The sequence below is a fragment of the Tubulanus polymorphus genome, chromosome 4 (assembly GCF_964204645.1).
Source record: "Tubulanus polymorphus chromosome 4, tnTubPoly1.2, whole genome shotgun sequence".
Lineage (NCBI taxonomy): Eukaryota > Metazoa > Nemertea > Palaeonemertea > Tubulaniformes > Tubulanidae > Tubulanus > Tubulanus polymorphus.
The window spans coordinates 8,740,726-8,812,814 of record NC_134028.1 but is presented as its reverse complement, the minus strand read 5'-3'; the positions used below and the strand labels follow the sequence as shown (position 1 = coordinate 8,812,814).

The 72,089-nt window shown below is 38.1% G+C and overlaps 4 protein-coding genes and 1 long non-coding RNA gene across 5 annotated transcripts; 3 read left to right on the top strand and 2 right to left on the bottom strand.

Moving 5' to 3' along the window:
- Positions 1-30,372: 30,372 nt before the first annotated feature.
- Positions 30,373-38,055, bottom strand: LOC141903115 (uncharacterized). The gene is made up of 3 exons (XR_012619046.1): positions 37,993-38,055; positions 31,792-31,853; positions 30,373-30,390 (listed from the first exon to the last, which is right to left on the bottom strand). It is a non-coding gene; the product is annotated as an uncharacterized LOC141903115 (long non-coding RNA).
- A 1,686-nt stretch (positions 38,056-39,741) lies between these two features.
- LOC141904052 (protein aveugle-like) lies at positions 39,742-43,585 on the top strand. Its single transcript, XM_074792502.1, has 6 exons — positions 39,742-39,834; positions 40,625-40,809; positions 41,233-41,368; positions 41,945-42,011; positions 42,375-42,474; positions 42,833-43,585. The coding sequence occupies exons 2-6, from the start codon at positions 40,708-40,710 to the stop codon at positions 42,839-42,841; spliced, it is 414 nt and encodes a 137-aa protein (XP_074648603.1). The 5' UTR covers positions 39,742-39,834; positions 40,625-40,707; the 3' UTR covers positions 42,842-43,585.
- Positions 43,586-44,912: 1,327 nt separating this feature from the next.
- Positions 44,913-52,082, top strand: LOC141903779 (organic cation transporter protein-like). Its single transcript, XM_074792085.1, has 8 exons — positions 44,913-45,552; positions 46,318-46,546; positions 47,556-47,754; positions 48,072-48,308; positions 49,051-49,188; positions 50,240-50,443; positions 50,695-50,767; positions 51,405-52,082. Exons 1-8 carry the CDS (start codon positions 45,148-45,150, stop codon positions 51,666-51,668), a joined length of 1,749 nt encoding a protein of 582 aa, XP_074648186.1. The 5' UTR covers positions 44,913-45,147; the 3' UTR covers positions 51,669-52,082.
- Positions 52,083-56,218: 4,136 nt separating this feature from the next.
- LOC141903633 (glucose-induced degradation protein 4 homolog) lies at positions 56,219-61,313 on the bottom strand. The gene is made up of 5 exons (XM_074791837.1): positions 61,125-61,313; positions 60,430-60,597; positions 59,495-59,596; positions 58,875-59,005; positions 56,219-58,446 (listed from the first exon to the last, which is right to left on the bottom strand). Exons 1-5 carry the CDS (start codon positions 61,269-61,271, stop codon positions 58,383-58,385), a joined length of 612 nt encoding a protein of 203 aa, XP_074647938.1. The 5' UTR covers positions 61,272-61,313; the 3' UTR covers positions 56,219-58,382.
- Positions 61,314-67,477: 6,164 nt separating this feature from the next.
- LOC141904277 (BMP-binding endothelial regulator protein-like) lies at positions 67,478-69,989 on the top strand. The gene is made up of 8 exons (XM_074792857.1): positions 67,478-67,538; positions 67,636-67,718; positions 67,832-68,026; positions 68,120-68,219; positions 68,324-68,571; positions 68,657-68,761; positions 68,874-69,595; positions 69,710-69,989. Exons 1-8 carry the CDS (start codon positions 67,478-67,480, stop codon positions 69,987-69,989), a joined length of 1,794 nt encoding a protein of 597 aa, XP_074648958.1.
- Positions 69,990-72,089: the final 2,100 nt, after the last annotated feature.

Genomic DNA, 72,089 nt, shown 5'->3' with positions numbered 1-72,089 from the left:
CCGAAGCATGTATGATGGAAACTATGAAACGAAACATATTTGAGAATAACTTACATTCAAATGCATTTTTTGACTATGAATTATATATTTCATCATAATTTATTCGTTATAAGTTATTTATTTCATATGAATCATAATCTGACAATTGATATCGGTCTGTGAATATGTTAACTTTTCATGTTGAAGTTTTAAATGCGATGACGTCATCAGAATGTCCCACGTTTCTGGCAACCTTGACCTCGGCCACCAGGCTAATCGAGACGTCTGAATTAACACCATGCGTGTGACTTCAATATGCACTGTTACTATGCAACTATAGTCTATACTATAAGCGGCTAAGCGTATTAACTTTGTAGCGCGTAATCTCTCCGTTCGCGCGGCTTCGATTACGCGTTGAGTGGTATGAATTGAAAGGGCACCATATGTGGGACTGTTCAGTAGACCTCCTTGAACACGAAAATTACCGGTGCCCAATTTTCATTGTTGCCGTTGTTTTGTATTCACGTTGTATTTTTGCATCGCGCATGTTTATTTATTTCAACTGATTTGAAAATACGAATCACAGGAAAATACATTGATCTAGAACAAAATTACATCGATATAGTAAATGATGAGTTAACTCAACAGTGATTGTTAATCAACATCGAACTGGTAATTAGACGTAATAGTTACCTCATTTGAGAAAACTTACCTAGTTCTGAAATTAGGTTGGTGAATGAGCTACTTACCTAGTGAAGTAGGTTGGCGAGTGAGCGATATATTTCACTCCGTGGAAGTTCGTTTCATTAGCGAAGTCAAGAGCCGCCGTTTTCGAATTCTCTTTCTCTTTCGCATCTTGTTTTTCGCTCATCGATTCGGTTTATTGAAAATAATTTGGAATAGTTTTAGTAGTAGCGCTTTCAACGATTCAAACTCGCTGTCAGTTAAAGATGTGCCCCGGAAACTTATCAGAAATCTGCAACACATAGGATGCAAATTGTATACGCCATAATCAATATAAAGCAGTGGAATGTCTACGTAACTATTCCTGATATGCGACGACTGACTGCGATAGTTAGAAAGAGGCAACGGCGTGGTCACATAATCGGAAAGCGATGCAATTTTAATCATTCCAAATTGCAGGCGCCCATGCGTGACGTTCGTACCCCGTGAGTCTGTGTATCAAGCGATTACGGACAAACGCATTAACTAATTCACAATACTCATAAGGGGATGTATATATGCAGATGTTGTCCAAATGTCAATGAATACTTGTTATAGTTCGCATCTGAACACATAAGCGTCAATTCAGTAACCAATAAAGAAGTTTCCAGTTTCTAGGCGCCATTTTGTGGCGGTCCCTCGAGGTCCCCATTGTTGCGATGATTTGCGCTCATTTTTAAAACATAAGTTTAGATTGAATATCATATAGTTCTGCAGCCCCTTGCTCGACGAAATCAATTTATTGTCACATATTGTCACCAATTTACACTTACATGTACTATTTGCGTTGATGTTGAAATTCATTCTGTTCTGTTTCAGCCCTCCGTTCTGTGTGCATTGTCAATGAGACCGTGTTTTTTATTAGTTTGATTAATTTTTGTGTGAAGTGCTTCCCCTTTAATAGAAATTGAAACAAAGTTTGTGAATATAGACAACAAGGTATTCGACCGGAAAGTAGACATGAAATCAGTTAGATGTTGGGCTTGAATTGTTATAGCAGCAGTGGGACTCAAGTGCGTAAATACGTTAGTATTGACTGTCGTGATATTGTTTTTTAGATTATGTCCCGCCTGCAACGCTTTAGGAGACGAACGATATTTCATTTTCGATTGTAATTTACTCACCGAATTCCGTGAAAACTACTTTGATGTAAATACCTTTCGGAACTTATGTAGATGTATTAAATCCAATTTTGAATTTGGCACAATTTATCAAAATAGGACTAGATGTATCTAAATCTCTCATGTAGTAAATGTATTGTACATGTAAATATGTATTGTAAATAGTGTATTATGTGTGTGCCCAGTTTATCAAGTTTTGAAAGCTTTTCGTACCGTTTATGTTATCAATTTTATATACTGTTTTTCCTCCGTATACCATGGAAACGGTTTGAGTGTAATAAATGTTCGTATTGGTATTCGTACAGTAGAGTCATAGTATATAACCAGACAATTTTCAATACTGAGGTGGTAAAGAGTTTTATGTGAAGTTTGCGAGGAAGAGGGAGCCTTCGCTTCGCTTGAGAGAACGTCCTCGTATCCCGGCATAATAGTCCAAAAGTGGGAGGGATCGTGTCCAATGAGAATGGAAGTAGATATTGAAAACTGGGAGAAGAATCAGGATCGTCCATGCCACCGCTTAAAGTGAACTTGCAGCTCTGAATAAATCTGCATATCTTCCTCTTCATTTGGTGTTCTCTTTCCATTTTCATGATCAACGCAAACCCAATACAATCAACTGGTTCAAAAATACGTTAATGAGAACAAGCTCGAGAATTCTTGTTTAAATACGACCTGTAATGTGTGTTTATTGAAGGAATATACTAGAATAGCAATAGGTACACGTAATTCAAAACAAGAATTATTTTATAAAATTCTATCAAAACATTCATATTCTAAAGCAGCACATTTTGTAAATACATTGCAAGCAAAATGATTCAATTTCTATTATTCAATGTAGTTTTAACTGCTCTAGGGATAAAGATTTGTTATAGCAGCAGTGGCCTGATACATTTATTAGGCGTATTTTTGGTATAGGTCTTGCAAATATCATTCGAGTTATCTCATTGCACTGAGCTTCTAAAAGGCGCTCGGAAATCAGCACTAGAAAACAAATGATAATCAAGCTGTTGTACTAGCGATTTCAGTTATTACGACTTATTTTCATTGATACTTGTTACGTGTACGGTACTACTTTTCTATTTCATTTTTGGTTTGTTCAACTCCAAAAAAATCTAAAAAACTTCGGACAATTGAAATTCTCCATCAAATATGGTTATTAATCTTTGCACAAAAATAGAAAATTACTTGAGGTTGTGTGGGTATTGGACTTAAAGTCAGGACCTTCAGTATCCGAAATATTTGCCCAACCCACTATGAACCGAGGGTCAGGTGTGATCGTCCTGCTTACAGAAAGAAATTAATTGCGAGATCATTCTGACCTTACTAACACGATTTGAATTGTACCCGACCTGTTCGGATGTTTTACGGTGAAATATTTTCACGATAAATATATTGACTACTTCTCTTACAACCGATATTGATATTTGATTAAGTTACATTTATATTTTAGACAATGGTCCAATTTTCACAGTCTGAGTCTATTTCGAGATTTCTGGAGAAATGATTTTTCATTTGATGCAAACAAAGGGTATTTTAGGCCTCACTAGACAGGAGATGGCTTCAACTTGCGTCAGACTATTGATACAGACAGTACACTCATTCAACAGTATATTCTGTCAGCGCTTTCTTAGTCCAGAGGTTAACTTATATGTAGATTGGCTAAATTCATAGCGTTTGTGTCTGTGCTGAGCAAGCCGGGAACATACCTTCGATTTATTTGCAGTTATCGCGAATCATGAATTCCACTCGGATGCAGATCGGTCGAACTTATAGCAGTAACATCATTCCTATGTCCGTGGTAAACAGATCTGGAACCTACCGTACTGTGTCATTCGTCGTTTTACCAACCTTGTTCATGCTTGGAGTTTTCGGGAATTCAGCTACTTTCCTGATAATGATAAGTCGCCGATTCCGCAGTTTATCTTACGCAAACTATCTGATCGCTTTGGCCATCAGCGATTTCACGATCTGCATCAGTTTTACGCTGATGCCTGTTTTACAGTTTGTTTTCTTCCACGTTAAAAATGCTCCTATATTTATCATGAATTCACTGATCAGTTGTCAAATCCACGAATTTATAATGGGGCTTGCGGTCAGCAATAGTTCGTGGTTAATAGTAGCGATAACTCTTGAACGTGCGGCAGTTGTGCTCTTCCCGTTCACATCTCGTTTGATATGTACACCTACATTCGCAAGTTTCGTTATATTGATGATTATTGCAGTAAATCTACTGGTTATGCTTCTTCTACCTGCTTTATCGATTCATTTGACAGACCTGTCTTTCGGATGTTACTATGCGTTATCCGACCAAATAACATATTTTACCATAATTGACATCCACCTCCACATCATACCCTTGATTTTTATTGTAACATCAAATTCTGTTATAATAGTTCAGTTATTCAGAGGTTCAAAAATTGTTTCGTCTGATCAGAAAACTACAAAATCAAAACGTACAACAATAATGCTTGTAACAGTTTCACTCGCATTTGCAATATTTAATCTTCCATCCGCTATAACTACGTTTTTACCAATCCCAACGGAACAGGCAGATTTTCTATATGACGTTTTCACTCAGTTCCATGTTTGCAATTTTGTGGTGAACTACAAGTAGAGCTGGGACAATCCTATCAACCAGAACGGAATTATGACAGTTATTTCACCCCTTTTACTGCTATTTTTGTTCATATTTTCATTGTTTCTCATAAATCCATTGTGTATTATGAAGTTGCGGATGATTTGGATGATATTGGCATTGTCACTTCATACAACTTAAACCCGTATTTACTGTCGGTTGGTCACAGTGACATTTTGAAAATAAAATGTTAATGTTTTTTTTTACAATTCCAATAGAAAGATGTCTGTACAAGTCACATTTTTGAAGGATAAAGTCGAAACGTCGAAAATAAATCATAAACTGAAGGAATGTCTATTAACAACCCTAAAAGTTTACATTTACAAGAAACTTAATGGTGGAAGCTGCCAGGTATAGGCACTGGTAGCTGATGGTTAGCGTAGTCGTACCTGGCAGCCATTGACGATACATATTTAGTAGCCTGAAAGCTACATTAGGAGCAATGGCAGTCATTTTTGCAGGTGCAAAAAGTCCTGAATTTTTTACTCGAGGTCGGAACTTTGTTTTTACTGTGAACAATAACTCGTAATCCCGATGACTTGCGTTCACCTTTCATTGTTTCATAATTTTTCGGATTTATCAATAGACTCGATAGACTTATAGGACACCCGGCATTCAGGCTGTGACCTACGAGCAATCATCTCAACGAGATCTCTTCAGATGATAGCTCGTAGTTGTGACCGAGTGGTCAGCGCGCCAGGCTCATTGTGAGTTTTCTAATTATTTTTCCTTGAAAATAATTCAAATGAATTGTTCACTTTGATTCAAAATGAAATAATTTCGAAAAAACGCAAGAAGTCTACTGGTTTTGTAAACGTGTCTCATAAGTGTTTTCTAGCAACCGTTGACTTAGTAACCCCGTTGCCACAGGGCGTTGACGGCAGTCATGGACGAATACCGCCCAACTGTGGTACAGCTCGATGAGAGCGAAATCGTTCTGAAACGGAAAAACCATTTGTGGAAACCCGAACGACAAGATCCTCTCAGCCAATTAGGATACACAGTTCATGAGGTCATCGGTCAAGGTCTGTTTACGAAAGTCAAGAGGGCGCATTCGAGACGATTCAACAGAGATGTAGCGGTGAAAATCATCGCGAAACAGAAAATAGCTGCAGAATTTCTGTCAAAGTTTTTGCCACGAGAAATCTATCTACACCAGAGACTATTACATCCTCATCTGGTAAGATTAAGATTTCAACCGAATCCTGCGCATCTGATAAAGGAAATATTTGCGTCGAATAGGACTTTGGTTTGGCAAAGTCAAAAAGAAATACCGGTAATACCAAAAAACGTCAATCTCTGAATTATTCATAAGATACAACAAGTCACGTTACCATTATCTAGTTTGGACGGCCATTCCGCCAAAATGATTCGTATCGAATGCGACTTTATCCAAAACATATTCAAAGCATATCTTCATACAAATCGCTATCTACGTATTTCTCGGATGAATATCTGGACGTATCGGCCCCACTCCGCGCGGTTGCGCCACCGCGCGGGATTTACGCGAAGCAGCAGAACACAAACATGGCCACTCTCTCAATTTTCAATGATAGAAATCGTGTGTGCATTTCAATTATTTCGGCTGTTAGGGTTTTAAGGCACAATATAAGTAGATGATGTGATATGGCGATGTTAATTAATGATAATCCCGCAGTGAAGCTAGTCACGAACGGTGCCGATTGAGTGTACAGCTGCCAAAAACACTGAAATGTGCGTAGTTGCGTAACTATTTGCAGTGAATTGCAGACGAAACATGAAGCCTTAACGGCCGTTTAAAAAAAAAATATACCAATCGCAATTTTAGAATAAAAATGAGATAGAACCTAAGTCAAAATTCTGGCCATTTCTAAAATGTTATAACTAATTTTTAGTCAGTGCGGAACGTTTAGTTTTCCAACAATAATGAGGGGTGGTAGGTAGTCATGCAATTCAAGTCATCATTTTTTACACGTTACTTCCGTGTTGTTGAAAATCTCGCGAGTCCTGGACCAAACCCCACTGAACAATGTGACCTTTGTGCTGGCCACAAATGCACACAGATTACACTACACTACCCATTACACACTCCAGTACCCACAGCTTTCATATATCCATCCAAATATTTAGTGTCTTTCTTCTTGGATTTTTTGGGTTCGAATCCTGAGGTAGGCTACTTGATAAATTTTTACCTCCTTGTCCGAGTTGAAAAACTAACCGTATGGTTTCGCCATCTAGTGTTATAATTTGACGTTACACATCCAACATTAAACATACATTGACACACTCATAAACTAGACACTCTTTTCTTCAGGTCCAGTTGATAGAAGCAGTTGAGACGTCAACCCATTTGTACCTAGTGGAGGAATTCGTACCTAACGGCGATTTATTGGAATACGTAAACGAGAAAAGGAACGGACACCTGAGCGAGGCTGAGAGCAGACGATTATTCAAACAGATGATAGATGTCGTTACTTACTTACACTCAGTCGCTGTCGTTCATCGCGATTTGAAACTCGACAATTTTCTCTTAGATGAAGAATACAACATTAAGATTACCGGTACGTAATTATCTGAACTTAGCAATTACGATAATTCTAACTAATTAGCCTGTGAATGCGACATGTTGAGCGAAATTAAATAGAGGGAGTGGATAAGTGGGGAAACCCGAATCGAAATATAATCCGCCAGTACTATTAACAACGCAGCCAGTTAGGTGTCGGAACTCATTTTCCACATTATTAGTATTCATTATCGGTTAATTTTATTCGATCTTGGCACTGGATGTACGTATATGTATCAATCTGGACACCGTGGAACGTTTTGACTAAAATCTCTTACCTTTTCACAGTTTCCAGGGTCCGCATTGTTGAATTTTTGTCCCTTTTTTCCCCTTTTTTTCAGCTGATAATTAACTTTTTTTGTGATATCACTCACTTATAAAGTTAGTGCAACAATGCGCGCTGATAAAGTTATAAACATTGATACCGTCTTCCCGATAATTCAACTTGAATTATTGCTCATCCCATTCAAAAGTTCGTTATTCTTACCAATTTAAATTTACATTTTTGCAGATTTCTATTAACTTACACTCCTCCTTCAAACATTCGGCACTTTATTGACATGGCCTTAAACCCGATATATATATATAAATATATATATATATATATATATATATATATATATATATATATATATATATATATATATATATATATATATATATATATATATATATATATATATATATATATATATATATATATATATATATATATATATATATATATATATATATATATATATATGTATATATATATAAGTGAATGCCTGAAGGTTGGGATCCCAGATTGCAGACCGATACCTGTAGTGCGTAGTAAATACGCCGAATAAGTATATACAATGATATTTTCTTGTCATTTGAATTCGAATAGATTTTGGATTAGCGCGTCTTTCAAACCGGACGGAACACTGTTCGACACCTTGCGGCTCCTACGTGTACGCAGCACCGGAAGTGATGGATGGAGAGCTCTATGACGCGTATAAGGCTGATTTGTGGAGTTTAGGTATAACGATACACGTGAATTCGAAACTATTTCGATTAACTCTGGCTATTGTTTCGAGAATTGTGGAATGCATTCTTGTATCATAGTTAAAATAACACCCATAAGCAATTATATTTTGTCATATTATGGGGACCAAGCAATTAATTCAAATTAAGTGAAGCCCAGGTAAAGTAAGTGCGCGTAAACCCACAATTGATGGACCGGTCCAAAGTTAGTTTCGAGCTGCGATCCTCGCACGGTAAGGGTTACCGCCTCGCATACACATCAGATGGCACAACATTGAACATCGAGTTATTCGTAGTGAATTTCTTTAGAATTGTAACAGCATTCTTCCAAATCCGCATACTATCATTAAATCTGTCATCGAATACGTTTCATTTTCTTACCCAGTGCACGTGCATGGCATAGATTTCACTGATAATTGATTTATTTATTTGGGAAAAGTCGAATTTAGCTGAAATGTAAAAGTAATTGATGTGCAGTAAACCACAGCGAACCTGGCGGATCTTTGCATAATTCTCGTTTGCCACAGTTACGGTGCCGGTAACCCCATTCTATCAGCGTCTTTTATTACAACATTTCGGATGTGTTGGCTCAAACAAGAAAAAGATAACTTTGTTCTAATAAATAAGCATACGAATTACAGGTATCTGCTTGTACGCGATGGTTTGCGGATGTTTTCCATTTTCCGATATGGATTTATCAGTTTTGCGCGAATCGATGACCACTCACAAAATTCGTTTCCTTAAAACTGTATCTCAAGGTAAATAACCGAGAATGAATCTAATTTGATGTATGTATGTAGACCGCATTATAGTGAAACTATTTTGAAATGTAAATAAACAACGGAGTTGCTTAAAGATCCGTATTGAATGATATGATTCCCAAAACATTGAACATAATTTGGATAAACTCATCATTCAAACACTGATTTTCGGAAAATTCTTTTTTCTACAATTAGAATGTAGGGATTTGATTCTGAATCTGCTAAGCGTAAACCCACAAGATCGACCTATGGTAACTCAACTCAATAGATTTGAATGGATGTGTATGACTCTACCGCAGGAAAGCGACTTGGTCGTTGCGGCACCATCTACAGGTAAACGTTACATAACATAACCTAGCAGGTAACATAGCATAGCATAACATGAATATAACATGTAGTCTAACATGATAGGTAAGGTAGCAGGACTGGTAAACTTAGCGCTTTGACTAAAAACCCAACGCTCTTCTCCCCTTTGCCAAGTGCCTCATCAGGACAAACTTGCAACTACTGTTAAAGATACATATACAGATAACATAACTTACGTAATCATGACATAACAGGTAACAAAACATGTACATGGACATGGGCATCGGCATGGGCATGGATATGGACACGGATGTGGAAATAACAATTCTTATGCCAACATCCTTGCTTGTTACGGCCAATATATTTCAGCGTCGAACTTGCATCGTAGTCGAAGTGGAACTAATATAATGTTAGATGAGGCTGAACACGGATTCACTTGCGATCAACGGTTAAAAGAGCGACGGTCAACGCTCGTTTCTGACGTACTACACGCCGTTGCACTGAAACATTGGTATGTATCGACTGGTGGTCACTTTAATTTTTCTTGATTTTTAGTGGGATACCGGCAACGCTATAAGCGATAATCCGCCGGATCACTAGTGGCGCTGGGTTATCGCGCTTCAATTTCTCTCCTACATTTCAATCAAATTCGAATCAACTTTTCTCACTTGTAAGTCAATTTTTAGTAAATCTGCCGTTAATATAATAAAATATATACCATTATACCATAAAGTGAGTGAGAAAGCCGATCTTATGTCTATCCGATGACTCGATTGATAATGTTCGGATTTGGAAGCCTAAATATCGAGTTCAAAATCGTTGAAAATGAACTGATTTTCACTACCAATAACCCAGTGTTTGTTGTGCCATCTGGTGAGTGCCAGTATCCCTATCTTGAATCAGTGAGTTGTTTCTGTATATTGCGATGTTTCACCAACTCGATTCATGCGTGTCTCGGGTATAGCTACTAGATCTTTCTTCGAACGAACATTTCTGTTTTTATAACGCAGTGAAGAAGCCACGTCTGATTTCGATCTCGGTGATCCCGCTTCCTCGATCGGAGTTACTGGACCCGCCGGTCGTCGTCTGAGCGTCGCCATAGCTACCGAAGTGAATGCGAACGAAAAATCGCGGGCCGTTAACTGCGATGTAGGCGGCGCTAGCGGGCGAAAACCGAGCATAGCACCGCGAAAGCAAAGTATCGCAGCGCATGCGCGGAAGGGAAGTATTGTACCTGGAGGAGACCTGCGAAAAGGGAGTCTTATCATTCAGACACCCCCGATGGTAAAAGTCAACGACGCGGTCACGACAGCAAGGGATCCAATCAGAAGAGCAAGTTTATCCATCGGAAGCAGTGCCAGAAAAGGTAAGCTTTCAAGACGCTATAAACTAGATTACGCGCCTGGGCCCTCTCATGTCCTCTCACGAGACCGTAACCGTAACCGTAAATCACCGAGAATGGATCTTTAAAAGCCCGCCGCACACGGCACCGAAAAAATTGTTTTTTTCGTGAAAAAAATGTTTTCTGTGTATTTTGTTATTCCGTGTGTGATTGGCTTTTCTCTGCAGGAAAGTTGATGTTTCTTTAAACGTGCATATTAGTTTTGAAAATTTCAAACTAGGCAAATGGCAGACCGATGTTACAGTATGTTACTTCGTGTTCATACATTTCGACAAATTCATTTTTTATATTCAGATTCATCGGCGGCCAGTCCGATCAATCACCGCAGATTGAGCATGGCCGCCTCCGGGAAGACGCCATTAAATTCGTATCGTCGCGGAACATTAATGACATCGATTACAGACAACAGTCCGCGTGGTTCCCACACCAGCATCATAGAATCCGTCCAACCTAATGCCGTGCCGGAACATGATAAATGCGAGAACGAACTGCGGCAAGTGAGACATTCGCTCGCCTCCAAAGTAGCCGCGAGCGCCGGCAACGAACGACGCCGTTCGAGCATCGCTCAACAGCGGCGCAAAGACAGCCACGAACCGACCGCGAATCCGACGACCGATGTTCGAATCCAGGTCGATCCGAAAACGCGTGAGTGTATCGATAAATGGAAAGCGAAGTGTCAAGCGGTCGTCCAGTCGGCACCAGCCGGGGAACAAACTCAATCTGAAACCGATGTTAAATCCGGCAGTTGGGTTATCGTCTAAATCTAGCCGTTCACACAAACCGGATCAATCCTTCTCAGTTCCATCAGTAACTTTCTCCCAAGAAAAACACTTACACATATTCGTTTGCAATAATATTTCATTATTCTATATTCATATTAAACATCAAACTTTTTTTCGTCAACAGTTCAAAAATAGATTGAGATAATTATTAAACATGTTGTTTCTAAATACATCAATAGTTATAAGAATGCACGGTTGCACAGAAATGAATTGGATTACAAATTGTATTGCACGTTATAAAATGACCCGGTCGATTAGGAGAAACAAGGTATCATTCTTAGCATTATTTCAAATTTATTATCTCAATTCCAGACCGGCTGTTTCAATTCCATTTTGAGCTCAATTCAAGTCAAATTGCTACCCACAACTACACCAGGGCCCAGTTCACGGCGTAAATTCATGGCCAGTCTTTGACCAACTTTGTTCTATAGCCAATCATGCCTTAAGACCGGTCTTAAGGTTTAAGACCACTAATGGACTTAAGGGACGACTGACAAACCCGGGACCCGATTCTGTTTTCAGCCAATCCTTGAAACATAAATGTATAAAACTGATTTACTTTCAACCAGGATCCCGTTTCCCGAAGGGCTGGTAAAACCCATTTTTTGGATAGATACTTCACATCTCAGGTTAAACCATGTTATAAACTGGTGATAAAAGAACAACTATCTTGACCGATATCATTCCTCCACTGGCACGAACCAGCACCAGGGCTGAATGTCCGTTACGTCCTTCAATTATTTTTGCGATCCTTTTTCAATCATTCCACTACTGATTGAGACAGTACGGAATAGTTGCACTCGAATCTCAAACTAGGCCTATGTTATAACCAAGATTTCAACTTATTTCAACATTTTATATCGTATGTAAGATTATGTTTGTTATCCAAAACACAAACTTGTCCCCTCCCAAGAATAGAACGATAACGTGGGGGTAGACTATCAAATAATGTGATATTTTCGAAGGCTAAGAAATCGATACCTTGTTCCTCATTTCTGTTGAGCCTAATAGTTGACCCGGCCAGTCACCTTTCTACCCTGTACATTACTCTTTTTAAATCATGTTCAAGCTAGCCAAAACAGACCCGGCAGCTATAGAAATGAACTGACTATAAATGTTATTGAAGTGTTTACAAAAGTCACCCGGCCGATTAGGAGAAACAAGGCATCATTCCGGAACTGGGTCAGTTTACCTACCCAAAATATATCAAAGACTATATCTCAACATGCGAATCATCCCATTTGCTAGATCAAAAGGGAAAATCAGACCACCACTATTGAGGTTTTTTACACAAATGTAACCAGGCTAAGGATGAAAGGAAGAAGCCATTTGTCTTTAATATAGCTTGGTAGGTTCGAGAACGTGTTCTCGAGACTGCGATGTTCGTGAACACTTTTCGTAAACGCAGTTTTTCAAATGCAACTGTGTTTGAATCCAAATACTTCTGTAAATGACTGCCTATTACTCAATTGAAGAAAAAAACAACAATTTCCAACTAAACTAAGCGAGTAGTTACATTTCTATTACCTGTTTTCAAGACTGAAACTGAACAGTTTTGAAAACAGCTCTTAGAAATTAGTCGGATATCACTTCTCTTCATCACTTCACTATTTCCTTAATATACTTTGGGGTTTTTCTTCAACGAAATACTTGATACTTTTTCTTCTACCAATCTCGCAAGAAGGCCGTATTGAGCGATAAGTCATTTTTTTCGGGGACATATTCATAACAGCGCCGAGAAATTTGAAATATCGAGATACAAAAAGAAAGCCATTTTAAGATTCCAGTTGAAATCGAAATGACAATGAAATTTTCTACATTTGAGCAGAGTTTGTGAAGGAAGGATAAAGAAGCATTCTGACATCATAATCACGCATTCCTTCTTTGAGATCTAAAAGGTCAATAAATCACTGATTTGTGCCAAGTGTACTCGATATGTGATGAAACATTGAAAACAAAAGATGTATTGAATCCGAATAGAGAATGAAAAAACTAGAACAGCGATGGAACGGAAAAACAGTAAACCCTGTCTTTGACCCCGAGTCCCAATTCACGAAACAAACCCTCTTATCGATTTAATTTCATAAATTTTACAGTTAAAAAAATTAACATTTCAAGCCTAGGGCACACGATAGAATATTAACCAGAAATAGATTTCAGTGACTGCGTACACAGCAAATTAATGGGGTGTCGGCACTCACCAGATGGGGCAATCATACGCTGGGTCATTCGTAGTGAAAATCAGTTCATTTTCAATAAAATTTGAGCTTGATTTTTAGGCTTCAAAATAAAAATATCAAACAAGTCATCGAATAGAAATAAGATTCGCTTTCTTACTCAGCGTATGGAATAGATTTCACTAAAGATTGAGTTACTAATGCGAATGTAGTTGATGTAAAAGAAAGTAAAGCGCGGCAACCCAGTGCCACCTGGCCGAATCCTCGCTTGCCACAGTATCGTTGCCGGTACCCTTATTGTATCATTTTGTTCAGTTACTGGGACCAACGCACAAGAGTTTCGGTTTCACAAAACTCCAACTTGTTGGTTACTTGAAACAGTGCTTCACTGAACGTGGTTTTGTAGCAAAACAGTAAACAGCAAGTAAGAAAAGAGATTCTATGTCTTGCTGTGTGGTCTAGACTTTAGGAATTAATATCTTAAGTGCCACTGACTTTCACATGTATCTGAAGTGCCAGATCGTGGGTTTGAGCCCCATAGGAACCTCATTGTGTTGTTCTTGTGGAAAGGTCTATCCACCAGGCCTTTCTGACCTCAAACTAGGGATACAAACTGGCACGTCACCGAGAGGAGTTGATTGGTTTTGCAGCAATTTATTGGCAAAGATGATGTCAGAGCCAGACAAGATGAGCGGGGTTGAATATTGGGTCCACTTCGGCTTAGCTCATGGCCCATCAGCGGAAATCAATTTTCTTAGATTAACCTCAGAATGATGTACCATTAAAATGAAATCCCGATGATGTAATAATGCTTTATTCTTTCCGATCTTTTTAACTATGAATGATTTTGGCTCAATTGTAAATCATCGACTTCTTAAAAACAAACATTTTCAAAGACATCTTCTGGATTCCGGGCCCATTGCAAGCGGCCCTCATAAATCTGACCTCTGTTTAAGACAGGTTTACCATATACAATATATATTACGCATATAGGACAAGCTGTATAACCACTGGCCTATAGTGGACTAGTTATATTTGTCTATTCGATCACCGGTAAGTGCGCATAATATAACTAGTCCACTTGGCCAGTGGTTGCGCGGCTTATTCTAGTGTAACATATATACGCATCAGATTTGCAATTTCGCCAAATCAACCGTCCACGTGAATATGGACGGCTTCCTCAGGTAACATTCAGATCCAGTGCGAAAAATCATCCGGTTTTAACCGGCCACAAAGTGAGAATCTCTAAAAATCTAAAAACATGTATATATACATATACTAAATATCAAATAAAAAACGTCGAAGGAATAAAACACAGTTTGAAAATCAACAACGAACTAATAAAACCTTTCCAAATTTGAGCCTCTACGATGATTTCGAGCTCTGCGCCGACATTCAAGTTTTAACTAATACATTGGTAACATCGCTCGTCGTCACATCACATAATTCTATTAAGCATCTTGTGCAAAAAGCATCTCGTACATCTGAATTCTCAATTTGGTGAATTTTCCCACGAAACAAAAGACACGCGATTGTCGCTTTTAGATTTCAAAGGAAAGTCAGAATTAGTGCAAACGAGCTCCGAAGAACTAAGTGTATTCCAAACATTTTGACGTTGCTCATCGAGAAAGTCGTATTGTAAGTTTCGTGGGAATCAAGAATCAACTTTTTACCGATTAGTGCCGCTCAAAGGTAGGCGTGCTTTGGGCTGGTTGGCGATACTGTTGAAAACTAAAACAGAAATCATACACAAATAGTCAATGGCAAGTCCAGTCCGCGAACACATTCAACGCGCATTCAAAACAGGAAAATTATCGAACAATTTTTTCGGATACAATGTAACGTATATAGATGATCAAAGCGAAAACTAGCAAACATGTCTTTTCGCTATTTCAGTTATTAGTAAAATAATTCACAGGCAACGGAGATACAAAATCCTGGAGTAAATATGGATTTAACGACACTTATGCTTTTTTTAATACTATATCAGGTTTTTTTTCATTCCGGTTTTTTTTTCTTCTGTTTACCAAGATTTACAAATAAACGATAGACTTCTATATTTAGGTTCGGTTCCGATGGTTTCCTACGGTCGAGCCGTGGATAAGTTCATCACTACTAATTTACATATGGTTGGATTTGAGATAAGACTTAGTTAAGCACATCGGTATTCTAGTCCTGTTCCGCAGACAGGACTTAAATCAGGCTGCGGCAATGATTTACTCTTTAAGATGCCTTGGCTCTAGATGTAAACTAAAACCCGCCCTCGTCTCGGTATTGTAGTTAAACATCGGAACCAAACCCTCTATTTGTGGTTTAACAACTGATCATCAAGCAGCGTGAAATCTACAATTTCATATTTCAATAAACAATGTTCAGGACATTTCATTTTTAATATTCGTCATTTCTGACGGAAATGATTTAATGTCCTAGTTCAGTTTCTGTAGATGAACGATCAGATTTATTTATAACAGCAATAATGAAAATAAGTGTCATGAGAGAATTTGTCCATTGAAATCGATGTTTTTTCGGCTACATACGATAAAGCTTCTCTCTGACTGGATCCAATTCTACTACCCGTTCTGGGATATATTTGACTCACTCTAGATTTAAATACACGGAATTTCTATTATAGATCTAGTATTTGAAAATCAATTTGAAACGTCAACTAAAGAGTTAACTCTAACCCACAACAGTTGGGTTTAAGTTTCTTATTTTGGCGTAAAGCAACCAAAAACAAACAGTATACCGTGGGCCCAGTTGCACAGTCGTGACTTAAGTCTAGAAGTGGTCCCAAATCTTCGGACTGTTGTTAAATATAGGCTATAGAAATCTTAAGACTGATCTTAAGTTGTTAGATTGGCTATAGAACTAAAGATGGTGTTCGCCCGGTTTTACTGGTTAGTCTAAGTCACGACTGCGCAGCTGGACCCATGTTAATAGTTGATAGTTTGTCTAGCGTCAGTTCTCAACGAGACTAAAAATTACCAAATTGTGACCGATTCTAATAGAAAAATAATGTAATCTACAAGCAGCAACTAATTTTCAAGATCCAAATAACGACAGAAATACTAGGACAAACGTGTTTTTCGAAAATATTGTATCAAACGCGTATGCATTCTGCTCGTAAAATGGATTTTGAAGGTTGTGCTATAGTCTGAGAGCGGCGTGGGGTGCCGGGGCCGGACCTGACAATGGTGTCCTGGACACGGGTCGTGTGGTTGGCGAGAGGTTACTGCAGACGTGAGTGCAAACACGTTTGTGGTAACGCCGTTACCTTATTAGCGGAGCCGAGCGATCTTTGACGTTAGTAGTTTTACGTAAGCGTACGTTAGCGAACGGGTTATTTCTGAAAAAAGCAACGAAATCGAAAACGAAAATCAACAAATTACGAAGACGCTTTTTTCAACAAAAAAAGAAATAATAAACAAATCAGATAGATAAGGAATCTGTAAATCAAAAAACATCATGCGCGCACGTCAATGTAAATAAACCTGCAACGAAAAAAAGACATGCTTCACTGACTGGGAAGAAGCGTATGATGAAAGAAAACAAACATACAATCTACATGAAATAAAAGTTCTGAAAAAACAACGATTTAAGTCACGACAAATTTGAAATTGAACGTCGTTGACTTTCCCGGTTTCGATATAAACGTCATGAGATCATCGTATCGTGTAAATGCCGTCGCGTGGTTTTTAATTCCACCCACATTACATATTAATCCTAGATCATCTATCTATTTAATAAATAACTGTGTGCTTAGAATCAGAAAATGATCTCGAATAAGACGGCGGTCTAGGCGTATTGCTAGGAGACCGTTTCTGGACGTACTGGTTCAGTTCGTTTGGCGGAATTCGAACTAACACATCTTCGTATAGTTTTTCCGGGCAGCTATGTGGCTTTGACATTGTTTTCCTATCCAACGGAGAAAAGATTTTCAAACAAAACGAATACACCAATGACCTGTTTTGAACGCATCCTCGCTTGCCAGGGTCTGACTGTTGCCCACCGAGGGTTTGTGTTGGCGGCATGAGTTTCAGCGGGAAGTAATCAAACCAAGGGCCCAGTTTCACGAAAATGTGTAAGCCAAAAAGCGGTTGAGTTGAATTGCTGTCCTCATTGAAAAATGAAGTAACCAATAGCGATTACACCAAAAATTTGAGATAAACTTCTTTTGTGAAACTGGGGCCAGTTGCTCAAAAGATGCTTAAAGATAACCGGTGGATAACTACCGCCATAGTAACAATGAACTTTTAATTGTCACTAAAACTTCAAGGGGCGAAACTTTGGAACGGATTGCCGAATAAAATCAAATCTTTAAGAACTGCTAAATCATTCTCAGAAGGTATCAAAACTCGCATTCTTTCAAATTATTAGATCTGCGTGCACGCCTTTTTCCTTTTGTTCATTCCTTTCCCCTTTTCTTGCTTTGTAACGTCAGCATGGTGTATGTTTGTGAGTATGTGGTGTGTGTGTGTGCGGCGTGTTCGTATTTAGAGGGATAAGGACCCGTATAAGCTTTTAGCTTCTCCTTACTCCGTAATCTATATTGTTACATCTATTATATGTTGTATGATATGTATATATTTATGTGTGTATATGGTATGTGCATATTGTAATTTCATCCTACTATCCTGTAATTATGTAACAATTTATTTTGCAAAATGAAAATTCAATTCAATTCAACTATGTCAACTATGCAGTGGTTAACTCGAACTTTTGAGCAACTGGCTCCTGGCAAGCGAGGATGCAGTAAATATATAGTTGATTTGCTTACTTTTCACTGGAGTCCGATTCCGAATGTACTGGACTTGTGGCGCCACCTGGATGTTGATGAGACGGTGATCTTTGATTGTAGATCGGTGGCGGCGCTGGTGGCGGATGAGGCGCGCCATCGCCTACATAACCTCCCGCTCTCATCGTGAAATTACCCGTAGCATCGCTGCGGTAACTACGCATGGAATCGTGGTTCGGATTGCCGAGACTCGAAGCGAAACTGTTGCGGTTGCCGGGCACGTTCAAGTTATTGTTACCGACGTTGTTGCCTGGTAACGGCGGCGGAGGGGGTATATGAGCGTTGCTAGGGGGTTGGTTTATCGGTCTGAATGGAGAATTCTGGTTCACAGGTGGCGGAGGTAAAACGGGAGGCGGCGGCGGCACCTGCGACCGTTCATTGGTGCGTAGATCGGGCAGTGACTTCTGGCCGCGAAACTGTAAATAAAACGAATTAGAAACCGTATAGCAAAAACGGGAATGAATTCAAAACAATCATGTATAATATGACAAAGAAAATCGAATTCATTTGCGATGATATTCAAGCTGTTACGACAAACTATAGCAGTTATTTTCATAGAACAAATTCAGGGCGCTTCGATCGGAATACGTTATGATATGCAGAAAACATAATTCAGAAAATACACTATATTTTAGAAAACACAATTCACATATTCGCTAGAAAACATAATTCACAATTCACTCGATTCTGAATTTGCTTTCGTCAATCAGAATGCATTCAATCGAAAAACTAACTGCCTTAGGATTAACAGTTCTTCGCCCGGCAGGATCAGAGGTTACCATGGAATGTACGGCACCCAGGTAATATAGCTGTTGCGCGTTGAATAGATTACCTGGTCGTCTCTTACGGGTATGAAATGCTGATTTTCTTCATAAATCGTGAAAGGCCGGTGTGTCTGCATACTATACGGGTTAGGAGGGTAATCGTGTATCCACGAGTTTTTTAAGCTCGACGCGGGACGGTGTTGCTATATATACAAGAAAAAAGAAAACAGAAAGCCTTCACCAGAAAGACAAATCACCAAAGCTCCATAGTAGATTTGAAAACTACATTATATGAAAAGATATGACTGCGATATTCTTAATAAGAAAAATACCTACTAGAATTTATTCTATCATAAAATCAAAAGACACCCTAGAGATCATCGTCAGGTGTGAGATCATGACTAAAAGCGAGGTGTATATTACAGGGGAGGTACATAGTGGATTTTATCTAATTATATGTTCCACCATGTCTGAGTGTGATGTTCTTTTTTAAAAGAAATATGAACAACTTAATACGAATCGTTCGAGAATCCATCAAAAACGTTTTTTTTAACAGGTATCGTCATTAAATATAAAACACACAATTACGAATAAAAACGACACTCTTAGAGCAAAGGGTTCTACCGTAGAACATCTGGTGCTTTTCGGCTTGCCTCCCCAGTTAAAGGTTGGTTAAAGAAATGAATTTTCAAAACTGATTTCAAACGTCAATGCTCTCTTAGATTTTCTTCCTAATTTTGGATTTTTTTTCTAAATGTAGCCAGTCACTTGTCTATGGAAACGAAAGCATCTTCGTTCCATGAACATACAATGATTCTAAACGTGCGTAAAACATTTTCCTGGTTAATAAGTCGATGCGAGGTCTATAAAAAGGCATCGTTGCGTTATGAAAGATAGTGAAATAAACGATAAGAATTATAACCCTATTCTCATGAAAATAGCATGCTGTTACTTCGTTTCCACAAGCAGAAATAGAGAAATAGAGAAAATGAACTAAACCCTAAACCCATAGAGTACGGGTATATTCCGAACAGCGGAGTCTTCTAAAATATGAGGAACGAAAGCTACCATGCCTTGGCACATTAATTACTAATAATAAATGTTGAGAGAACTATTACCTTTTCTGGGGGAAGACTACGAGATTTCTCAATATTTGAATTATGAGACTGTTTATAAATAAAAATTCATAATAAAAGATACACAATGTCAGTATGGTGTCAAATATACATACAACTGATGAACGAGAGAAAAGCTTCCAGAGACAGGGATGGCCTGTACCAGTTGTTGCGGGTGAGAATTTAGAAACATATTTGCTAACAACTATGTAACTGGCTCGTTTTCTAGTCGCTCAAAGATCGCTTGAGAGTTCATTTACTCAAGTGGATATAATTGAAAAAGTGTGACAATCAAAACAACGTTGATAGCACGGTATTTATTCAACGGTTGACTTAATAACCAACTATATGAGCGTTTGGCCACAGGAGGACAGCGATGTATGATACAAATTGATTTAAATAAAAAAATACAATAACATTTTTTTGTTGAAGATACTTACGGGAGATGCGTACTGTATCACAGCGTCTTGTGTATGATGATATCTGTTGTTTATCACGTGTTCCCGGTATGACGGTTCAATAGCCTGTTGCATATCTACTAAATCGCCCATACTCTTTACTCGCTGGTGGTTGTAACCACTGGAATTAAAAATAAAACTGCATATAACAACCATAATTCCGATAAATTGCCCCGGTAAAGCAATTCGGAATGTACGTCTACCTCGAGATGATTGGACATTTATTTGACTTTTATCGACTATCGAGGGCGATGTAACTGTGAGTCTGCTATTATCACTCGGGGAATTTTTCATTTTTTTGTAAAGGTTTCGGTGAAATGAATGAACAAACTGCTCTTATTTTCATATTCACTCGATACCTCACATACTAATTTCAAAAAAAAATTATGATATATTATGTACAAGGGTGGATCCAGGGGGTACCAGGGGGACTAGTCCCCTCTAAATCTTTTGAGGTGACCTCAACATTTTTAGGAAATATCTTTTTTTCATTTTATAAAGAAATACGAACTATTCCCTCATGACAGCCATCAATTAGCCTTGGGGAAGACCAAACATTCAAAATATTTTGGGGTGGCCCCCAAGAACCCCCTTTGATGGCTTCACGCCTTCGGCACTCGCTGCGTTGGGATGCATTTCGTGAATACTTTTGAGCCCTTTTCGCGATTACCCTGGTCCCCACCTTCCAAAAATTCCGTCTCCGCCCTTGATGTACATAAATCTGCAATATATTACAACCATAAACAAAAAGTGTATAAATGGCGTTCTTACTTTTGCTGAATGGTTCCGTTGTGTTGATCGTGGTGGTGAAGCAAGGTTGACTGATTGGGGTCGATAGTTTCCGTGAACGATATTGGGAACCAGCCCATTCGATTACTGCGCGTGTTCTCGCCGTACTGCCAACCATCCTTTCGTTCACCGATCATCGTTATTATATCACCTTCGGAAAAACTCAACTGATGATCCCCGTTGGCTACGTGGGTATACAGCGCTCTGGCCTGAGGTCGGCCTTTAGAAGCGAAAGGCGACGGGACAGTGATAGACCGAGGCAACGTGGCGTTACCTAAACGTTATTCGTAAAGAAAAAAAAGATGAAACGCGTAGTATCTAGTAAACATCGAAAGGTTTAAAAAGACAGATAACCCCCTTAGCAAAGTTCATTCTTCAACTGCTACCTATCAGTACGTTCAGATCCACCGTCTTTTTTTACCTTCTGAGAATTTGACGGCTTTAAAGAATTACCGTTCATAGCCGCCTGGTTTTGAATCAAATTCAACCGCTAAAATTCAGTTCGTGAATCAATGATTTATTCCTCGATTTTTAATGGACAATGTATATATACAAAATACTTAGATTTTCAGGGGAAGTTTCTCTTTTTTGTCACTTCTCACAATAAGAGAGAAATAATAAATGTTCCGCTTTCAGAATGTAAAATTTCCCAAAACCAAACATTTATAATAGATATAGAAAATATAGGCAAAGAATAAGAAGAAATGTTGAAATGTTGAAATTCAGCGATAATCAAAATCATTCAATAAGAATTAGTAATAATAATTCAATTATAATTAGTGGTATTATTACATTTACTCATCAATTTAGTAAAGATTATGTATAGACATTTCGTAGTTAGAAATTAATAAGTTAACTCAAAAATTTATTATACATATTAGTACCATTAATATGTTAAAAGACGCTCTAAATGATGACACGAAAGCCTGCACCGATGAGTAAAATGATTCTACCTTCATTCAAAAAACATACCGTCAACAGAATCACCTGAAGAAATTAACCACACAAATACAAAACCGTCACCCACTATCCGCTGGTATGAATAAGAGACGATTTGTCTCATATCTAATGTGTATGGGCTCGCAAAAATCATTTAACAACTCAAGAATTCCAAACTCGAAACCGAACAACGTTAGACCATAGCCTAACATATGTTCAGGTTTGAGTCGTCATTAGGTTCTTTATAGGGAAATCCATCGAGCCTGATGCCACGATTTATTTCGCGATGTCCTCAGGTTCGAATCCGTTGTAAAGGGATCACAGATACCGCTTCACCAGGTTACTACAGAGGATGGGAAAGGTTTCGGGAACCATAACCAAACACTCAGAGAGTTCTCAACTTAAAGGCTACCTGGGTCAGAGACAGTATCAAATTCATCGTCATCATAATCAAAATCATCGTCATCCTCCTCGTAATAATCATCTAGTAAATGAAGAGTTGTTAATTTGAAGCGGCTCACAACGGCTCATGCATTTCAAGGGTAGATTTTAGGGGGAACCGAATGTAACTCGCAAATTGCCAAGGCCGTGCCTTCATCAGATATAATGTCCCTCATTCCTAGCCTTGTCAGCTTTAAAACCATTGATGAAACACTATGCTCGTGTTGTAACGATATATAGAGAATCCCACATAATATAACGAAATATAAAGTCCCAAAAATTTCCTTAAGCTAATAATCTATTGATTCGACATTTTGACTATATCCGAAATGTCGAATCAAAACATTAATTAACTTAAATGATACTTTTCGGACAAAATCTTTCGTTATATTATAGCGTGTTATTCTCTATATATCAACATTTTCTTTCTTTTGTGAAATAAATCACAGCTTAAAAACCAGTACCACTTTCAATGGGAACTTTAAAAGAAAATAGTGCAGCTCTTTTCCCCCTAGCTCCACTCCTGGAGGTATGGTAAAAACGATCATTTTCTCACTTTACGTTTTCTAGGTCACTCATAATATAGAAAATTCAAAGCAAACATTACATTCACACAGTGAAATGGAAAACTGAATATGAATATGTAACTGTATATGAATCTATCGGAAAATGGATAATGTGAATATCATTTTCTACATGCAAATCACTCGTACTATATCGTGTCGGTTATAAATCTCGACAATTTGACCTTACCTTTAGAAGATTCACTATGAGACCTCGCTACACATAAAGAACATGGTCATTTAGTCTTCATAGAATTTGAATTACGAGAATAAGTCACATTCAGTTCAAACTTAAACTGATTCTCAAGTAAAAGCTAACAATTATACACCGCGACTTGCGCCTGCGGATATATATATCAAAGTCGGCAATCATCCTACGTAAGTGGTATGTATGGCACGGGCTTCCCTGGCATTTCTAGACCATATCAATTGGAAAGCAATATGCTGGAATTAAGTTCTGAGGAATTTGTTTGGGAGTTTACCTGAGACGAGACTAGTAGCCGCGTAACTTTGATACTCGTGAGATCTATGGTTATATAAACTGCCCTCTGGTGTCATTCTATCTTTGCCGTTGTTGTCGTCATCAACATTTGCCCAGGTCTGTGAGATAAAAAACGAAATTGAAAATCATTTTGCTGATAACCATCTACAGGAGATAACGCAGGTCATCTGGCTAAAGATCACGCGGGAGATGGCGAAAGTAACGTATAACAACGAAGGACCAGCTGTCTAAGAGTTAACGAAGCGTATAGAGGTACCTGGTTTCATTCCGAAATGGCATCAGAAATCATCAGTTCAAATGATTCAAATGAAAATGCTCATGTTGTAGAATGTTAAGGGACAAAATACAAATTTCTCTTTACAACATGCCGTTGGTCTTTTTATGTAAATCATCTTCAATTAACGCAGAGATGAATTCAATCGCCCCTCTCCCAAATTCTTTCAAAGCTATCTGACAGCTATATGAGGCCACGTCCTTCCCTGATTAACAGCCACATTATCATAATTTTCACCAAAAATGTTCTTGCACCATTTGGTCATTAATAACAACACGATAAGCTCTTAAATAACCCCCTCAACAAACGTTTTAACCGGCTCCAGGTCTTCCTTGCGGCGTTTTTCAGCATCAACGATCTCTCTTTTGTTTCTAGATTGTAATCAAGGCTGAAGCTGTTGCGCATTCTAGGCCTTCATGTACGATTTAAGCCGAATTAATAAGCGTACCAGTAAACCCAATGAAGTATCTGGTAGAATGTGAGCATTCTTTGACATCATATTCCACGAATGAATTTTCTCGGATAATATTTCAGCAGCCTGGAACCAGTAGAATAAAATCACACATTTTAACGTCTTCCAACAAAAGCTTTCTTTTCTTTATTATTTTTTCATATGTTTTCGGCCCGCTCCACTTACCCGTTCGTGTTGATTTTGACAACTCCTCGTCACGCAACAAATTCTCTCCAATAGATAACAATAACGCTTCCTTTCTTCCAGTAACGCCTTTATAGAAAATAAAGCAAATTTTTACCATGTTGCCGTTAACTCTTTCCCTGCCATTTTGTATTCCCTGTCAAATTTAATATGATCTGTTTCGGTAATTTTGATGGTTTCCTATTTGAATAATTCACAACACACGTTATAATGGGAAACCAGTAAAACTGTATCTCTGAGAGGTATTCGAAAGAATTATACAACAATCAATTTTTTCGAAATTCAGACCCTGTGGTCATATCAGGGACCGTCCCAAAGAGGTCAACCAGAGTTCAAACCACATAACAAATCTCTACCATGTTATTAGGCTAAAATATTTCCGAAATACCATTGAAATTAATTTGTAATGATAAGAAAACCTCTAAGCAGTCATGCCGAGCCATTTTTTAGGTCAGGCACCTGAAATTTGTTCGTAATATTTGGCAGCGTGCGCTAGGCTTTATGTATTCAACCCTTCCTATATAATTGTATATTTTTAAAGCTGATGCCGCTCGACTGGCTGGTGGAATAAATAATTATCATTCCAAGATGAAACTCGTCGAAACATCATGTTAAATCGCGTCCACCACGAGGGCCCATCATTAAATGAACGCATAAGTGATTGGTAATGTAATTAGCTAATGAGATCTCAGTGGCCAATTATCATCAGCTGTATCTCAACTGACGCTTATTATTTACACAGATGTTTCACTCACGGTACTAACCAATTTCAGACCATCAGCTCTGAAATCTTCTAACTTCACTTGTCTTTCCTGTACGATTTGCTGTTGCTGAAACGAAGATGAACAGTTCAATATATGCGTTTGTGATCGCGATCAGACGCATTGAAAACATGAAACCGGCGAAAAACGTGCATGCAGTCATGACAATTCAGAAAGGGGAACCCGAAACGCCGGCTATCCCACCAGATGGCGTGACGAGCAGTAAGTCTTCCAATATCAAAATTAGTTCCATTATCAATGAACTATTAACCGGATTACTAGACTCCTGAATCCATACATTATCACAGCACCAACCGAATATACAATATATTCATGCTTCTACTCGGATATCGGAATAGTTTTCTTAAATAATTGATTCATTCAAGAGAAAATTTCATTCAGTTTTAATTGTATTGAAGAAATCGAATGCGTAAGACCGACTATCTACTAGCGACACATGGCGGATCCTCGCCTGCCATACATGGAATCATCGATTGCCACAGCAGTGGTGCGGATATCCCATTGAAAACAAATCTTTCGAATCATTTTTTAAGTTTGAAATTAATCGAAATTGAATATTTGCAATTCAATTATTATTGCGCTTTTTAGCACTGTATATGATACATTTTCATATCACTATGTTCTCATAATAAGCATTTCATATATTATAAAACTAAATTTGTCAGCATTCATACAAGTCATAAGTATAGTTATGCAGATGACGCATGTAATGGAAATCAATTTATGCAGGTTTTTAACACAAGATAGCATAAGACTTGATATTGCTACAGGTGCCGAATGGAAATCACGAAATTAGATATCGCTGTTTATTTAATCGAAAGAAGAGAAAATTAACAGTAGAACGCACTTGAATCTCTTTTGCATCCATTAAACCTTTGTGTTTGTTTTTCTTCTGGTATTTTTTCAGCGTCTGCTGGGCTTTGTCTCGCGTGTGATGGTGGTACTTATGGCCGGCCATATATTTCTTCTGCTGCTCCTAAGAAAAGAAAGAGGAAAACGTCTTCTAATCTAATTCGAATTCTTGAAATATCGTTATTTTCATCAAAAACTAGGAGAATTTACGCCAGAGATTTCGAAAACGTAAAAGGCACGAAACAACGATTTGTTGCGATGTGAAAGAATTCCGCGCAGAATATCCGTTCAACTGTGTGACTTCAATAAATCGCCGATTCGTTCCCAATTTTGCGGACCCGATAAATCACTAAGCGCTAATATTGCCGATATATCAAATTATACACCGGTTAAATCATCAGCGAGTGTCACAACGAGAATGCAGTTAGTTATACACCACCAGACACTTTGCTGAAGAAGAGAAATGTCAAATGATGATACAGCATCTTCTAATGGAAAAACTTGTCAAAGCATGTAAATCTTTTATGCCATTGTTCTTTTTTTCAATGCCAGGTCCGTGCCAAGTGGGGTTTGGGAGTAGCAAACAAACCACTAAAATCTTTAAAGTGCCCTTCAAAAACTCAGCATGAAAAAATTCGGGTCAAGATTTTTTTAAATTTGGATACAATTATCTAGTTTTATCTTTCGAAGATCATAAGTAATCCATTCTCAAACGATTCATTCAGACTCAAAAATCATATTCAAGATCTGTCATTTATCAATAGGAAAGTGCCATTTTTCACATTGAAAATGTGTCCTTTTCTTGAAATGGAACTGCCCCTCAAAAACGCTCGGCTCGGGTCTGGCTTAGGTTGAATTTAGGCGGGTTCGAAAAATATTCTCATTAGCTCTTCATGGGTTTTACAAAATTGATTTTGAATCAAAACTCTCGCGTCTATATATCGGTATTAATTGTTAGGTTATTGACATAAATCAAAATCCGTGAATTGAATAGATCAGGATATATATATGCAGGTGACTGACAAATGTCATTATTGCCACCACTCCTTATCAGGTGCTACCAACTATCAGGCAAGTACTTCGATGAGATAATATGATATTGTTGCAGAATCAATTGTCAGGTGTTCTCACGGTTGTCCGGCTAATTACTAACTGATCATATCATCTCACCAATACAAATCAATACTTCGATAAAAAATATTTAAAATGATACACAAGATGCTGCATGATTGGAGTTTCCCATATAAGCCATATATTATACATATACCATTACATTATCCTTGGCCGTGTCGGGTCTGCTCACAGAAAAAGCTACGAAAGTTCAATAATAGAATATCTTAATGAAATAAAATATTATGTTGTTTGGCACTGATTGAAGAGTTCTACGTCTTTATCGATTTTTCGTCTTAGACGATTTTTCGGTTGAGTGTTTCATATTCTGACTCGATAAGTAAATTTCGTTTCAAAAAAAAGAATCCGTCGATATTTCTTACTCGAGAATATATCATATTTCAGGTCAACTATCGAACGAATGTGCGATCGATAAATCGATGCTATCAATCAGCCACCGGAGAATAGAAGTGTCAATGCAACAGATTTTACCAATCATTTCAAAAACTGCTCTTCTCAGAAAAACAGAAAGACAGGCGTATAGATATATATATATATATATATATATATATAGGCGTATAGTAGATCGAAGCTGTTACACAGTCAACTGTATGAAGAGGAATAATCAATGGTCACATAGGGAACGAAAGCAGTTGTTGTAGGAATTATTATGAATATGTCTTAGCTGCCCACTTTCCATAAAATAAAAATATCTAATATGTTTGATATCATCCGACGTCACCGTAAGCGGTAGATGTTCTAAGATCTCGGCGATCCGATAATAGTATCGTCTGTAAGATGTTCATTCTATATCGATTAGGGCATTTTTACACCTCCTGGCATTTTTACTTCTGGCATTATTACCGTGTACCTTCTTAGGTCAATAGTAACAACTTGAATACGACTTGATAACGACAGTAGAAATTGCTCGAATTCTGACATGAAATTTACTTTGGTTCTGAACGATACATGGACCTATCTCCACCAAAATACAATAAAATTCACCCTTCAATAGAGTCTCCGAGATGGACGAAAGAATTATCCGTTGTCAGTTCTAATTGGGATAGTTTAAATACTGTCATTTCCAGGAAGCATACAAGGGTGTGGCGCAAGACTTTTAAATTCAGAATCAAAATAACTTAATGATATGGGTCTATCTTCGTCGAAATACAAGAAACCAATCATTGAATAGAATATCTTATAGTTTCTGAATTGTATTTGCGTCATTACAAATTGAGTGTGATTAACACGTGGCGTCTGTCACAACAGCAGCGTATCTAGGGATATTGGAAGGCGGGGGTCATAAAGAAATGGAAATGCAACCCTCAAGGAAAAATGGCCAAGGAAAAATGGCCAGGAAAAAATGGCCAAGGTATTTGCCTAGGAAAATATGGCCGAGGAAAAAATGGCCACGGAAAAAAAGGCCAAGATCACTATTTCGACAGGGAAAGCGGGGGTCTGGACCGAATGAACCCTTAATCCTTCGATATTCATGACGAAGCATTAGTTCACCACGTCCTATCACAAAGCTTAGATGCTGGCATGACAGTTTCTGGTGTAAAGCGATCATTCATTATCACGGCATAAACACAATATTATAATATTCTCTTCATAGTCCTTTAATTCATAAATTACCTATGTCCAATATTGGCTCCATAGACATGTCACTGTCTATATATTTGAATTGACGTTTCATTGACTTGCCATAGCATTTGAGTCTAAACGTCTTGAGCTTCTACCGTAGTTTTTCGCCAATGCGCAACGATTTTTTTTTGTTTCATATAAAACCATTTCGGGAATCAAAATAATTTCAGATTTATTTGTGAAAAAGATGAGTTTCCATTTATTTCATTTGAGAAAATCAAGAATACAAAGATAAGGTGTCTATGAATATAAATATAGGTCGATGACAATATTGTCGATGCCATTACGCCATCGTGTGTATATATAATCCCATTAGTTTGTTTTTCACAGTTATTGAGATTTTCTGTAGAGAACACAGTTAGATAATGTAGGGAAGTATATCTCATTACACTTCCCTGGATAACGCAATACTAGCACCAAGGCCAGTTGCCGATTATCCCAAATATGTTGCAACGTCCACGGATAGTTACTAAAGGGTTATGATTGGTAATCATGAGAGCTATATTCGTTGGACTATAGATAAGGGCGTGGTGTCTGAATATATTGACCGTTTAGTTCATCCGATATTAATGGGACTCGCTGTGTAATATCTCTATAGCGACACAGTCCTCCGATAACAGAAAGGCTGTTGTCATAACACGTGAAAACTAGAATATTTGGTTGATTTCCATAAAACAAAGAATCTCACGTAAACAATCAGATACATTCGTGCTCGGGATCGTTGTCATCGTGAAGCGAATACATCGACGTATGTATATATAACTGGAAAACCGAATTTCAATGGACGTTTACCTCGCTTGGAAGGGTGGGGTTCTACTTAATGTAACAGCATTCCAAACTTTAAAATGGCACGAACAAAACAATTTCGGAAATTAATACAGTCATAAAATATATACTTCATTCGGTAGATCGTAACCAAACCGACTCTTACAAAAGCCTAAATCAAACTTCGATTTCGCTGCTAATCCCCGACTTCTTTAATCCCGCATATGGTCATCTTCCCATGTATTTTCGATTTATTCATATTCTCAAGAATCTCAGAAATAAAAGCGGGGCCATCGGCGGCTGAAATGAGATCAATCAGCGCTTCCCGAGGGACGTATCATCGCACACGCTATCGCAGTACAACGCGAAACCAATTCCCGATCGATTTCATGCGACGGGAAAAAACCGACGAATATTTTAAGAACGTTACTTACCGCGATTCTGCGGTACTCGTTTTCTTGTTTGGTTTCCAGGGGAATCACCAGCTCAGCGTAAAATACTTTTATCTGAAATTCACGAAATTTCATCGCAAACGTTCTTTCATTTATCAGATATAGCAAATATGAATAACATCGGTGGCTATGTATAAAAATCTGGACAATTCAAAATTATTTTTAAGGAACAATAAAAAACAACTTTTGCTTAACAGATGATTACTTTATATCATAATGTGTTTCCCCTAATCAAACTGTAATTATAGTTGCATTAATTTGCAATAACGTTTATTACAATTTAAAAGTGAGCATGTTGTGTATTTGAGGATTGACTAAGATCGTGCATGAATTTTTATATTTCTTTTTTCTGCTTCACTTTTTTCTAGTTGAGCGACCTGTTTTATACAAACTATTCTGTAGTTTCTACAGGCCCCACCAAGTCTAATTTACTGATGTATTTTGCACAAGTTATGCTGCAGTTTATATTTGACAATAAATTTATTCAACTGCATTGATTACATATACATGTATTGTAGAAAGATTTGTTCGATCACATTTCGCATTTCGATTTTATAAATTCAAATTTTCATTTCCGTTTGAGTTGCATTTCCGGTCTGCATTTGTTTCAGTTTTGTGAGCACATTTGACTCACTTTCCAGTTGACCTTCGAGTCAATTAAACTCGTTCGTCAGAATTCAGTCACAATATGCTCCGCGAACAAACCCACAACTGGGGAATGGATGACTAATGTTTGTTGATCTTATTTTTAGAACTCTGAAGCTAGATAGGAATGATACACGCGGTTGCGCTTTGGTAGGTATCAATAGTTTACTAATGACCGCGACGCTGCACGTAGGAGTTCATCACTCCGAAAATAAATATCTTAATATATTGATAACCTCACTTATATCGATTTCGCCCTATACAAGATTCGATTCCCCTCATGGCCATTAATAGCGATACGTAAAGGTTCTGACGTCATCCATAAACTATCGTCTGATAGAACGGGTATCAAATCAGGACCATTGGTCGCGTGCGCTTTGTTTGATGCCGTAAAAACCGTCATAATAATTATGTTTATACACATTGATACTCTAGTATGCGTTATAAGGGGTGCTGTGTGAGTCGATGTGCACTACGTAATCAATATTGACATCTAAAAATAACAACTGCAATTATGAATTTTGGCGTTTATTTTTTGTAGATTTCATAACTCTCATTTCATTTTTGATAATTTTAACTATTTTTTCGAAGATGTGCACTACGTCATCAATATATCGGGGCTAGAACAGTTGCCGGTCAATTCAATTCAGTAATCGATATATTCTAATCCAAAACTAACGTTTTGTTCCTCAATATTATATAATTCATATTATTTATTATTCATTGTCGACGATATCAAGCAATATATGTGTTGTTTCTCGAGGCGGCGATAAACTTTCACGTAAGTTCATCGCATAAATGTATACTTACGTTTTCAGTTATTTGATTTTGGATGTCTTTGAGGACTTCCGTAATCTGCATCAGCGTATCACCTGCGAAGACAAACATAATGACCTCGGGTTAAATTTAGGTCAGAGGACATTAATCATTCTATATATACGATACGTTCTAATGAAATGCTACCGAAATGTATCAACCCGGTGTATCTTATTACTGTAAACCGTAGGTTATTTAATACGTTTATTGTTGTTCGGTTAATATTCACAGCTCACAGGTTTCTTTAGCCAGCTCTATGTTTCTTGGTTTCTATGCCTAGATCTTCTCGGTCAGGTATCGCTTTGGGAGCCGCTGAGCTAAATCTCGGCTTGTAGTAGCTCACGGGTGAACCAAGTCTTTACTTGACGCCGTAAAAACCGTTACAATAATGACTTCAAACATAGATGGGCACGGAGCGAGCTGATGTGCCCTGCGCGTCATCAATATTGGCGTTTCAAAATAACCATAAAAATTGTGAATTTTGGCGTTCATTTCGTAACTAAATATATTGCATGCCTCGTACTTATTTTCTATTAAAAAAATGTTCATGTCTTGATTTTTGAGTGGACGTGCTCTACGTCGCCAATATTGGGTTGTGCGCTACACTGGTTGCGGGTCGATTTAATTGAATTGTCGATATATTCAAATGAAAAACAATTCTATTGATCCATGATATTATATCATATTGTATTATTCATCGTCGATAATATTTGGCAACATATGCGTTATTTTTCCTCAAGGCATCAATAAACTTCAGTTTAGTTTTCTCGTTTCATATCTTAGAATTTGAATCCAGATCCAAATCCCAGATCCAAGTCGGGTGGAATGTAATCCAAAAGAGCCATAAAAGTCACAACTGCGCATGTAAAACTGATTCCATTAGTAAGGTATTCATGGTTTCAGATTTAAAGGTCGTGCACGCGACATAATACCTCGTTTTTACCATCAGAGTTGTATCATGCGGACAATTTCTTAGTTCCATAACAGTTTAGTTTGGATTAGAATTTGTGTGATCAAGCATCAATGACGGTTGGCAATCAATCTGTTGATTAGTCATTTGTTTGTCATGAGTCTACGTGTAGCGTAGAAATATCAATTAGTTGTTTTGCTCATACTTTTGCCGAGTATATAATGCATAAGCTTATGCGTACAGATGGTAACCATACGGGTAGATGGGTTTTGAGAATTAAAGAATCAAATGTTAAAGATGATCGTTTTGGTTGTTGGATGTCGACTCGGGAACTTGAACGAGAAATACACGGCGCGATAGTCAGAGACAACGAAAGATAATTTGGTCGTTTAGAATTTTCTGGGCCATCTATCTTGTTGTAAATCTACCGTCGTTCCTGGCTGTCAGTTACGACGCCGTAACGTGATTGCTGCAAGAAGACTTCTACATAATATCTCAGTGTAAACAGAATTTTGAAGTAATATTTTGACAACGATCTCAGCGAAAAGACCTTTATGCATTGATCCCTGCGCGTTGTTAAGATTGACGCATTTTTACGGTTTACGTAAACAGCGGCGAAAACTGAACGGAACAAGTACGGTTTCCATGGCGATAAATCTGGGTGGAGTCGGCAATCAGTTTAAATGCGCACAATGCGGGAGACAATATTGAACATACGTACTGCAAATAAGTCTAACTCATCAGTTAAATTTGTTTCAATTCGATGCTACGTTGTGGATCGATTATACGCGAGGTTGCTAATTATTGGAGCAATTTAGTTTCGATCGAAAGGTCGGCGAGTACTTCGACTCAACTTGATATAGATATTATCAGGCTGAAAAATCGATACCTTGTTTCTCCTTTCTGCTGGGCCCAGTTTCACGAAAATGCGTAAGCCAAAAACGGTTAAGTTTGAATTGTTGTCCTCGTTGAAAATATCACTAATATCGATTACATCAACAATTTCAGTTTAACCTTTTCGTGAAACTGGGCCCTGAGCTCCCGACCGGCCGCCTATATCTACCCTGTACTTTCTTTTAAACCATGATCATGCAGATATCAGATCCGATGGCCACAGAAATAAACTGATTTCAAATTCAATTGCGATTTACAAAACGAGTCGGCCGATCAGGAAAAACAAGGTATCGTTTTAAAAATCCTTACTGTAATTTAGTGTAATGAAAACGTCTTCGCAATCAGGACATTATTAGATTCGCGAAACAATTTGCGCCATTTTTGGAAATTCTGTAAAATGAATCGGCTCGCGGGCATCGGCAAAGAAAAACCATGGAACATCTAGAACCCGAAATCAAGTAATTGCCGCGTATCATTGATTAGGTCCCAGTAGAGAAGAAGAAGTGACTGGCCAGATGAATATTACGATTCATAACACGTTTCCTATCGATCGGAAAACTACTAAATCGTGATTTTTTGAGTATAGATCGCGAAAAGGACGACGGTGCCCACTTTTCACCAGCCTGCGTCACACGGAACCATAACCAATTTATTCTTCGTTACTCGGAGCCGGTAGATTAGAGCAATAAATGATGGCGATCAATGAGATGGCTGAATGACAATTCCGAGAACCGTGATGCGAATGCTCTAGCGATTGACAGCTTATTGAGAGGCGGTCACTTGAAAGAAGGAAATACATGAATTTTGCATAAATTCTGTTCAATGTAATTTCGAATAATGTCAATAATATAGAATTTATACAGCTTCGCACTGCTTTCGAAAATAGCCAAAACATGTACAATGTTATGACTTTAATCGCTCCACCTTTTGGTGCAACAGAGAAAATCAAGATCATTTCGGATCGCGGTTGTTTATCAGAGTTGTAATGTAAGAACGCGTACGTGTGTTATATATTACATCGACTATGGAATCAAACGAGTCCGGTGCATTTACTAAACATGCGATTTTATAGCCCCGGCGGGATCGCTCTGATAGCCTTGATTACATAATCCGCTTAGATAATCCGGATTGTACCATGCGTTCTAAAACCGAAAGCAACCGAGTGAATGAAATTTGTTACATCTGTTACATAGTAAATGTTTGAGATAATTTTTGTAGTTTTGTAGCTGTTGCTAAATAAAATAAATAGTTGATCAACTACGGACGGGCAATTGTGAGTAGTTTCCCCTGATTCAGGGGCCAGTTTTGTAGTTAGTTCCAGGGCCCAGAGAACGCCCGATTTCCACGAGGATCGTTAATATTGCGAGCTTTCAGTAAGATTCGGGGAAGGGTGGTTGCCATAACTAAGTCCAAGGCAATGACACATTAATTTCTTCAGTCGATTTGGTCTCGTTGATGAAGGATCTGATGACAGAAACGAGCATATTTTCAGGTTCGAGCGATTGAACGAAATCGACGTCCAAAATCTACGAATTTTCTATCACAGAATGACGAACGCTTTCGACAAACAATTTTATAAATTTTACAAATGATGGGAATTATTTTTGAATTAGTCATACGCCAAACACGTCTATACATCTAGATAGATTGATTGATTGGTTTTTTGGACAGATTTCGACATCGATGATTATTTCAAACATTGATTGATCGATTTATTGATGCGCTATATCGATTTTCATTTTCCACAAACATGTTTACATCCAGATGATAGGCCTACGCATTATACAAGAAGAAAGCTATTCTACGAGTATTTCCATGAATTCTATCAAACGTATTCGGTATTCTCGAGTTTTCTCAACGTTGGTTCCACAGGCGCCCCCAAAGGGGATTCGAGGGTAGCGAACGGACCCCCTAAAACTTTCACACTGCCCTTCCAAAAGTCAGTGTAAAAAATTTAGGTCAAGATTTTTCGAGATTTTTCGAAATTTCGAGGTTTTTTTTCAAATGAGAAGTAATCTATTCTTAAATGATTTATTTAGGTATTCCGATTATTTGGCCTCTAAAATGAGACGTTGTTTAAGTTTCGCTTATTGAAGAAAACATCATCTAAGATCAGTTCTTTTGCAATAGAATGTGCCCCTTTTCGCAGTGAAAAAAGTCCTTTTTCTTAAGATAGGACTACCCCGAGAAAAAGGCTCGGCGCGGGCTCGTTTCCTCGAATTTACAAAATGATGAATTCGCTCATCTATTGGATTATCTGATCTACTCGGGAGAGAAACGTTCGAGCTCCATGGTTCAGAGTCAAATTGTTCGGTAATTCAATTTGCGTATAGCTACTCGGCGTCAAAAGCGTGGTAAATCCGCTGTACCTTTTTAAGTGGCGGTGTTCCTAACACGGATAAAAGATACTCTTAACAAGAATAAATCAAGATCCGAATCGATTTGGGTAGTACGGATGGATACGGGTTCGGAAGAAAACCTATAACGGTGGTTGCGATACAGTATATTTATTGCCGGGACTCGTCATCAGATTTTTGCAAAAAGGGTCGTCGGATATCACAATCATGTCATCATGGCTCATAACTAGCGATTGGATCATACTCCCGATAGAACGGAGTCGTTGTAATTTATTCCACTGTAGTAAATATAACATCAAGCATCAAAGCCGATCAAGGGCTAGGTAAGGTGTGAATGGGGCGGTGGCTATCACCTTTTGAGTAAATATTTGTAGTGTAAAATCCATTAGCACTATATCATTGATAGGTTAACACATTTTTATAATTCCCCACTAAAGAAATGATTACATTTGGCTTGGTCAATCCTTGTTACCATAGTTGGCTAGAGACAAAGGATCAGCGCGGATCATTGGGGAGGGGGGGGGTCGTACCTATAATGCCAACCGATATTCTTTGGGGGAAATATTCGGTGAAAACACTCTCAGTAGCACGAATGCATCTATAGCTTTTCAAAATTTCATAATCACATCGCACCTGTACAGTAACACGTTGTCTTTTGTAAAATGGTGCCGCATCATATTCCCCAAAACGAGGATGGCGATGGTCTCACACATGGCCATCCAAAACGAGAAACGAAAAAATCTTTAGAAAGATGATTGTATTGTAAGTGCCGCACGAAATTCTCTGACATTTTATCTATACCTTGTAGGCCCTATCGGAAATACAACCACGTATTTTTGCTTGTATTACTATATGTATGTATACTTTGAATACTGAGCGAGTCGCGATAATCTTACTTTTAGAATCTCGATCATTCCCGCTCCGACTTTCTCCAGATGGTAGGAATGTTTTCTCAATTTCATATTCAGCCGGTGAAAATGTGTTATTTTTAACAGTTATATCCGAGAATAACCGGATACCGCGTTAACTCGTGTTTACTATACAGTACTAGAAACTACTCGATCTTAAGACGAGCGTTTAGACAGATACTCCCGGAATACGCATCCGTAATTGTATCAAATCCCCTTAAATCTCTAAGACTAATCTAATGCTGGGGTATACATTCAACTGCTGCTATAGACCTTGGAGTAATCGATAATTGCTCCAGCGCTAAACAATGCTTTTACCAACAATTCATCGGTCAACAGTTCAGAATCGTCCCGCTTGCACTTTCACTTTTGACCGCGCTACGAGATATGAATTTACGCTGCCCGATATCTGAAAGTGCCCGTCTGAATACCAACGGGAACTGCCGTCTCTGGGGTCGCGCGTTTAAAATGGGATTCAAAATCTAATATTTATTCCGATTTAACGTCATCGGACCGCAGCCGCTGTTAATTGAGAAGTGTCACGTGAACAAATATATATGAGTGCACTTCGCACATTACGTTCGTAAACACTTTGTTTACTCACAAAATCAGCTGTCAAACTGATATATATCGCTATATCGCTATATATCGCTGAATCTCGGAAGGGCCTTCGAGTACAACGAGGAATAACAACAGAAAGCTTTAATTCATAATAGTGGAAGGACGAAGTAATATTGATCTATTAGATCAATTAGTTTTAGAAATTACTTTTTCTAAAAAAATTCTTTAAAAAACCTCTAAATCTAATACATCATCCATTCAGAAATATATCGTGTCTTTGGTATAGCTTATGTGAAAAATGGAATATTATCGAGATAAACTGAGTTTGAGCGGCAGAACGATATCACACAATCAAACTGAAAGAAGTATTCGTTTACGAGGTGGGACCTCCCTGGTGAGACCTATACTACGAGCGTTAAGATAAACCTCAATGGATCTTATACGCGTAAATCATCTAAGAAATGTATCGATATATTCTAGATAGGAAGCTCGATACTTCTCTGTCCGTCCCTGATAAGTTTCTCAATTCTACGTTCTACCGGTATTATATGATTATTTTCTTCACCTAATTCCACAGTAGCACCTTTACACGATTGAGCCGTCTGAGCAAGTTTCACTAATGAGTCGATATACGCCTTGGCATACTGAGAAACTCCTGAAAAACGATAAAATTATTTTTGTTTTATTAGTACACATTGGCCTTGAATATATTCGAAAAATTAGTGATTATGATCGTGATTGAAAGGTATCTTACAAGATAGGATGGAAATTGAACAAAAATGCAATGCTCAATTTTCAAAGGTATAATCATAAGACAATAACTGCAGAAGGCATACTATGGTGGCTGATGTGGGCCACAAAATATCAAATTGATGAAAGTAAATAAAAGTTAAAAACTGAAACTGAAAACAATACTTTGATTTCAGCATCCACTTAACATAATTTAAAATTGTTTTCAAGCCCTAAAAGTTGATTTCAGCACGTTGAGAAAAAACCGTTTTTCGTGAATTTGAGATTTTTTGGCCAAAATCAACCACCATAAAATACTTGAATTCATCTTTAAAGAATTGATTCAAAAATAAAGTAACGACTTAGTAAAGCGTTCATTTTCTAGTAGATACACACACTGTGCCAGTAATTAATCATCGGCAAAATTATAACTCGAAACTCGAAAACCGTTTCAGTTTTTCACACGTTTTAAGCGGGTTTTTTACCTTGTAATTGTCTTTGATATGCCTTTCCCGTTGCAATAAATTGCTTCAAACATGGATTGAAATTGTCGGAGAGATTCTGAAAATAATAACAATAGATATAAACCTATATTTAAGAAAAAAACACAAAAAAGAAATATTGGTTTGTAACCTAACACCAAGCCATCGAATATAGTTTCGATCGTTAACAATCCTATTAAACATTTCAATTTTAACTATTTTTAACTTAATTGCAAATTAATGATTTTAAAACAAACTCCACGATCGATTGGAATGTTTGAAAATAATTCACATTTCATCTTTAGCTACTGAAAATTATGAGATCAAGCAATTGCTTTAATTTGTGAATAATTGGAATCGAATATTTTTTTGCCGTTTTTTCCAATAATTAAAAAACAGGGAATTATGAATTCGTTTCAATATATATATTACGTATTATATATCACTTTTCCTAGCATTCTGGTTGAGTGGAGGTTAAAATTAATTAATTGAACGCATGTTGAGATGAATATAATGGCGCTAATATCGATCAAAGCACGGATAGCCGATTTCCGATAATAATTGTATATTCTCAATTCCAGAGCTGTACTCGCGTCTACAACAAATGTAAAATACGTTTCAGTCGGTCGAGTAATCATATTACCTTATAAACGTTCTCGGTCAGTTTATGAATTCTGATGCTGCTGTCCATCGTGATAATCCGTTTCGAGGTTAATCCATTAATTCGATTGGAAATACGTAGATCCGATGTGCATGTTTTCAGTTCAGTACTGAATACTCAAATAGCACCGAGCGCTGTGATGCTATCGTACCTCCACTTCGGGAGAGCTCCATGGCGCGCACCTTTCTTGATCATGATGGCCGCTGCGGCCGCCATGCGAAACATTTTCTTTGATAGTTGATATGAACAATTCTAGCTGGGAACCTGGAAATTAGTCAAGTTATCAACAGATGATTTGTAACCAACATCATTCAAAACGAAAATCATTCGTTTTCGAGTCAAAAATATTCCTCGAAATTTGTCGACGCTTCTGCCATCTATCGGGAGTCTCGTTTCAACCAAAGTCCTGGGCCGTCATTTAGCGAATCTCCTGTCAAATTAACTTCCGGGTTCTTTTATTTTAGTTGCGAATTGTCAAAAAATTGTTGTTTTTTGCAAATAACAACAGTTTGCAGAAACTTATATCGTGCATTTGGTAAGTACCAATAAAAAAGAATTTCCTTGGGAACTTGCTCCAATTTAAAACCGCTGTAGTGCACTGGATCATTGGATGATAGATCTGTTTTCTGAATCAATCAATGTTGTTATTGTTGACGTTATTCGAGGAAAATAGTTGTCAGTTCCTTTTTAAACCACAAAGTAAGCCTTAGTTTTGGGGAGTTGCACTGCAGCGTGTGTATTCTGTCTTTGTCGAATAGGGTTTTGAATTATCGACGTATATTCCCATCGTCAGAAATAATTTTTCTGACTTTGGATGGATATAGTTTTGATCACCTTTCGGCTTCAGTGAATGGTTTATTGTTGGGGTTTCTGTTTGCGTTGCTAGAGTGCCGAAACAGGGCAGAACTCTATACTTTATTCAGAGGGGCTCGTCACGATAGCTGGGGTTCCAAAATCAACGGTTCGACCCAGTATCCTAGGTACCACAAAAAAGAATCTAGGTTTGTTTTTGTATGTAGCCTAGTACCTAGGATACTGAGTCGAATCATTGATTTTGGACCTCCAGCCATTGTGACGAGCCCCTGTGGTTTCATCGAAACCGTGAAGATATTTTCACAAAAATGTTATGAGTAGAATTTTGACTGCTTACTATGAAACGTTCAAGGCACACGGCATAACGAAAACACATCAAAAACAGTTATACACATCAATTTTTGTGTATGTTATGTGATGCCGCAATGATTGGTTTTTTTTGGGCATTGGGATGAAAACGTTTTCGAAGACGTGGCGTCCTTCATTTGAATTTCATCCATTACACATTACAGACATTACCCTCGGTCAGTTAGATAGGGGACCAGAGAAAGTGCCAGCCAGCCAGAAGGCGGAGAGCGACGGGGGTGAATGTTTTATGTCCGCTGCTAAAACTATGGTCTCACCGCCGCATCAAACAGTGATAGATGAATCAAACATGTCACCAGCTTCCCCTGCCAGATCTTCATCTAAAGAAAAGGTTTGTGACTAAGTCTTTATTTATTTCTGTTTGTCTGAATTAACAATCGACTCTTGGAAGTTTAAACGTAGCGAGAATTTCTAGGTAACGATGGCTTACTTCTAATATGTCTATCCAAAACCTAAGTCAATGCGCACAGCTGGAAAATTTATTTTTGCAAATGAAAAAGGCAGTTGGTGTACAGGTGGTCCCTTGAATCCCCGTTGAAGATAATTTTCTTGCTATATCAAAAAAGTAAAAGATAGTATACAGTTGTATATGAAAAAAAATTAATTTTGCTTTGCGGGATGTTACTACATTATATGTGCACTCCCACGATAGATATAACATATCGTTGCATATAAGAAATTAGCTTTTAAAACCCAGGAGGTATAGTCAGATGTTTTCCATGGTCATTACCTCGTTGAATGTTTGCCGTTTCAGTCGTCCAAGAAAGAAAAGCGCAAAACGAAACCGGTTTATTTTTGGACATCCGCCGACGTTCAGAAATGGATGAAACGATATTGCCCGGTCTATTTCAATTTGTACGGTGAAATATTTGCTGAACATGACATCACAGGTTTGTACGGTACATTGACCTGAAACATTTACAAATGGCCATGACAACATTTTGGAAAGTTTTGTTATTTTCAAATCATCCAGCTTTATTGGTTAGCCCATCTTTTACTGTAAAAGTTGGGAGAAAATATTAAAATTAGATCTTCTGTTGAGCCCAAATTCTTATTGTTGATAAGCGTGGACTATAGGCTAACACTTCAAAGTCAGGCTGGCTAACACTTCACAGTCCGGCTACGCTAGTAAAAGATTGATGTCCATGTCAGGCAAACATCTGAATTAGGATTAGGAATATGAATTAGGTTATACTGTATTCAACAGCCAATTTGTCCAAAGTAGGATGACAGAGGTGACGAATTTGCATTGCCGTATGTTTCAAATGAAGTTAACTTCTTGCATTGTCACAAAGGTCGTCCACAAATTCTAAAAGAATTGTGCTAAGGTTATTTTCCCTGATCTGATGGAGGGGGTCTTTGGGTGGCGAGGTAAATCTTCAGTCCGGCTATTGCTAGACTCATAGATGCCGCTGGACCAGTTTCACCAGCTCTGCTTTAAACTATGAAATCTCTATATATTTTAGGTCAAGCTTTAATACGATTGAGCGATTGTAAACTTAACTACATAGGAGTATCAACAAAAGCGCACAGGTGATTACGATTTTGAAATCTTCAGCAATGCGTATCATCCTCCCTTGGCAGGGATTCGAACCTATAGCATCGCTACGCACAAGCCGTGGCAGTCTCGATGCCATCAGGTTTGAATCACTGTTTAGGGAGGACTTAGCCTCCCTAATCCGAATCCTTTCAAGTCGATGTACCGCATAACTCAAAAACGATATCCTAGATCAATTGTAATGAATCAATTTCCATTGTAAAAGCATGGCTCGTCCCATTTTTCTGTGTTGAAAGGAAAGAATGATACATGTATATAGGCCTAGCACTGTGAAATGTGTTCTTGGTCATGCTTGATCGAGTAAGTAAATGTAGCTCTAATCCGAGTTTGTGTTTCAGGGACGAGATTCTACAAAGAGTTCTACAATTAAGAGTTCGATGCGAAATGTTAGAATTTAGAAATATGGAACAGACGACGAAAGACCAACAAGATAAACACGTGAGTGGCACACACTGCGATAAAGACAGTGATCAGAAGGATCAAAAGACATCGAACATACGTATTTTATGAGAACACTTGAACCTGATGGCATCGAGAGACTCCTCACGATACGAAACCCTGCTGCACTAGAGTCTAACGATGTCATTAGGTTCAAATCCTTGCCGGGGAAGGATAATTTTTTGGTGGCCTCCTTGTCAGTAGAATGAATTGCGATCAATTCTAAGCTGTTTATGAGATGAAATGAACCGGTGAATACGTTTTCCCTTATTCGGGACCATTTTTAATTATACAAATCACGTGCAAGACATCTAGCTCAATTGAATGAATAATTTTTATTTCATTTCTATTTTTTCAGCCTTCGTAGCTTTGTTGCCGACTAGATGTAGCGTCATTGTTTGGATGAGATATTTACAGTTGGTACCTTCCCAAAAATATAAATATGCTCGGTATTGAAATTTATTACAGAAAAATTTATGATTATTATTATTGTGTTAATCAAGTGTACATGTACATGTATATAGTTTTATACATACCTGTCAGGGAAGGGGTTCAATTTCATGTCGCACATGATGAGCCGTGATTGGCCTGAGCTTTTTTTACTAGATTTGATTTTAGCCTCGATCAAAATGTCTTATATTGCGTGTACCGGTATGTATTTCTGTTGATGTAAAAATTCAGCAACATATACTAGGCCCTGTTTGGTATCGTTATTTTATTACTTAGCACGTTGTGTGGTATGGGGTGCTGGGTGCTAGTAGGTTTGAGCGTAAGCATCGTGGACGGGACACGCCTTAAATATCTTACGTACGCAAAATCGCGATTAAAATTAGATTTAAGGTTATTCTTAATCCCATTTGGAGTATCAGGTGGTTGCTTGCGCTGATCTTGGAGTACGATGACCTATCTGTTGCAAGGCCTATTACTGTATATATTTGCTATTGTCCTACGACGTGGTTATTAAATGTGTTTATTATATATATAATGATTCGGAATTTATTTGTTTTGTATATATGTGTATACGTCATAAATCAATGATAATTATCATGGAAAAACTCGTTGTTTTTATGGATAAAATGTAGATAAGAATTTGTGATATTTTCTAAGCTAATGCAATGTAATAACACGTTATATATGTACATATTTAGTCTTATTAGTCTTTCTTCGTCGGACTTGACTTGCAAGGACTCGGGCCTATGACGGTGTGGCATTGCGGTTTCTCCAGGTTACGCAGGATTATTCGCAAACCGATACCGGTACATGTAGTTGTCGGCGTTTCAATCGGATATTTTCACGTCAAACCACAGAGTACAGGTTAAACCTACGATACGAGATAAAAGGCTGTGGTTAGGTTGGAGCCCTCTGAAATAACGAATGACTGTTTTTTAGATTAGACCATTTCGAGACTATGATAAGGAGACTGGAGAGTACTATGTTCACGCCGAGGGTCGTCGTGAGACTGCTTCGGACGCATCCTGCAAAAGAATCTCAAATACCAATTCACAATTTTTTCTAAAATCTATTGATCCATAAACATTCTGGGATGAGTGGGGTAATGAACACCTTGGGAGATATGCAGGGACGCATCATGTCTGATAGCTAAGGCTCGTCGCAAGCCCAATCAACTCACTACAATTCTCCAAATCCGCCTTTCTCAATCTTCTCCATATTTCTGTCACCCTTAATTTCAACTCAAAATGCTCGTTTTCTCTTCCTTGGTGACAAAAATCCCAACAAAATTCAATGTTAATTTCAAATGCCGCCAATTTCATTTAGATCTGAATAAATATGTACTGAACATATGCCCTGTTCCTTGAAACATGAGCACAAAAAACCCTTAACCCGTAACTAACACAATCAACTCGCCATTGTATTTTGTATTTCAGAATATCCCGTCAAAATAGTTTGTAAAACTATTTATATTCAACACTGCAGCTGCGTAAAATGTCAGTTTTGACGCTTTGCTTAGTGTATATATAGTGCATTTTTGTATTGGTTTTTGGAAGTAAAATTTGATATGGCAAGAGAATACAGGTAGGGGTGCACCCTCAAAATAGGGCAATCAAAAGGGCACCCCCGAAAGAAAGCTAAAATCGGGGAAAAATTACTCACGATTTTGGAAATACAGAGAACATGCAAGCTTATGAATAAAACTAATAAAACTTGTTTAGGTATCAAACGATATTGCGCGAAGTGACTGGTTGGTACGGTTTACTTTTCCCGACCGTGGTGACGAGTACATCGCAGGCTCATCTCGACACCGACGACCTATTTAGGGGTTGTTGACGAGCAAGAAGATCGATACAACGATAACCATATCTATAGCAATAAAATGCTGGGCTATGGAGCGAGCTATGCTTTGTTATGACTGCAACGTATGGTGCGTTCTAGATCCTAATATAAAAGCATTGTTTTCTATCCTCTAGCACAACTACTACTACGTGCAGGTTGTGTTGTCAGTCTAGTCTGCTGCGCACGTTATGCATAATACTTGCAAAATGGATGTTTAAGAGTCGGAATGTTGATGACGCGCACGATAATTGATAAACAATTCCAACCAGGTCGACACCCGGATACTTGGTCGACGGTACTTACAACTAGAGTAAATACCAGCAACTGAAGTACCCGCATACATTGTTCCGCGGATAAAAACTAAGTCAAGAATCCGCGACAATGAACGTGACTGGTAAGAACCGCCGAGCAATTTCGGCAGATATCGCCGATACAGGAGGTACCGCTGATCGAGAACCGATGGTCGAACACGAGCGCGCTCAACCGAAATTCGACGATGTTTTCGAGCTGATCGGAAAACTAGGATGCGGTCAAATTCTCATCTACGTTTTCATAATAGCGATCGAGACGAACATCGGACTATGCATGCTTTACGTGATTTTCGAAATGGCTAATCCGGGTTGGACTTGTCCTATTCCTGGAACTGCAAGGAAGGAAATCACTGATAATGCTACCGGTATTAGTATTGCTGTAACTGTGTACAAGTCCTGTCCGCTGAATGACGAAGCGTTACGGAAATGCCCGAACCGGACTTTCGTCAATAAATATGATACAGTATTAACAGAGGTAGCTATTTCAAAATCTACATTGCATGTTAGAATATACGCATATATCTTTCTATCTATCAGCAGAAGCGTTCTGTGGAACTGAATTACTAAAGGCGGGCGTAGGTCGGCCTTCGCGATGCGACGCGATCGTCGCGTTGCGTCACAAGTGGGGGCGTAAGTCGGTTGCGACGCGATTGTCAGCGACTGTGTGCGACTACTTGCTCCCAGTCGCAAGAGCGCGTAGATCGGTTGCGACGGTCGCGTCGCGTCGCAGAAAGTAGAACATGTGCGACTCACTGCGACTGGCGTCGCTGGCAGTCGCAACCCGTCGCTGGCAGTCGCAAGGCCAAGGTAGCGTTAAGGCGGGCGTAGGTCGGCTTTAGTTCCCATCAGAGGCTGTTTTCAGCACGCTCGCTCCGCACGTGACAATTCTGGTTAGTGGGCTCTACATTTTGTGATTGTTACCGTTAGTACGGATTCAGGGGGTGGCCCCGGGGTCCGGACCCCTGCCTTCCCACTGATGTTGCCCTTATCGTCACGACGGTTGGCACCCCGCTATAGTATAGCCGGATAGCTGCTTTATCTGAAAATGTATTTTCTCTGTTTCTGGACCCTTGCCTCTAAATTTCCTAGATTCCGCCCTGTGCCGGTAACCGGGATAACATCCAAAATAATCCTATGATTTGAAATAGTCCTACAAACAACACACGCATTTAAAATCTAGTTAAACATTCTAAAACAACAATGCTACGGGCTTGCTGTACGAAGTTGTATTATATTTCAGTGGGATCTAGTGTGTGACAGAGCGTACATCAGTAAAATGATCGCAACGATGTTTTTTGCTGCTCAACTAGTCGGTGCTTTGATAGCTGGACAGGTGTCCGATAGAATCGGGCGTAGGATTCCTATACTGGTTGTGTGGTTGGCTATGATGATTTTGCAGACTTGTCTCGGTTTCACTGGCTATTGGCAGATTTACGCCGCGTTGCGGGTATTAGTCGGTGTATGCGTAGGTCAGTCAAATTAAACTAACATAAGATAACCCTCATTCCGGAAACTAGTCTCCATTAAATGCCAGTTATCCATAGCCGTATCGGTTAACAACTTTTCGCCTCTTATTTTCCCGTTTTTTGATGAACCCGTAGAATTTCCAGGTCTGACTGGACCGATTCTATAATACACTTTTACATGGCCAAAAATTGCATTTTTATTCCAATTTATTTACATTACTAAATCATCTAAATTATTCTGGCTGCATATTTACCAGCGAGCTGTCTCTTGCGTCTGCGATTGTTTTATTTCATTCAAGGAAGAACGTTTATATGCTAATATAGATATACAAGTACTTTGAATGTATACCACAAACTTGACCCGACTTGAGAGGTTCCTCTCTCCATACCCAATTCTAGATGTTTGCGTATTCTAGTTGTACTTGAATAGAACTGAATAATGCAAATAATCGCAATTTTTACTGCATGAATAAAACGTTTTGGGAATTTGTTTGTTTGGCTGATAACTAATCTTTGTATCAATGACGCAACAAAAACACTTCAATATTCGATAAACATGTTTTCGATAAAAGTCTATTCGAAAAGATTGACCTTTGAATGCTAACCATGGTTAACCACTTCTGGGTAACTCATGAAGGTTTTATCATTTTTTCACGCCGCCGGTCGTATTGAAACTAGACCCATGTGATTATTAGTGACACTTTTGACGTAGAGTCCTTCTGCATCCATCAGAGATGTCTTTCAATTTCATTACTTATTTTGAAGATCGAAGGATAGAAGGATTGATAAATATTTGCTTCTACTATTTAATATTCTATGTGCGTCTATCTAGTTCTATAGAACATAACCTACGGCTATATAGTATGAATCGATTTGGGCCAGTTGCTCATACATACATCATGTCTATATAACAGACAAAAAACTAAATCATGTTTTTGGATGTCCTATCCTCGACTATCACGGTAATTAATGGTTTACTTCCTCGGGCTCTTATGTCTACCAACCGTTTCAGGGGCTCTGGTTAGTGTGACGTGCGTTTTACCGATGGAGCAGCTAGGACCAAAATGGCGTACGCTGGTCTCATACCGGATCGGCTGGCATATAGCCCCGATGTTGCTGGCCCTGTTTGCGTATCTATGTCGAGAGAACTGGAGATATCTAACATTCGTCACTGGTTCGTTCGGCATTATTTTCTATCCATTCGTATTTTTGTAAGTTGTCATAATCAGACTTCCTTAGATTGCTCGAAAATTCGTTATATCTTTAGGAATAGTATCAATGTTAGCTTCAGTAACAATTCGTGTATTATTTCGTGGTTTAATGTTTCCAAGATTTAGGATTATGTTTGATTATTAAGTTAATTTCGAATGTCAGACCACGTTTAGTTAATCGTTCAAATCGTTTAGAGTTGTATGTCTATATGAAATTGCACAGATCCTCGTGGAAGTGATGAACGATTTGCCTAAAATCTAAAATCGAGTTGTGCAATTATCAAGGTGCGTATTTTTCAATTCCTACAAAAAAATAGTTTGATGCCCGAGAGTGTGCGCTGGCTCGTTCAGAAAGGCAAATTCAACCAGGCCGAAACATGCATTAGAAGATTAGCTAAACAAAACTGTAAACCAGTGCCGGAAGATCTGTCGTTTCTTAAAGATATCAAAAAGCAAGACGACGTGGACAGCAAAATGCGGCAAGGGTATACATACATTGATCTATTCCGCACTCCAAAAATAGCAGTGAGGACTTTGATATTACTTTTAGTATGGTACGTATAATAATTGATTTGCTGATCGGGTTGAGGAACTGTTATTCGATAGATCAGAACAGAAGAATGGTATGGTACCTCCATATACCTTGGTTGTTAAATTCAAAAAATCACTCAAGGATTTTTCTTGAATTTCATTTCCGGTTGGCTCTCAAACTCCCCGATTACAATTCGGTTATATGATGAAATGTTTGCGGCTCCACCGCTATGAGTAAGGCGGAGTTCGCAGTTGGGTTTTTCGACGTTGGCTTTTCCAAAAAGGAAATTCCATTCAAACTCATCAGTTGCCTGGATATGTATATACTGTGCATTGTTTTAATTTGATACATACGTACATATACATACCGATACATATATATTTGAGTTTTTAAAGTCAATATATTTGTTCGCCTTTCCAAGCGAGAAGTACTTGAGTAATCTTTCGAGGGAACAAAAAATTCCTTTTTTAACTATAACAAACCATCGAAACATTTTTGACGCCGTAAAAACCGTACAATAATGTTTATATACATTGATAACTATATTATGCGTTATATAAGGGGTTCTGTGTGAGTCGATGTGCACCACGCCATCGACATTGGCGTTTCAAAATAACTATTACAATCATTGTGAATTTAAAAATTATTGCGTTATTAGATACGATATTAGATATATATTTCATAATTCTTAACACGGTATCTTTCTAAAAATCTTTCTTAGCTTCAGAAAGATTATATCTTTTGTGTTATGCGATTCTTTTTAGGGCGACTGCTTCGTGTTTTTCATACGTGTTGAATATCAAAATGAGTGAATTTAGTGGAACAACTGTTTATATGAATCTTGTCATATCCGGCGTAGCTCAACTGTTGGTCAGATCCAGTGTCATATTCCTCATAAATAGGCAAGTGATGTTTATTCATATTTCAGCATTTTGAAATCGATTAAAAAACAATCTTAGAATTGACAACATTTTTTTCTGACAGTTTCGCTGTCTATCATCGATTGTGGAATTATTTATTATTTTCTACACTTCGGATACATCAGTTATGCTTGTAATGTACATGCATTCATTTTAACCGGCTCTTATATCGAATCGTTAAATTCATTAAATGCTTGTATATATAATAGTCTTTCTTCTTTCAGTGCTTAGAATATATCTTACCCTTACCCAATACGCACCCTGTTAGTTTTCATTTTCCCGCTAATCCACCCTCCCTCAGTCATGCCTACAAAGAATTCTTTTTTCAACGAGATCTCCTCCTATAGTTTATAAAAGGCCATATTATCCGCTTTGATAATGCATTTTCATACAACATATGAAAATGCATTATGGAATGATTTTCGAAAATGATATCAGGCGACATGGCTCGGTAACGCAGGAAAACCATTATCGCTGCCTTGCGGCTATATTTCATTTTTGAACTAGCGTGGTGATGTGTTACTACAGTCGAACCTCGTTGGTACGATTCGGCTTACAACGAAAACCTCAGTAATTCGATGAATTTAATAATTCCCTGCCTTTCTTATATAGCATATTTTTCTTAGAAATTTTTGCTAACTTCGATCACGATAATACGAAATTCCCGGTAACACGATGTAAAATTAACGATCTCCTATTCATTCCTATAGTAAACAAACATGCTTAGTGCGATGGTCCATGATGAGTTCCCACTTTTCTTAACTTGTATTGAACGCATTATTCATGCACTGTCCGGGCTATCAATTGTGTGGTGGCGCTGACCACACGTGCGATAAACTTCTCCATGGGGTAAATAAGTTAAAGTTAATATGTTAGTATGTGATATTGTTTTTTACTGGTTAATACGAAATTCGGTTAGTGCGATGATTCTTAATTTTCCCATGGACATCGTACTAACGAGGATAGACTGTATCTTCTAACCCCGTACAGTATTGGCGAAGCTCGTTATTTTTGATTTTCGTATCGATTTCAGATTGGGCAGAAAAAGGAGCTTCTTGTTGTACGTCTCAGTTGCAGGATTGTGTATGATAATTATAATGATATTAGATCTTGTCGGGATACTGAGGCAGTACAGTTATCTGGTCACAGCATTTGCGTTAGCCGGTTTATCCGCTAATGCTGGTACGTGGAGCTGTAATCACGTGATGACTGTTGAAATGTACCCGACACTGATGAGGTATCCATTCTTCTCTTCTATATCTCTCTAGATCTGCCATCTGATTTTATGTATCTGTATTCATTTTTCTGTTGGTATTGATTAGTTTGATATGTATACAGTGTAGTTTACCTCGATTACAGATTGAAATTTGGAATTTTTCACTGGTATTCCGTTGCGTAACACCTCCCAGATTTGGCATCCCTGGATATCGTCTGTTAATGGTTATGTCTTTTCTTCTTACCGATATTTTTGTTGTATTTTTTTATCAGAAATATTGGAACTAGCGCCGGTAACATGGCGGCAAGGGTTGGTGCCATGATAGCACCTCAACTAAAAACACTGGCAAGTATTCCAAATTTGACTACAGTGTCTGACATTTTGAATAAATGATTAAGATAAGGTGATTGGGTTATTGCTATACAAGTTCAAGGAGCTACATTATACCAGACGGCTATTTCTAACTCCCAATTCCAGGTGCCTCAGTGCGCATGCACATTCGCTTCTGTACTTGGACGATTCTAAGTATTAACGACGCAAATTAAGATTCGACTCAAAAAGCACTGTAGTGCTAGTGCCGCGCTCTAACTACTGGAGCAAGCGAGGCCAGATGCCAGCTTCTAATTTTCTAGTTCCCATTGCCTAGCCATTAATGCATAACCATGTATGCATGACCTGACCGTGACCCTAACCTTCTGGACCCTCTAAACCCTAACCCTCTGGGTCCTCTAGATTTTAAACCCTATTTTTCTGCTGTTCAAAAAAGCCACCATTTCGTTTTTTAATGCCTGGTTATGGTAGTTGGAAAAAACCGTTCCCCATACCAAACATACTGAAAACTAAAAATACCTATCCTCCAAATTCCGCACTGTATTCGAAGTGGTCGTTGAGGCTATAATCTCCCTTGCAAGGTCAAACGTTAAATGAAACCGCACTCTTACCTGACCGACGAGCCTTCAATTTTCACAATCTTCTTTTTCAGAGGATAACTCCTTACATAATACTCGGATGTTTAGCGATCATATCGGGATTTCTAGTTTTCGCTTTCCTCCCCGAAACGCTCGGAAAGCCGATGCCCGAAGCGCTGCCACCCGGAAAACTGAATTGTTACAAAAGGTGTTGTCGCTGGAAAAAAACTATGAACGTTACAGATGACGTGAAAGAACAGAATGTCGAAGAAAGATCACCAACTTCGGGTGACGGGAAGAATATGCTTTTGCATGGGCCCAAAGTAACCACTGTTTAAATGTGTACCATATAAAGCTTCCTGCTTTTCAATGCATTTATAGATCTTTCGCAATAAAATGAATACTCATTTCAAAATACACCCCCGAACCCATTCCTCCTGACGCATGAATTGCTTTTAATGGAAATATATATTTTGTAAATCCAAAATAGGTTCATATCAATGTCACTAATTACGACCATGACTAATAATTTGAATATTACCCACGTCATTATGTCAGATGTACGTCCCATAAATATCTTCTTTGTAAACATGCTCAATAAGTTAGACTCGCGTATACGCGAGGATAGAGGCCATTATTTTCGAACTAATGTATTGTTCAGTAAGCAATTTATATTTTTTATATGATGAATTAATTCATCCACGTAAATATGACACAGTATAATAAATCTATGTATGTGTATGTACACGATGTCTTGAACGCGATAGCCCGCTTCAAGTTCTTGCTTTCGCTTTTCGTCTGTTCGTCGACCCGGAGACGGAATGAAGTTGTTCTGGACTCTTCTGAAATCGATTTGATTGATTTTCTTGATACGTGTACATGTATGTGTAATTGATGTAGAATATTGACTCGTCCAACAAGTTTAGGATTTGCATGAAAGATATTTTACGAATGATAAACTTGCCCCAAAAAGTGTAGGTCTAGCCCTACAGTGCTACACTCACCTCCGGCGAGTTTCGTAGGACTCTACGACTCGCGCACATGTTAAACTCCTTGGTCCGTGTTTCAAGACGGGTCGGGGGAGGGCCACGAGATTCGCCGGTGACCGTGCGTCCCGCGCGCGCCTCGACAATGCCGAAAGGCGCGACCCATGATATACATGTAAATCTTCCCGGTGTCTCATATTTATGTAAGGAATGTGATAAAAACGATGGGAAACAACACAGACAGAAGAAGTGGGACGGGTACGGGTGAGAATATCGGAAATATAACGAAGAACAACATTTATAAACTTGTATTTTACCAACCCTTAGTTTCGCTCGCAGGAAATATTCAACGCGGAAGAACCGAGAAAAATGAACCTATTTTGAGAAAAAACGGCGTTTCATTACCCCAAGGTTTTTCCAAATTTCGACACTTCACATGCAATATTTGCTTATGAAAAAACAAGTATGTTCTGCATGATTTTCTGTTGATAATAGGTTACAGTTTAAAAATAGTTATTCTAATTCAAATCTTCCTTATAGTTAACACTAGGGGCGCTGTTAGCGAGGTGCCAAAATTGCGAGGTTTTCCTTGCAGATAAAGTTCTCAGATCCCAGATTCTCTAGCAACAGAAAATTAGTGTCGCTAAAAATTAACATGAAGTCACCTCCAGCATCGTCACCATCACCATCATCGCTCACATTACACCATCACCTCCAGCATTACCACCGCCATCACCAACATCACCACTATCTCCTTCCCTAGCATCACTATCTCTACCATCATCAACACCGTCACCATCACCCCCATCACATCCCCTTCTCTACCTTCATTTCTATCATCACAATCACCACCTTCGTGACTTTCATCCCTATCTGCACCATCTCATTTCTCATGACTATCAATTCCATCACCATCACCACCATCTCTGCCATCATCTCCTACGTCACCATAATCACCCATAATCCACCATTTCAACCATCACCATTTTACCTATTAAACCAATCATACAGTCATCCAGCCATCCAGTCGGCCAGTGATTTACGTAGTCATCCAGCCTAAGCATAGGAGGAAAAATGGCCATTAAAGTAAGGAAAAAACAATAATATGCAATAATAAAATGATCACCAAGTTGTGAGATGGGACAGGTTATTTACGTAGGCCACATACAAATTTAAGGGTTGATTACGACTTTGATTTGATTTGATTTGAACACTTTATTTTTCAAATCTTTAAAGCACATATTGACACTATAGTCATAAGTTATATTACATGAAATATGTGACTTATATCAGGGCGACAATGAACATCACTGGTTAGAACAACCGAGCAATTTCGGCAGATATCGCCGATACAGGTACCGCTGATCGAGAACCGATGGTCGAACACGAGCGCGTTCTACCGAAATTCGACGATGTTTTCGAGCTGATCTGGGAGCTAGCATGCGGTCAAATACTCATCTACGTTTTCATAATAGCGATCGAGACGAACATCGAACTATGCATGCTTTACGTGATTTTCGAAATGGCTAATCCGGGTTGGACAAGTTCTATTCCGGGAACTGCTAGGAAGGAAATTACTGATAATGCTACCGGTGTTAGTATTGCTGTAACTGTGTACAAGTCCTGTCCGCTGAATGACGAAGCGTTACGGAAATGCCCGAACCGGACTTTCGTCAATAAATATGATACAGTATTAACATAGGTAGCTATTTCACAATCTATATATTTATATTTATGTACTATTCTGACAGGCGTTCTAATCACAGCAAGGGTTCCCATTGTCAATTTTTCAACTCGCTCGCCTAAAGCCTTATCGGTATGATGGTGGCAAGACGTCCTCGGTCATCCTCAGTCGTCCTGAATGGATTCAATCATTAGTTTAGATACATTATAAACGGTCATCAAAAGGACCAGAACATTGGCATTCCATTAGTCCCAAAGGCCCTACGTTTTGCGTTAGGTGGTCCCGGTACTGGGCGATTACATCCAGAATAAACTCTCACAAAGCCGCCGTTTCGGATTTGCGGAAGTAAATTGACAACGGTCATAAAACCGACAACCAGCCAAATAAGAATCTATTTTACTCGAAAATTAACCGACAGAATATATACATATTGCCTTACGAATATCAACAGGCCGCCTGTAGCCAGCAATGTCTTCGGACCTCGATTTTCGTGAAAGGGAAACATTTCGAAGGTGCTCTCTCCAAAGTCTGGTCCTGGGAGTACTGCTATAGAATATCCTTGAAAATAAGATATTTGGGGTGAAGATTTAGTTTCTTTTCCTACAATTTTCCCTCGAATCAAGTACTACGGGCTTGCTTGTAGTGTGAACGCAGATTCGGCGCTACATCCTCGTAGTACCACACCGGGTGACCATACTACTATACTGGGCTTACTAAGTGCCGAATTGCCGACTCGTAGCGTGAACGTAACTGGCCGTGTAAGCGTTGTATTTTGGTTAATTCGGCATCAGCGAAGTACAGTACTTCGTAAGCGCCGAATCTAGGTCCGAGTTAAAGGAGACTGTAACGTCAAATGGATAATGTCGAAATGGCAATTTGACGCAAAGAAAAAAATTAATTGCCCATGGGCAACGTGTGGTTTACCTTGAAAGCTAGAGGTTGTTTGGGGTAAGGGCATTGCTTGAAAAATCTTTTAAATTCGTGACTTCAAAGTTCTATCTTGTATTTCATCTTTCTCAAAGAATTATTTTTTAGTCAAATAAGACCAAAAATATACATTTCGTAGGGTACAGGTAGGCGCGGCAGGGAAACTATTTTATATTTTCAAAGAAATATTTTTCACAATATGAAAAAATATTCAAATAAAATTCATATGACATCACATATCAGAGGGTGGCTGAATATTTAGTCTTGGAAACCTCTTCCAATGTATGGCCGCGGAATCTAAACCGGCGCAGTAAGAAATCGGCGTATTAGATCGTTTTAAATCCTGGGCCCAGTTGCACAGTCGTGACTTAAGTCCAAAAGTGGTCTTAAATCTTAAGACTGGTCTTAAGTTGTTAGATTGGCTATAGAACTAAGTTGGTTTTAGACTGGTCTTAAGTCTAAGCCATGACTATGCAACCGGTCCCTGGAATTTACTACTACAATATTCAGACCTCGACCTATACTTGTAGTTTGCTGCTTAATATTTTCAGGTCACAAGAAATTACAATTTATTATAAATTATATCAAACAGCAAACATAGCGCTCATCTTCTGTTGATGAAATGTCAATCGCGCCAGCAAGCAGACTGTACGAGCGTGTGTTTGTGTATGCAACAGGCACTCCGCGCGCACGTGTGGAGGCCTTGTGTAAGTGAATGTTCGCTTGCACTTCAGTGTCAATCAAATCAATCACCGGGTATTAAAATGAAACAATACCTATAATAATAATTACATTCTCATCAGCAATGGGCATTTTAAATTTGCACGTAATACGACACCTAGTCCAATGAAACGTTCGCCATTCTATGGCTTTCCCATAATTATTTTAGTAGCGCCGGAATTCCCCGTATATCCCAAAAACAGCCAATCACATTCGCTCGTAGAGACAACGCCCCCCAATCGAAGTCATTGCAATTTTATACGCGAGAGCTAAGAATTTTCCCGCCAAAAACAGTTTATCGTAGAATTTTAACAAAGTTGACCATGTACATCGACGGAGGTTCGTCATGTCTTCAAGCGCATCGATTATACGTCGTTTTACCCGAGAACCAATGAAACAAATGCTCACATAAAGAAACGTACCGCGATTTTACATGAAATTGGCTCAATGCCAACTTCATATCGCTGACAAAGGTAAACCAACAACGATCGAATTCGAATCTAACTTTTTATAAAATGTTTTTAATTTATTTTCTTGAGTCATTAATTTATATAAATCAACAAATTATTCGACACGAATACATACACATACCATATACATACACACGCTTTAGATTTAAATGCAAAATTCACACATTTTGCATGTAGTACACGTATGCATTATTCACTAAAAAAAAACTGAAGAGATGCTTTCATACAGGTTATCAACGAGCAACTTTTTTCTGAAAGGTTATCACTGATTGCAGCATCTAATTCTGGCGGACTTCGACTGACGTGGTATTGCGCAATAGAAATTACATAATATGCTCTACCGGCAGGTTTTATCAAGCTAATCTAATAACGGGGTATAAAGAATTCTGGTTACTCCGCGACAGAAGAGTTTTCCAGAATTGGCCGACACCGATAAAAACCTGGATCGAGTTCCACAGTTCTGAGTTGAACTTGACTCCATGAGTAAAACATTGAACTGATTTTAACTCAAGAGTTAACTCTTTACTCAAAACTGTGGAACCAGGCCTTGTGTGATCCTACTCTACTGTAGTTCAATCGGAAGAGCATCATAATGAGAATTCATCAAATACCCATAGTGCTCTCAGAGACTTGATTCGTATACCATGCCGGAATCGAAAAGTCGAAACGAAAAGTCAGTCACCTAATACTCCAAACATTATACAGTTTTCCACAGTTTAGTCGGAAGCACACGCGCTACAAAATTCAACTTTGTACCGGGATATTAAAATTTTTCACATTATTCTTTAAGCTATACTGACATAACTTTGGCAAATATACAAAACTAGAGGTCTGGGAATGCCATGCCCACTCGGTGATTTAAAATGCTCAACAATCTGACGAGTTCAATATTCAACGCCCCCTAGTGAACAAATAAAGATTTGACACTCGACTCAATCATAAAACATGTCATAAAAGCTACACTTTGCAATTGAATGTACATGTAGTTGAAAAATATCCAAAGGTCCCAATATAGATGGAAATACCGTATATTTCACCATTCAACACCACTGGTGAACGTACCGGTAAGAATAAACCAATGACCTCGGATATAACTACAATCATTAGAATATGGCATGATCTACAACTTAGCTCCGGATTGTGTTTTGTAAATAGGCATAGGTGCCGATATGAATTGAAATAGGCCTATCAACAGTGTATTTCGATAGTGTATTTAACAATAAGAGAACAATAAACTGGACAATCCCACTTCCATGTAAAATGTCCTACGACAGCACCTAACAATTGCCGACAACCAAAAAAGTTGAAACTCATCATTTTCATTCTCCGGATATGAATGAGAACTGACGCAACAAAGATGGCCACTGCCTGCGCAACAATTGACTGACCCAAAAACTTGTGTCTGATACCTGTTAAAGATCTCTTGCCGAAGTTCTACCCACCTTAAATTTCAATGTCATATGACAAACCAAGACGCTAGAAGCCCAAAAATTCAGACACATAAATAACTTCTTTTCAACTTGTCGCACAAAAATGGCCATCTTGATTTTAATCGGGCCACGATTTTTGGGCCGCTGAAACATCATAGTGAATGCAGATATATACATACCCCAAATCAAAGCACGTTGAAAACTTCGCAAAGCAACTCGATTCTGTCCGACGAATAGACGCTGAAAAGGTGGACGCAATAGCCCACCGGGTTTTACTCATTGCGGGCTAACCAGCTTTTACCAGCAAGTTTAGGCCAGACTTCTGACCTACGGTAATCTTAAATTATCATTTACATTCCACTTCTTAAATATATGATGCAGAATATATGATTTCTAATCCAGATTTCTCTCGAGAAATTTCGGATTAATTTCAACGGCCAAAAACGAACCGGATCAAGAGATAATAAACACCACACGTGGTCGTCGATAAAAAATGATGACTACTGAATTGGTTTCGTCGCCTACAATACGGTAAAACAGTCTCAATATTTTACACCAAACAATAAACAACAAATACTAATCATAAACCGGTGTTTCACGCCGATTCATGTAACAATAATGAAAATAATAATATAAATAACAGAACTAATAATATTAAAATTCATCTATATATAATGTCGATATCAGGTTCAAGCCATGGCTCCGGTTCCGTAGCTGTTAAGTGTTGTTTGTTACGTATAGTAGTCTCTAATGTAAGAAAATCGGTAATTCTATTATTTCGGTTAATTCAACTTCTTCGGAGTCCTTCGTTTCAACGCTCACCGCGCGGTTCATTTCATCTGAATTCATACACAGGTATACTGTGTTCAGGCATGTGTACTAAATTCAACGATTGAAACCTGCAAAAATGAAATGATGAAACGAACAATACATTTACGCCCTCTTCTTTTAGCTTTCTAATGCGAAGTGCCACCTTTGTTTCATTAACCTAGTCGAACAAGGCTGTAATTGAATTCATTAATCAACTATTGAATGTGTACCCGGGTCCATACATGTAGTGTGGTTCACTGGAACAAACCTATCTCCCGAGGAGGTTAAATGCCGCTGGTTCATTTAGAGCGAGGTGGCGGCAAATGAAGAAAGATGAGTATTTTAGCAATTTTTTTGAATCGACTGGGTATACCAAAGAAGCATTCTATGGATAGGATGAACTGGGGCTGACCATTTCAGAAGATGGCAAACACATGATATGGCCGAATTTGCGGCAACAAGGTTCTATGGTAACAACTTCACCGATGGTGGGTTTTTAAATTTTAGTTGCACTTACCATTCTGAATTTCTATGATAATAATAACCTTCTATAGTAGCCGTCGATTTCTGAAAACAGATGTAATAAAATCCGGCGAATGACGCACCATTGATATCTTTGATTTTATGATCCGGCACCAGAAAATGTTCCTACAATTAGACAAAAGATTCGTTAATCGAACATGAGTCAGGAATACCACAAACTGGCAAAAACTTGTAACGGAACATTTTTCATCTCTCTCTATCTGAAAGAAACTCTGCTGCCACCAGGATTCGAAGCCTCTCGAATTTAAGGGGGAGACCAGGGACTGCTTGCTTAACCCACTCAGTCACTGCGTCAGTCTAGGAAATACAATCTATTAATGACAGTATCTCAATTTGCAAACCTTATTGACGTCAAAAAAGTTGAAGTATCAATCTGCAGCTTGTGCCCATCTCCTTCAGACTGAATGGATCTAATATCGGGGGGATAGAGACCTCCCCAAAAAAATTTAGATGCTCACAGCAGGCGCAATCCGGCGGTGTGGCCACTTTTTACTTCAATTTTCCTTGAAACACAATCAGCTAAGTACAGGTACGAAATTTTGCTCCATATATATCTATAACAAGGCTGATGCGCTCGTCGCTCAGTGACCTTACCTTCCATCTCATGAAGATGAAATCATTATTTCTAAGTTCATCGTAGTCGAAACTATCCGTGTTGAACGTTTTCGCGAATTGATAAAATGACAAAAATTTACCCTAGAAAAAAATCAAAAAGCATTTGGTTGTCAATATCAATATGCATGATAGAAAAAAAGAATTCTACTTTGGAGCCACAAAGATTGATTTCAGCTTTGCTTTTATTAGGGTAAAACTTTAGCATTTGTGAGAAAAGTTTGGAAGGACAGAATTTGTCCAAGAAAAATTCCGACTAAGAGTAAATCGTATGAAGGGACTTCCAGGTAAGGATTTGAGAATAAGAATCCAAATGGAACCTACTTCCAATAGAAACCGATGAGATTTGTCCTATGACAGTAGTGCAAACAACATGATAACAAATATCAAGACTACAGAATATAAAGGATCATGGGTCCAGTGGTATCAAACTGAATGCATTTTACTTATGAGCATAAAAATTGATTTGTTCTCGGATTTGCAATAACCTATGTATAAACAGCTGATAAAGATGAAATCATGGCGCACTGTGAAGTAAGCATGTTCAACAAAGCTCACGGCAGAACAATCAATACTATATGCTTGATAATGATGTCACTATCAAGGGCTTTCAAAGTGATGTCCTTGTGAAGGGCTTTCCCTATTGTCATCATCAAAAACCAGGTCAAGCATTGATCAGTAAAAAAGTGGGGAATTCATTGAAATTTTGCACATTTCTCCTAGTCCTTCCAAACGGCTAAGAGCGGATGGACGAAACTGTCCATATCAATTCCAACTGCTATTTCTCTCCTAATATCAGCTGTGTATATCCAGTAGTTACAATTTGTGCCACCAAGAGTAAATTACTCTCAGGACCATTTTCTATAAGGATCGACACAGTTGATCCGAAAAGCCTAAATAAACCTCATGTTAATTACCCAATGTTTCCGATCTACTTCTTCATCGGCGTCCCATTTCCGCGTTAGAAACGGGTGCTTTTTGCTGATTATTTCTCCGTCAAAAAACGTCGTCAAATTCGGATATTCTTCAGTCAGTCCTTTAATCGTCAGGTAGCCGCACAGATACGAATTCTCCAAATCGACGTTCTGCAATTATGAATATATTTCAAGCATCTAAGTCAATGATACAGCTCAATAGATGTCGCCTCACTTAAAATCAGAAACGATTTATGGTAAAAAACTTTTCATGGACCGTAAGTAACCGGATCCGGCAAAATAACCACTTCCATTCATAATGAAACTAATTAATAAATTTTCTTTGACAAAAAGTGGCCGAACTCAGGATGTTATGGGCAAATACATTCACATTGGCACCGCCTCTGTGAATATGGGCCTGTCTTAAATAAGTACAGATCGTAGCTAAGGATAACTAACAATCAACAATGCCAGACTATCGAATTGGTAGCCTAACTAACTTAGTAGACAGTTACTAGTAGACTCCTAGAGGCTTACTCCATGGTTTCATTGAGGTAAATTCAACTGTTTCAAGCTTCAAACTTTTTCATGAAACTGGACCCCGCGTCTAAAGATAGGAAATCTCTAAATGACTACCGAACTCAATTTGTTAGTCTGAGCGAAATAAACACAGACTATTATCAATCAAACATTATTACCTGTAAAATCACTTCGACGCTGTAACTGTTGCCTTTACTTTTCTGATGCCCTTGAAATTTCGACCCGCTATAAAGCAGAGTAGTAGTAACTCCGGGTTGGTGAGAGTTTGCGGGAGGTGGAGGGTTCATATCTGTTTTTACGGGCATTTTACAAGCGAAATTCACTGCGAAAAATAGTATAAATGTCAGTAGAACGGAAACCGGCTTTAAAACTTACGAGCCGAAACCATTGCTCTCCCAACTCGTAGATGTGTTTGGTTTGATGGGTTAAATCTTGATATTATTTATGAGGATAAGATAATTCTACAATGAGCTGTTAAAGTAAAAGAGAAAACCCGTCTAATGTTATGTATCAAGAAAAAGTTTATTTCAACGTTTCAGTAATGAATTTCTTCAGTCGATACCACCTCTGGCATGCATGTGTCCCGTTTCCAAAACTCAAATTCAAATTCGATTTATTGTTAAATGTACGGTAGTCGCCAATGGACGTTCAAACGAGAAGACGACGCACTTAGCCTCGTAGTTCAAAAGAATCGACTGTATTTCCGACGCTCGTTATCAGCGCCGAGTAAACAATGCACACATCTTGGTTAATGCGTAATTCCATCTGGGGAACAATGATATCGACAGATTCGGCGCCGAGTTCGAGGTTCTTAGTGTTTTTTTGAACTGAGGGAAACAAAAAATTAGCCAAATCTATAAAATCAAGCTACATGCTGAAAAGCCAATTTTGTTAAATTCTAAATTTTACTGTCGACAATTTTAGGCTCTACTTTTAGATCCCGAAACTAATATCCACAGACAAAAAAGGTACGTATTTGCTAGAAAAAATATTTTTGATCGTTTATTCATATATAGAATAACAAATACAGTTATAATTATATGAATGCAAGGTTCAACTTCTCTTTGAAAATTCGTTAAAATGGAAGGCAGGTTTTATCTATTCCAATAGTTGGCATCATCGGCGTTTTTCTAGTTTAGATCCCATGGGTGTCTCTAGGTTATTGCACTCCAGAAGCGGCGTAGTGGCCTTGGAGTAATGATTTCTTGGCAGAACGGCAGTCGTCAGATTTCACATCAATATTGCAACAGCCATCTAGGCTACTATTCGGTGAAAAAAGGTCACTTTTTATTGCGTAGTACTAGCGATGAAGTAAACAAGTTGCTAAGGCCTAAATTCTTCAATTTTAGAGGTTTTATACTCAATCTTTATGTATGTTACGGCCCTGTTCGTTCCAGATTGATTCTGTTCTGTCAATTTCGTTATTGTTTGTCAAGTAAAAAATTCCGATCGAATAACGCTGGTGACTATGATGGCCATACTGAAAACAATTTTCTGTACGGTTAGAGGAACGATAAAAGAATTTCACCGGTCGTTTTTTTTCGAGAAAACGAAAAATTTTGGTTTTCTCGCGCAAGAATTCCAAACTTTTGCTTCTCTCGCGAAATAATTCGAAATTTTTGGTTTTTCTCGCGCTAGAAAGGAAAATATTTTGATTTGTAAAAAAGTTCTTGAAAGGCTAGAGGCTAGATGAAAATTTCCTACATTGGCCCATTTTTTTTCTTTTCTCGCCCATGAAATCCAAAGGTTTTAGATTCTCGCGCGAGAACCAAATTGTTTGAATTACAATATATAACCAACACTCGGGGCTGGGTTAACTTTACCATTTTATATAAATGATTTAGCCAAGTCGTACTCTTGAAAAGTAGTTTTCTCCGATTCACGAAATTCATTTACTTTTCTATCTACGTTTTGTATGTTCTGAAATAATCTACGTTTCCGAAATTGCTACCATGAATGCAACTTCAACCATCACGGCGACTGTCGATCCTTACCACGACTGCATAATACGAAGTTCGACAGTGTATGCAATGTTCTACGAAACAATTATAGGTTTACCGATACAGTTTGTTGGATTCGTTTTGAACGTAGTTTCGTATTGCGTTTTGCGAAAATTACCGTTCAATTCCGGTTATTATCTTCTGAAAATGCTCTCTATCGCTGATGCTTTGTTTCTACTCGTCTCGATTCCATACCAAAGCGGAGTTCTGTTGGGGTATTGGCGATTCGGGGAATATTACAAGTACAGCAATTGGAAGAGTTATCTCCCGGAGGTTGATGCAATAATGTATCCTAGTCAACACATTTTCATGCTTGTTAGAAACTGGTTGATTGTATTTTTGGCTATTGAGCGACTGCTTGCGGTCTACTTCCCACTGAAATCTGGACTATGGCTAACTAAGAAATATTTGAGATGTGTCACAATAACGTTATACGTCACTATAACTTGTGGAAGTTTCTACGTATTTATGTACAAGAAGGTTTTTTATAAAATGTCTTGCGCTCATGTTTTTCATCAGTCGTATTTCCATACGTATGGTCTCATGTCAGGAATGGTCCACATAATTTCGTTGTTTGTATTCGGTTTTATTTTACCATTCATTTTTCTGGTTGTAAACAATTCAATCCTTTTGGTTTTCCTCATCAAATATTTCAAGCGACGTGACATGGGACAGACAACGAACCAAAAGGGTGGCAGTCGACAATCTGTAGTCAAGGCAACTCGTATGATTGCGATGGTTATCTTGGCTTTTTTTCTGTTTGAAACACCAAACGCAGCAATGACAATACGATTCGTAATTTGGCGCGGTGATACTTTAGCCGGTCAGAGGTATATCGGCATGGTGTTAGCCCAAATTGACTCACTCATAAACTTCTTCATCTACTTCATCGTTAACGAAAGGTTTCGAAAAATTATAATGTGCAAAAGATCATGATGATTGTTTTATTGGTTTATGCCCTTTTATTTTCTTGACCTGGCAAACGAAGTTACACGTATGGTTTGCGAGGGTTGCTCTAAACGTTATGTTTTAAACAACCAAAATGCTGCTCTTATAACGGACATGTGATTTCCACCCTCAGCCTTCTGGTACTTTGACACGACAAGCCAGTTTAGCCGTTTAACAAAAAATATGAAAGCAGAGCTTGGCCACTGCGGGCATCTGACAGGGTGAAGCTTTGTATGCAACTCCAAAAAATGAAAACCAAATTCGCCTTTTAATTGACCAAATCTTTATAGGACGGCGCTACGGACAACGTTTCGGAGATAGCTATTCAATGAAGATTTGTTGCTCCTAAGAAACAACAAGAAAATTATTTGACGCCTGCGAAAAAAATGTATAATTTCTGGGCTAAGCTAATGTGGAATTGCAAATTTGAAATCGAAGTTTTAAGAAATTTGGGGAATGATGAGATTTGGCGATTGGGTAGATGATACAGCGGGTCTCGACTCTAGTAGTGGTTTAAATTTTTTTATTGAAAATTCTCAATAATTGATCGCGAACTTGCGACCGACTTCATTTACTTATGCCTCTAAGCTGGTCTGCAACTTCATTGCCTCCATGGTTGAAGAACGAGCTCTTCTGATGTCTGCTTCATCATGACTTCGAGCATATCGTGTGGCCTAGCCAGCCGGCCCTGGCCACGGGTTTGGCTGTCACTCGATATCCTAGAGTCTTGAGTCTGGGTGGGTTGAAGTAGACATTGTCATTTAAAATAACATGCTTATGTTGTTCTGTATGAATTACCCGTGTGTCATGTATGTTGTATTAATTTATTTTAAAATTTGTATTTATTGAATTTGGGAATTTTATCCCGAAATTTCAATGAAAAGGATCAATAAAGAATTGAATTGAATTGTCACCTAATACACATGCCATCAGAGGACGCGGAGCCGTATATGATAGCTATGCTATTATAAATTGCTAATCTCACGAAGCCTGCTTACTCCTAATATCAAACATATTTTCTAAAACGTTTGAATATTGAAATTATATGTTTACACATTTTCATATTGACCGCTTGTAGCCGCTGATAAAATTCACGCCGGCCCTACACACATCGTAGATAGCTTCGTCATTCCACCGGCATGCCCACGTCAGGGTCTGACTTTTATATCAGACTTCCAAATCGTGTATACATCCGCCATTTAACCGAATAATCCGACATTTCTATTTATGCCTGCCGCTTCTGATATAATCATACATCCTTTACTATTACAATACGTCTTCTAATGATATTCAATGCAATATAACATTTCGACGTTCAAATATAGGTCATTATATAATCACAGGAAGCCATTCTACATCTATGTCAATAATATTTTGCCAAATAGCTTATTTGTGTACACATAGACCTGTGACGTTTTGCACATCGATTTACGGCTGTCGTTTGTAAAATGACGACGATCAATGATCAATGATGTCCTCATCCTTAAAGCTGCACTTTTTATTCAAAACACCATCAAATCTTCACCCCATTACTTTTCTAATTACTTCACCGCGGAAAACTTATCTCCTTTAGTCAACATCAGAAAAAGCATATATTTAGACCACGCATATTCTTTATTTTCAAAACAAACACCACCAACCCCGCATCAAAATTCACCTCAAAACATTCTTTCAAACATCTGGCAAAAACTACCTTTTTCCAATGACATCCTACACACAAGCAAACAAAATTTAAAACGTCAACTCAGACCATATCTCACCTCCGCCTACAATGATATCCATCAATGTAATAACCCTAATTGTTATAATTGCTCACTCTCCTGTACCCTCTAGCTTACTCATATAAACTCTCCTGTAATTATCAAAAATCATCAACTTTCATTTCCTTCCCCTTTATTTCTTCATTTCCCTTTCGTTTTTTTCCCTGGGTGCTTGCGACAGCGGCCTAAAGGCTTTGCTTGGCCCACACTGAAAGCTACTGTTCTCTCTCTCTTTTTATAATTGTGCTTTGTTTAAAAAATTGTTTGTTTTCTCTCAACCTGTGTACATAGCCTGTCATGCTTTCTGTGAAATAAATTTGAACTTGAACTTGAACTTGAACTTGACGCTGAATGGTTAACATTGTTTAGGTTTCATAATGGTAACGTTTTATAAGGCGTCAAAAAATAGAAAATCGACGCCGTGTTACGGGATAATAAAATTTGCCTACTCATTGAAAAACCAAAATCTGTATAATTCACAACTTAAGCGCATAATTGAGGCACACCTTTTGAAAAGTTGCACGCATCCATCGAGACCATACTCCATATATCATAATATCTGCAGCATCACAAGCCCCTTTTTGTTATTACTTTTCCATCCGAAAAATTACAAATTGAGGGGATAATTATGATTTTATTAGATCTAATAATCTCATATCGAACAGAAGGTGATATTGGTGTAATATATCGACGATCTTTCTTATCCGAAATCGAAGCTTACCCGGTATGCAAGGCGCTAGTATTTTGAGTAATAACGCGTGAGAATGAACGACCAGGTTGTTAGGTAAAAAGAAATATTCGCAACAAAACTTTAGAATTCAAAATCAAACTTGATAGACTAAGAATGACCTTAAAAGTCGTCAGAATATGCGCGAACTTTTATACAGCAAGACAGAGTTAATTTATCAAGTGATAAGTTAGATTACCAAAACGACCAGACACTTATTTTTTGTGCTGTACTGTTACATGCATTTGTAACGAAAGCAGCTTAAAGTTTTCTCCTGGGTTGTCCGGACACCTGAGAGAGTTTCGTAAAAGAATTATTATCAAACGCGGTAGATATTTTTGTCGGTCAGCAGCACTAAAAGCATATTAGAAGAGCAAGGGCGCTGATAAGTTAAAGATGGATCGCTTCTTAGTGCGTTTCTCAAAAGATTTTCTTTGTTTTAGTTACGTATAATCGTGCAAAAGATGTAAAACCCCACACTTGGAACTTCACTAAAAAACTTATCTAAACATTTCTTCGATCTAAAATATCCGAAATATTTCTAGCAATTTTTAAATAAACTTGTAAGTATATTTTCAAGTGTATGATTTTACATGTCATCGATTCGTCACGGATATTGTGATTTTAGTGATTAATCGTATTATCATCCAATTAAATTAATTGCTGACTTAATCAATATCACCAGCAATTTGCTTCTATTTTTCTGGAAACCTGAGACCACCCGTCATCGATTAATCGAAATCACTCATACCTAATTGCTGATTGTTAATTTAATTTGCTCATTCAAAACAACAGCACAACTACGTCAGTTTACCTCTCAGACCAACTATGATGTTGATTAGATAATTACTGTCAATGTTAATTAGTGAGACGTGCTCCTGTCTCAGGTGTCGGACCGAGTGGCAAATGATCCACGTATAAAACACCTGATGTGATATCAGTAAATCAGTTCATTCAGTGACAAGTCATCACATCATCACTCACTGGATTAACCGATTATCACTCAACGAATTAACGGATTAGCACTCGATGATTAGCGGATTATCTATCAGAGGATTAAAAGATTACCGATCAGTATGCATAATTACATTTTGAAAACGATTGTCTGGTGGATCGTAGTAGTTTATTCGGTGACTGGTAAGCAGCCTGTCATATCAGTGACGCTGAATATAACTGACATCGTGTTTGATGAAAGATCATATTTTGCTATTGAAAGTATTTTCTGTAATTCTAGGTTGTAAATACCACAATAAAGAACATGAAAGTGGATCCGAATGGATCGACGAAAAAGATCCCTGTAAATTGAATATGTGCTCGGTAAGTTTCAGAATGATTAGCAATAAGACAAATGACGCAACTGAAAATATACATGTGTGTCGTATTATCAACAAAGTGGAGATATGAAGTATATATGTGTTGACATTTTCCAGGCTGGTGTTTTGACTCATAGTTCGATACAATGTCGTCCAGTATGCCGTGAACAGATTTACAAACCGGGACAATGTTGCCCCGCCTGCAGCAGCGAGAAAGAAAATACAAAAGGATGCGTTGTCAATGGAGTTACCGTAGAAAATGGCAAATCAATCATAAAACCTGGTGAAAAATGTACAACTTGTAAATGCGAGGTAAACTTAGATTTCTAAAGATAATGAAAACATTAGAAATGATTAGTTGGTCATAGTAAAGATATGAATATGTATCGTAATCTATCATTTTAGTCGGGGGAATTGACGTGCACTCAGAAGGTTTGTCCAGTTTTAAACTGTCCACACAAATTTCAAACGCACGAAGAAAATCAATGCTGTCCAGTTTGTAAAGGTAACTATACGAGTTATACAGATGTTTTAAATGATTACATGATAAAACTTGATAGATGTGCATGTCATTTATTCCTTAAAACCAATTAATTGTTTTCATTGCAGGAAAAGCTGTAACGGCCAGTTCTATTCACGGGAGTTGTTTGTTTCGAGGTCATCTTCATCGGGAGAGGCGACATTTTATGCCCGATAAATGTACGAAGTGTTCATGTTACGACGGCGGGATGCGGTGTTATCGTAAAGCTTGTCCAGATCTAAACTGTCCAAAAGAATTCTTGGTCTTCGATAAAAAGTCGTGTTGTCCGAAATGTAAGCGGCCGGCTGGGTGTGCATATAAAGGACAAATGTACAAGGTAAAACATATCACTATTTGACTTGACTCCAATCTTTATTTTAATATGTCTTTAACTTTCAAACTCTTTATTTCTCCAATCATAGATTGATCAGAGTTGGAAGGACGGATCCTGTACGGATTGTAGTTGTAAAGACGGAAAGGCGACCTGCCAAAAAATCACATGCGGATTAACTCCAAAATGCCCACAGGTAGATAATTAGATATCATCGTTTAGATTTTCATTTAAGTTTTCCTTTGAAATCACCTAAATTTATGAACCAAATACCATTTATTGATACGTCATTTCTGATATATTTTCAGAAATCCATTTTATACAGACCGCAAGGAGAATGCTGCGCGTTATGTGTACCAGCTCACAGCGTTTGTTCCCTCACTGGTTCGAACAAGGATTATTTGTCGTACGCATCGTTTGACGGGTTCAATTTCAAATTCGGTGGAACTTGTCGCTACACTTTGCTTCAAGATGTCGCCGATCGTCAGATAAACATCCGCGTCAAAAACGAGTTCCACCCGTACCCGACAGTGAGAACGAAACTAGTCACAATCATCGTGTCTTCATTATCTATCGGACTACACAGAGATCTCGATATCAGAGTAAATCGTAGTAAAATCCGTGTTCCGTACAAACACGAAAACTTCACTATAGAAATCGTTAAAAACGCGACGGTTGTAGTGAATGTGATAAACGGGTTTAAGTTAACGTGGAGTAAACAAGGAGATATCGACGTTTACGTTACACCGAGTTGGCAGGATAAATTAGGCGGTCTTTGCGGTAATTTCAATCAGGTCGTTCAAGACGATACTCGAACGAAAGCGAAGCGAGAAATCGTCTCAGACGCGGAGGTTTTCGCTAAGTCTTGGCGAGTCGGCGGTAAATGCAACTGCGATGAACCGTTCAACAGTAAAAAGTCATCGTGTCAAACAAACGATCAGAGAGTTCGCGCTCATCAGAAATGTGATATCCTCAAGAGTCCATCGTTCAAGAAATGCCACAAGAAAGTTCCCGTCAAACCTTTCCTCAGGTAAATATCTCGTGTTATGTTACATTTTTCTGCCTTCCTTATATGAGCAAAGTTATGGAAACTGCGATGAAATGGAGAGAGACTTATAACTAATACATTATATATATCTTACAGGGCTTGTACCGATAACGTTTGCGAATGTCCTTTGGGTAAAAACTGCGAATGCGCCATCGTGAAGTTTTATATGCGAGAATGCGCCGAACACAACATAAATCTGAAATTACCGAAAAAGTCTGCGTGTAAACCTTCTACTCAACAACAACACGACTCTTACTCGAAGAAAAATCTGAAGAAACAAGAGAAAAAGGAAAGAAGAGGAAGAGTTCCTTTGTTGTTGCGATCATTGGGAGGAGTAGTTATTGGTGACGAGTTAGAAAACAACATATTGGACTAATTTGTGATTATTTGTGCTAATTGGAATATATGGAAAATATCAATGCTGTTTTAAAAGTTGGACATCGTGAATTTACGTGTATCCAGTGAACAATGATTATTTGAAAAGAGACTATGTTTTTATTTTGTTATCAATTGTTATTGCTGTTTTAATTTTGTTGTTAATCTTACATTACATTCTTTTTCAGAGTTGTCATTAGTTATAACTTTCAATTGTATTTCTTGTATTTTTGCTTACAGGATTTGTATTTTATTGTGCATTATTGTATTATGTATCATATATATCATTGTTATAAGATAATTCTATGTTTTGCATTAAATGCCTTTTAATATCTTTACTTTGTTTTGCAGCGTGTCAACTTATGTAAATTAATTCTATGATTTATGAATTGATATTTTCATAAAATGTGCTTTTCCCTTATCGCATATTTATTTGCATCGATTTGTTACTAATTACTCTTTATTTCAGGACTTTTTTTAAATACAAATTAATTTTATTAAACAAGTCAATGGTATATACAAAATAAATACATGCTAAGGTTCAGAGGACTAAAATGTAAATTTAGTTGTATAACTATCATCAATATATTGTCGAAATAAAATTTTGTCTCACTATTTTAACGAAATTTTGTGTCAATTTCACTTATTTTCTTCAAAGGCGTTTCACTACGATTTTTAAGATTAATCGTTTTAATCAAGGATAATGCAATCTACCTATGCGTTATGCAATGATGTTAACCGAGGAACAGCCCTACAGGAAACGGCTTACGTGAAGAGTGAAGGTAAAATGGTCAAATTTTATTTGATGGTGTATGATATATTCGTATACGATAAACATGAGTACCCAGGAAGAAAGACACTAAATATTTGGATGGATATATGAAAGCTGTGGGTACTGGAGTGTGTAATGGGTAGTATAGTGTGATCTGCGTGCATTTGTGGCCAGCACACAGATAACATTGTTCATTGGGGTTTGGTCCAGGACTCGCGAGATTTTCAACAACACGGAAGTAACGTGTCAAAAATGATGACTTGAATTGCATGACTACCTACCACCCCTCATTATTGTTGGAAAACTAAACGTTCGGCACTGACTAAAAATTAGTAATAACATTTTAGAAATGGCCAGAATTTTAACTTAGGTTCTATCTCATTTTTATTTTACAATTGCGATTGGTATAACTTTTTTTTTAACGGCCGTTAAGGCTTCATGTTTCGTCTGCAATTCACTGCAAATAGTTACGCAACTACGCACATTTCAGTGTTTTTGGCAGCTGTACACTCAATCGGCACCGTTCGTGACTAGCTTCACTGCGGAATTATCATTAATTAACATCGCCATATCACATCATCAACTTATATTGTGCCTTAAAACCCTAACAGCCGAAATAATTGAAATGCACACACGATTTCTATCGTTGAAAATTGAGAGAGTGGCCATGTTTGTGTTTGCTGCTTCGCGTAAATCGCGGAGTGGGGCCGATACGTCCAGTATGAATTTAAAACAAATTGTCTTATATATTGTCTTATATTTGTTATGTGCGCTGAATCGTTGTTCCCGAGTTCGTTATAGCAAGGTTGTACTGTACCTAATCATCCGTCTTATCCGTTGGTTTCGCAACATTAGTAGCTTGTGCCAATAAGTCGTCCATGAACTGCAGCAAATTACATCAACGATCATGCTCCTACGTATGTACTTATCTTATTTATCTGTGCTTAATTACCCGAAGAAGTGTAACCGTCAGGTTGTTGTATCGGCAGGCTGGGGAACAGCTCCAACATTAACTTGTTTCCAACATCTGTCAGTTCATCGTGTGCGTAACAACCGTTACATCACTTTTTTGATCTTAAAATAGGGTTTGTCCCCGTTATTTTATTCATTTGATTGATAAATTTCGTTTGATTTTTTGATTGAGTTTCCCTTGCTGACCCACCACACCTGCCGGCGGGGAGCGAAACAGGGGGTTTGATTTTGAAATCGGAAATCGAAGTACAGATGTAGTTGTCTGATCGGCGGTCGAGTTAACAGAATATTTTTAAATCGAAGTACATAATTGGAAATTCGGTTCCGGTTCATCCAAACAATCTTCCATTCAGTCTG

Bases quoted from the DNA above. Each gene is read 5' to 3' on its own strand.
- LOC141904277 (XM_074792857.1), top strand. From the start codon at position 67,478: ATGCATAATTACATTTTGAAAACGATTGTCTGGTGGATCGTAGTAGTT. The intron at 68,027-68,119 runs GTAAACTTAGAT...CTATCATTTTAG, and splicing joins GTACAACTTGTAAATGCGAG to TCGGGGGAATTGACGTGCAC. The intron at 68,572-68,656 runs GTAAAACATATC...CTCCAATCATAG, and splicing joins ATAAAGGACAAATGTACAAG to ATTGATCAGAGTTGGAAGGA.
- LOC141903633 (XM_074791837.1), bottom strand. From the start codon at position 61,271: ATGCCCGTAAAAACAGATATGAACCCTCCACCTCCCGCAAACTCTCAC. The intron at 59,597-60,429 runs GTAATTAACATG...ATTTTTTTCTAG, and splicing joins AAGTAGATCGGAAACATTGG to GGTAAATTTTTGTCATTTTA. The intron at 58,447-58,874 runs GTAAGTGCAACT...TCATTTTTGCAG, and splicing joins TATCATAGAAATTCAGAATG to GTTTCAATCGTTGAATTTAG.
- LOC141903779 (XM_074792085.1), top strand. From the start codon at position 45,148: ATGAACGTGACTGGTAAGAACCGCCGAGCAATTTCGGCAGATATCGCC. The intron at 47,755-48,071 runs GTAAGTTGTCAT...ACAAAAAAATAG, and splicing joins TTCTATCCATTCGTATTTTT to TTTGATGCCCGAGAGTGTGC. The intron at 48,309-49,050 runs GTACGTATAATA...GATTCTTTTTAG, and splicing joins TTGATATTACTTTTAGTATG to GGCGACTGCTTCGTGTTTTT.
- LOC141904052 (XM_074792502.1), top strand. From the start codon at position 40,708: ATGTCCGCTGCTAAAACTATGGTCTCACCGCCGCATCAAACAGTGATA. The intron at 40,810-41,232 runs GTTTGTGACTAA...TTGCCGTTTCAG, and splicing joins GATCTTCATCTAAAGAAAAG to TCGTCCAAGAAAGAAAAGCG. The intron at 42,012-42,374 runs GTGATTACGATT...TTTGTGTTTCAG, and splicing joins GTATCAACAAAAGCGCACAG to GGACGAGATTCTACAAAGAG.